The 72,089-nt window shown below is 37.5% G+C and overlaps 1 protein-coding gene across 2 annotated transcripts; it reads right to left on the reverse strand.

Annotated features, from left to right (window-relative positions):
- Window positions 1–2,774: 2,774 nt before the first annotated feature.
- Window positions 2,775–35,095, reverse strand: LOC121736061 (apyrase-like). Of its 2 annotated transcripts, XM_042127105.1 has the most exons (11): window positions 35,001–35,095; window positions 33,569–33,791; window positions 30,337–30,534; window positions 28,580–28,710; window positions 26,441–26,588; window positions 26,181–26,307; window positions 24,175–24,329; window positions 20,121–20,211; window positions 19,455–19,601; window positions 18,145–18,311; window positions 2,775–3,103 (listed from the first exon to the last, which is right to left on the reverse strand). In XM_042127105.1, exons 1-11 carry the CDS (start codon window positions 35,066–35,068, stop codon window positions 2,963–2,965), a joined length of 1,596 nt encoding a protein of 531 aa, XP_041983039.1. In that variant the 5' UTR covers window positions 35,069–35,095; the 3' UTR covers window positions 2,775–2,962. The 2 variants fall into 2 exon arrangements, with proteins under 2 accessions (XP_041983039.1, XP_041983040.1); XM_042127106.1 differs by lacking the exon at window positions 18,145–18,311 and having other exon boundaries at window positions 2,963–3,103.
- Window positions 35,096–72,089: the final 36,994 nt, after the last annotated feature.

The following is a 72,089-nucleotide window of genomic DNA, read 5'->3' on the forward strand; positions in this document are numbered from 1 at the left end:
TACAGACAGACAGATAGACAGACAGACAGACATCCTTCCGCTTTGAATATTAGTATGGACACTGGACAGTGCTTTTTAATTGCCGTTTTCATAGAAAAACTAAGTTTGTGGATATTTTCAGAATCAAAATAGTTATGTTCATTACACTATGGTATGGATGGAAGATTTCTATAATAATTAGTATTGGTCTAAAGCTGTCCATATCATACACATAAAACGTGGATCATTGACAAAAATAATTATACCCCTATAATTTGCATTCGCATTTTTCCGCTGGTCAATCATAGGCTAACTATTAATTTATCGTGGCTTTAAACAGTATCTTTTCATATAAATACAGCCACAAATGACTTCCAATCGGATTTTCGAACCATGTACTGCATTCTCAGCTATTGTACCTCCACGAAGACCTTAATTTTAAGTGTATAAGGACTAATATTGTAGTTCGATGTAAACGGCCATGTAGCCACTAACGCACTGTACAAACAGAGTTGTTTGTTCCGCAGCGTTGGGGACTGTACGCGGTTCGCCAGCCGCTTAATTAACTGACGGCTTAATGTTGAATACTGTGTCATTTTAGTACTATATGCCTAGGTTTCGAAATTAAACCCAATAGTGGTTAGTGCTCAAGGCGACATCTATCTGACGACATATTGTTGTAGTAATATTATAAAGTTAATATACCTAGCGGAATAGAGCAACAAACTCGAGCTGTCAAACTAAGCCGAAATTGGTTTTCATAGGTGTGAAAAATATGTGTACGTAATACGTATACACTTACACAAGCATAATTGAACATGAATTCTATGAGATTAAATTGTCAACGTGCGGCACGTGCCGACTGGACGTCAAAAAAAGAGTGCTGCTGTCATGTATCACACGTCTCTTTTTCTACGCAGTGTTACTGATAGTGACATCGCTCTTGCTCAGGCCTTTGTTTCTCTATTCCGCTAGGTATATTAACTTTATGAGTAATATGTAACTGGTGAGACAGACAAGTGTGACGTAATGACATGCCAAAAAGGTTATTATTTTATTTACGTTAATGCACTAGCATATACTTTGGAACATACCGTATGTAAGTGGATGCAGTAGATGTCAAAATCAACAGGTCTGAAAAGACCAAATATTACAAACTATTAACATATTTTTGTCTATTATAAGTGGGGCACATATTATAATGTCCGGTTTCTGAATATGGAAAAAGTTGGCCATTAAACTTTATTTTTTTATTAGGTCACTATGGAAATATCTCTCTATCCTGAGACCGGACTATATAGTGCAAACACAAAAGGAAATGTAGATATATAAACGAGAATCGAAACGAATAGCTTTATTTCCACAGAACGTAGAAACTTGCTGTATTCTATTTTCGAAAGTATTTTTTCAGCGAATTCCGATCGACCGTTTAAACCAATTTCTAACTCTAGAACGTTCAGATTAAAATGTTCTAAGCTACTTTAAATTCAGCACAAGCCAGACTAATCAATGGAGCTCGGAATTTCATCAAACCATATCCAATTTTCATTTGGTACCCGATTCAGAGTTAAAATCAAAACTGTGAATTTCAGAGAACTATTTGGATGTATCAGAGAAATTGATTGCGGTGGACCTGCGTTATTCGGTTGGGTTATTTATTTTATTTATTTATTAACACTTTATGCAAATTTACAAAGGCGGGCTTAATGCCTTGTGACATTCTCTACCAACAAACCTTAGGGTGATACTGAGAATATACAGGGTGTAACAAAAATAAGTGATAATACTTTAGGGTGTGTACGTATTCCTAGTAGAGAGTTCACTGTGAAAGTAGCAGCGCTGAAAGACCAACATTTTTTTTCACTTTTGTATGGGGAAACTCATGACGCTCGGGCCCTTGCCCATACAAAAGTGAAAATTTTTTTTCGTTTTTCAGAGCTGCTACTTTCACAGTGAACTCTCTACAAGGAACACGTACACACCCTAAAGTATTATCACTTATTTTTGTTACACACTGTATAATACAGGCGCATTCGTGGTAATGAGACACAAAGGATTAACGATGAAATAAATGGATTTATGTATTGGGTTGTAACTTGTGTTACATAATTATTATAATACTAGATGAAGCCCACAACTCCGTTGCGCCAAAATTCGCAAGAGCGATTTTTCCGGGATAAAAAGTATCCTATGTCCTTTCCCAGGACTCATAGTATCTCCATACTAAATTTCGACAAATTCGGTTTAGCGATTTGGGCGTAAAGAGGTAACATACAGACAGACGTGGGAGAGCCATGCTTCGGCACGAATGGGCCGGCTCGATCGGAGAAATACCACGTTCTCACAGAAAACCGGCGTAAAACAGCTTGCGCTGTGTTTTGCCGAGTGAGTGAGTTTACCGGAGGCCCAATCCCCTACCCTATTCGCTTCCCTTCCCATCCCTACCCGCCCCTATTACCTTATTCTCTGAAAAGGCCGGCAACGCACCTGCAGCTCTTCTGATGCTGCGAGTGTCCATGGGCGAGGGAAGTTGCTTTCCATCAGGTGACCCGTTTGCTCGTTTGCCCCTTTATTTCATTAAAAAAAAAAAACAGACAGACAGACGGATAGACAAACTTTCGCATTTACAATATCAGTATGGATTATCATTGTTAGTCGCCATCGATCGGCAACTAATATCTGCATTTCTTTGATAGCATCATCAAAGAAATAAATTCGATTTAAATTATTGATCGGGATTTGGTCGGGTAAATGTCAATTCTGTATTAGCTGTGATCTTTGGTTATGTTTAACATACATAACGTGACGAAATTACATAGATCTGTCTAACCTAAGAAAAAAATAAACAGTACAGTAATATTACCATTTATTTCGTAATTTAAACCTTTTCTTGGTATCTCGAAACATTTTGTAAACTGGCCACACTAATATCGCAGCAGCATTTGTAAACTAGCAGCAACAAAATATATGTTCTGTGGCAACACTAGTTGCCGAGACATGGGTCGGTGATCTGTATGCGGCCGTCCAAATCCCTGATGATGGGCGACTCTCGCCGCATGTACTGGAGGATCACGTCGTAGTCAACACCGATGACTTCCACGTTGCGACGGTTATTTGATATCATCTGGAAAGAAGGAAGGAATTAAAGAAGGAAGACAAGAAGACACGAAGGAAAGAAGTAAGAAATGGTTTCTGAAAATGATGCCACCTTAGAAAGTATTAATTCTAAAAAAGAAGAACTTTTGTTATTTTATTTTGTATCTATAATAGAAAACGTCAATCTTATATCGGGAATCGGCTCGAACGATTTTCATGAAATTTAGTATATAGGGGTTTCGGGGGTTATAAATCGATCTAGCTAGGAATCATTTTTAGAAAATGTTATTTTATTAGTGTTTTATCCAATACCGAACAAAGCTCGGTCAAATAGCTAGTTCATATTAAAATAAAGAAAAAATAAATATGTTAGTCACATATGAGGTAGCAACTAGCAAAATATTAATTTTGTGGAAATACTTTAGTATTTCCACTACACATAATATTTAATTTACATAATAATCTAAAACACTACACATAATATTTAAAATATTCCTGTAAAAGATTACATCGATACTCGTATACGAATACTGTTTCCTCATTATTTTGATCATAAAATCACAAAGCTAATATTAAGCTAGCTATACCTAACAAGGTAAATTGAAGGATTACAACAAACAAAATGTTAAAATGTTGTCAAATTAAAGTAACAGCAAACTAGTTTTGTCCTGGTAACTCTAATTTTGTTAAATTAGACCAACTCCTAACTATGTAACTATAGTCAGTAGTTGTAATTTAACATTAACTTAATTTGCTGATGACCTAAATCCGAAAATTCTCGTCAGGAGGCTTTAGAAGAGTTTATCTAGGTAAACCTAATCTTAATACTTATTGTAATATACATTATTAATAGGTATTAATATTAAATATTGTTAATAGATACCGAGTTCAAAACTCAATTCAGTTTTTATGACAATGAAGGATAAGAAGTTGCAAAAGCTTAAGATTACCTAAATAACGAATGAATAGAACTAATGGAGGTAAGTACACGGACGTAAAAAAAATAGGTAAGTATAAATAAAAGATTAATAAAATTTATCATTGAAAACCAAAAGTTGTTAGCAACTATAATCAGAGGCCGTAGTGCCTTTCGTTAAAAACGATGACGAAATTTGTTATCAAAATGTACCTATGGGATTTGACATTAGCAGAGTGGACAGAATAATTATTATATAGAGTACTCGTACTAGAGATCGCCCAATGGTCGAAATTCGACCTTACTTTCAACGACATTAGGACTACTACCTATATTTTGTGAAAAAATATTGACTTTAACATATTTTTTTTCAATTCTTGTCTCTGGGACTCAGCTGATCTCAGATGGCTGTGCTAAAATTCAATAAAAAAACTATACTCCATTTTCAATTTGTCAACTTGTTGTCAAAAGACTTCAACCATAAATAAAAGAGCATAGTTAAAGTATTATAGTATCGCGTGGCCATTTTGTGCTTATTTTCATACAAGTAGTGTGCGTATATTTTCTTGAATATTTTTTTTTGTCGATTATTTCGAAGCACATTATGAAAGAAAGTCAATTAGTTCATGATATCGATTAACTATAGTTCAAGTGATGAGAATCCGTAAACACACGTAAAAAGCTATGCAATTTTTATAGCCAAATTATTAATTGATGTGACATTTTTAGCACTAATGCCTTATATTGCCCCCCCCCCCTGGATCATGTTGATGTTCCTACTAAGTACATTATCTAGTACTTTCATCTATAAAAATAGCGAATTTATGCCATTTGTTTGCAATACAACTAAAAATTATTAATTTTTTATTCTTTATAAACACCTAGCTTATAAAAAATCTAATTTGCCAGCCAGCCAGCCAGCCCAGAACCTGCGTAATTTGACCCCCCCCCCCCCTCCCCTGGCCCAGAACCTGGGTACGCCCATGGGCTGGACCGCGCCAACCCCCTATAGCGCCTGTGTGCGAAATCTTTGAAGCCTCTTTTTCTCGAATCTTAATGTTTCAAGTTTCAACTTATATTTATTTCTTATAATTTGTTAAATTTCACCGAAATTGGCTACGCCGCGGCGCCCCTATTGGCGCCTATGTGCGCCGCACACTTTGCACATAAGGGCGGCGCGGCCCTGACTATAATAATTACCATGTGGCACCTATAATCATTATGTGTGCCACAATTAATAATAATAATTAATATTGTGTTACATGTTCCTCGTAATTTGGCCAACATGTCTATTTTAATAAAATTATATTACTAAAGTGTTGTCCAATTGGAACGAGACAATACGCAATATACTTATAGAAGTACGAGCTTTTGCCCGCGGCTTCGCTCGCGTTAAGAAGTATTATTATATACAAACTTTCCTCCCCTATTTGAACCCCTTGGGGTTGGAATTTATCAAAATCCTTTCTTAGCGGAAGCCTACGTTACAACATCTACCTTCATGCCAAATTTCAGCCCGATCCGTCCAGTGGTTTGGGCTGTGCGTTGATAGATCACTATGTCAAGATATAAGATAAGATTTATAATTATAAACGGTGAATAGAAACTTGGTCAATTCGAATAGTTTCATGAATTAATTCAAGAGATCGGCCGAGGAATTTACTTTGCGGATTTCGCAACTTGTTCCATTGCTAATTGGACTTGTGAGCTCCAGCTACAAGACATTTCAACTTTTAGTTTCTGCTGTTGTTCTTATTCCAATTGTATTCAGCAAAATGATTACAGCGTTTTACTTGAATATTCAATAATTAATAAGAATTGTTTATTATTTATTTCAAAATATAATTGTTACTTAGTCATCTCTACAATGAGGGTTTGCGATATTTCATTTGCCGTTAGGTAGCATGAAGTTCTCAGAATATGGCTTTTCCCGACTGCCCAAGGGAAGGCTTATGTTTTTGATCCTATGAACCACATTGCTCCGTTTCATAGAATTCGAAATGAAGTTTACAATAGGATTAACACTGCAATGTTTTCAACATTACAGTGATATATCCTATTGAAGAGGCAGCACCAGCATAAACAGGAAACAAAAAGTTTTTTTCGACGTTTGCAGAGTTTCTTCTTTTTATGAAATAAGGGGGCAAACGAGCAAATGGGTCACCTGATGGAAAGCAACTTCTGTCGCCCATGGACACTCGCAGCATCAGAAGAGCTGCAGGTGCGTTGCCGGCCTTTTAAGAGGGTATAGGGTAATAGGGGAGGGTAGGGATGGGAAGGGAAGGCAATAGGGGAGGAAAGGGAAGCAAAAAAGCTCCTTCACCAGTGAGGAGTTTTGCAAGGGGAAGCAGCTGCTGTATGAGACGCTCGGCCAGAGCGCGAACATGCCGTCGCGACGAAGAGACGGAACCGAAAGGAGCGTGCAGGACATCATCTCCTTGTTGAAGCAGACTGATTCAGATGAGGTACCGGCTTTTGTGGCTAAAGAGCTGTACAAGCTGCCGCCCGTCACGTTGGACCACGTCGACGTCGTCAGCCTACTGAAGGACATCAGGTTACTGAAGGAGGAGCTGACCGGAGTTCGGGGTAGATTGCAGGCGTCAGAAGCTATCATTAGTGATCTACGTAATGAATTATCACAACTAAAAAGTAATAATTGATTATTTAGGTCACCAGCTGACGCCGCATTCGTCACTCATCGCCGAGGCGCACAAGCGATCACGTTTAGCCCGTTAGCATTATCGGACGGGTCAATGAACGCTGCCGCTGCCGCCCCCACCCGCGCTCCCCTCCCGGTTGCGCCGACGCCGAGTCCACAGACGACTCAGCAAAACTACGCGACTGTTGCTGGTCGCCCCGTGCCTCCCCCGCGGGCGCATAAAAATGGGGAAAATGAGAGCCGTAAGGCTTCGGAGAGTCGCAAGACTACGGAGAGCCGCAAGGCTACAAAGAGCCGCAAGGCTAAGTCTTCTCGACCTGGCAAGGACGAGAGCAGGAGGTGCGATGAGGAGGACTTCATACTGGAGGAGAGAAGGAAGAAGAAGCCCGCCGCCCGCAACCATCGTGGCACCGCGCCATATGTACCTGAGCTGCGTCTGCGGAGCGAGGTCCCCGCGACGCCCCTGTACATATCCAGTCTGCACTGGTCCATGGAGGTCGAAGACGTCGTGGACTACATCAATAAGAAGACATCTCTCCACTTGAGGGTCGAGCGTCTGCAGTCTCGCCACAAGGTCAACTTCAATTCCTTCGTGGTGAGAGTACCGATGCATCTTCTCTCGACCTTTGAAGCGGAGGAATTCTGGCCGACTGATGTGGTTTACCGAAGGTTCCGGGGGAGACTCCGGAATGAAGCGCGCGTCACGTCGCCGTTAATTCGTGATAATGTGTAGTTGTTAAGTTTATATAATCTTTATGTATGTTAGTCATTAAGGTATATATTGTATGGGCCTACATAGCCTGATTTAAATAAATAAATAAAATAAAAATTGGGCCTCCGGTAGATTCACTCACTCGGCAAAAACAGCGCAAGCGCTGTTTCACCCCGGTTTTCTGTGAGAACGTGGTATTTCTCTGGTCGAACCGGCCCATTCGTGCCGAAGCATGGCTCTCCCACGTATAAATTCCTGATATCTGTTTCTGTCAAATTCCTGATATGACTTATGAAATATGTCAGATTTTAGTCGGATTATTTACCGTATTTGCTAGTAGCGCCCTCTGCACCTTTGCGCTATATTCCCCTTTTTTGTGGAAATAATGCGGACTCTTTGAAATTATTGAAAGAAATGATGCAAAAATGAACTTACAGTGTAACCCCCACCACCGGTTGCTATGAAATCTTGGGAGACAACTTTATACTCTTTCTCTAGATCCAAAGGATGGTATCTGGGGACTTCACAATCTATGCACCGCACTGATACGTTCAGAACTCTGTCTCCGAGATTCCGGGACCCGTCTAATACTACCTGCATACCTGAAAATGATAGGTTATGTCATCATCACCTTGAGTGGCAGTCCTCTAGTCTCTTTGTGGTATGCATAGTATAGCTTCACATAGTACGAGCCAGATTGGTCTACGGTTGCGTTGGAAAGGGATATTACTTCCTCTATTAAATTTTAGGTAAGTGTTATGTGTCATGACCTTTTTTTTCCCCCCGCCAAAAATGGTGCTAGCGCCACTTAGTGTCGAAACACACTGTGTTATAGTGCCGACTTTCCGCTGCGGAAGTTCGGCTTGATTCCGCCTGCAATGTATTTTAAATTACCGATGACACGCCATGCCGAAATTCCGTCACGTTATATTGTATGCGTTTGACATTGCTGAAGTAATCATGCGGAATTTCCGTCGCGGAACTCCGGCATGGTGTGTTTAGACACTTAGGCTTCGGTCTCGAAATTAGCGGACAGCGGGGCGGGAGCGGCGCCGGCGCATGACAAATGACAATGTAAAGATTTATATGGATAAGCTGTCTACTCGAGACTAGCCTTAGGCTCGATTTGTCCGCACGAATAAGCGGTTTGGCCGCTACATCACGATTCACGAGATCACAAGCCGTAGGGTCTATCGTGTCAAACAGCTGTCATATGTCACGAAATAGCTTCCACATGTCACTAATTATGTCCGTCCGACACGTCATCTGATACGAAAGACCCTACCGTCCCTCTGGTGGCAAATAATTTATCGTAAACCCTCATTGTATGTAATTTGTGGTGCGACCGCGCCGCTATTTAATTAAATCTTTGCATATAATTGCTTGTGACCTCGTTGGGTAGCTTCAGCGTTCGTTCAAGCGGACGTGTTCACTTCTACAATACACATGAAAGTTTTACACGTGTTTGCTCTGGTACAAAACTAGCGCGTGTCACGTATCGCGAGTATCTATGAGGGTTTCTTTGTGAAGCCTGACTCAATTAAGATTCAAAGAGCCCTCGAGGGTTCCTTAAGGACCTTAAGATGAGACTCGGCTTAATAGAGGTTAGGAGTACAATGGTTTTGAGGACTAGTAAACAATTTTTTGTAAATGCGAATTTTGGAAGAAAGGAGGACTAATGAGGTTCAGCTCGCGAATATCACAGATAAATTATTACATTAATTAGGAAATAAAAAATAAAAAAAAAACTGGACAAAGCCCGCTTTTTAGGGTTCCGTACCTCAAAAGGAAAAAACGGAACCCTTATAGGATCACTTTGTTGTCCGTCTGTCCGTCTGTCAAGACCCTTTTTCTCAGGAACGCGTGGAGGTATGAAGCTGAAATTTATATCAATTACTCAGGTCTACTGTCCCTTGAAGCTGTGAAAAAATCAAACTTCTAAGCCAACGCAATCAAAAGATACAGCCGTTTATGCCGCAAATTTTCGACACTTGCAAGGGAATCAAAACCTACAGGGTGCTTCCCGTGAACTCAGAATCTTGAAATTTGGTACGAAGCAACGTCTTATAGCATAGATAAAGGAAAAATTACGAAAACCATAAATTTTTAGTTACATCACATAATATATTTTTTTTTAATAATTTTAAACTTACTACCCATTTCCTCATAAACGCGTAGAGGTATTAAATTGAAATTCATACCAAATACTCAGGTCTATAATACCTTTAAGCTGTCGGAACCCTCGGTGCGCGAGTCCGACTCGCACTTGGCCGGTTTTTTTCAGTAAGTCATATTATGTTGAACTATGGCTGAGAATATTCTCGATTGTGTCAGCTTTAAAAAAACTAGACCAAATCGGCCCACCCTTTTGGATGCTACGATGCAGCCGACCGACAGACTGACACGTCAAACTTAAAACACCTTTTTATTCATTGGCGATTAAAAACAAAATATAAGCTAGGTATTGAAATTATTAGGCATTCACTGCAATAGACTGGTTAATAGTTGGGACGGTCCGGCACGTATATTAAGTCTTGCTTCATAGGGTTAGTTCACACCGAAACGAGAGGAAATTAGAGGCAACGCGACCACAATAGACATAACATAATTCTGTCTACTCTGACGCGACGTTACATGACATAAGTTCGCGTCGCAGGCAACCGTGTAACTCAGCGTTTCCCAAAGTGGGCGACAACGCCCCCTTGTGGGCGCTGAAGGTCTAAAGGGTGTGGGACTAAGAAAAAAATGGCGGCATTTTGTAGAGGCTGGGAGAGCTAATATTACCAAAAACTTCTATTTAAACTGATAGAATTCTTTGAATATTACCGACAAATTTGTGTTAAGCCCCTAGGAAAAGAAAGTAGGTGAAAGAATGGGGGCGCTAAAACATATTATTTTGTTCTCAAAGTGGGCAGTGGATAAAATAAGTTTGGGAACCCCTGTTGTTATTATGTTGACGAATGATAGTACAATGAAACGATATGCATTCACCTGAGGACTTGGCTCATCCAACATACATAGCATTTCTGTGAGGTTTACTGGACACTAAGTTTCAGAGTGACAGGAAATTGCAAGTCGTGACGCTTGAGCATAATATCTCCCTTATTTGTACACATCTTCAGTATAAATACCTCTCTTTGGACGTAAATTTTCTTTGAATTTTTTGGACAATCTTTGAATTTTGTCCTTAACAGCGCCTTTTTTGGTGAACGCCTTAATTTTGTATAGCTCATAAAAAACGCATCGTCACGTTTATTCTCATTTCATCTCATCTTCTTTCTGGACGCACCTTTACGTTGTGAAACATTCCTTGAATTATGCCTGAACAGTGAACATGTCATCAATTATTATAATTGTGGTATACAATATTATAGTCCATTTTGTCACGATTCGTCTCATTTGTGAACTGACCCTTACACGTGTGTATAGACTATAGACACCTAATATGTCTATAGGCATAGACGGGAGTGATTAAGGCGTACCAGGTCTAGAACTAATGACCTGTTGATTGGAGAACGATAGCAATAAAGACCGGAGCACCAACGGTCCATTTAGAGCGAGCCACGATGAATGTGGCCAATAAAATGAAACGGCCCTAGCAGATTAGTTGTTGGATGTAGAAATTAGTTTAGTAAAAGAAATTTAAGTAGAAATAAGGGGGTTTAAATGAGATTTTTTTTAAGTAGTAACCAACTTAAGAACAAAATCCATTCTATACTTACTAATAATACGAAAGTGTGTCTGTCTGTCCATCTGTTCGTCTGTCTTTCTGTCTGTTAGCTCATCAAGCCCAAACCGCTGAACCGATTTTGATGAAATTTCGTATGAAGATACTGAGTCCCGGGAAAGAAAAAAAAGTTTTTTTAGACGTTTGACAACGTTTCTGTCAATATTATGATATGACGTATGCAACTTGTCGGATTTTTGTCGGATTACTGTTTGTGCTAGTAACGCCCTCTGCTCCAACATTTGTGTTATCCGCCTCAATATAGGTTACAAAAAAGTTCTTATGTTGCGTATGTGACTTGACCTATAACTTTTTTAACGAAAATCCGTGAGAAAATTATAAGAGGATCATGCAAAGGAATTCACTTCTTTAGTCCTTATTTTCAAATACCTACCAATCTCCGAGACACGTTTAACCTTGCGTTTAACCCAATTCGGATTCTCGTTTATGACAGCTTATTAATTAAAAAATAAATTCCAGATCCGTAAACTGGGCGAGTTGTAAATTTATTAATAAAATTGAATCTAACTGCCACCATAAAATAATTTGAATGCCGATGCCGAAAAGATCGGCGCCCACTTGGTCGGGATGAAATAAAAGGGGTAATTATAAAATCGTCGGCGTATAAAATATTACGGAGAATATTTCAAACTCGGATAGCTCAATTAGAGAGAAAGTAGGTACTGGAAGAAAATTATTGCAGCGATGAGAAAAGAGTTGCAAGAGTTGAAAAGAATATAATATTATAATTACTAGCTATTTAATAAAAATGGATTTTCAAATGTGTTAGTAACGCTAAAACTCGAAAACGGCTGAACGGATTGGGCTGATTTTAGTCTTAAAATATTCGTAGAAGTCCAGGGAAGGTTTTAAAGTGACACGAAGTTCACCGGGACTGCTAGTTCATTCATATAAAGGGAAATTCGGACAAAAATTAAGTACCTAATTTTATTACATAATTCTAATGAGAATCGAGTACCATACTCTCCTTAAGTATTAATGCGAAAGCGAGTCTGTCTGTCTTTCTGTCTGACTGTCTGTTACCTCTTCATGTCCAAACCGCTGAACTGATTTTGCTGAAATTTGGCATGGAGATACTTTGAGTCCCGGGAAAGGACATAGGATACTTTTTATCCCGGAAAAATGTACGGTTCCCGCGCGATAATCGAGTTTTGGCGCAACGGAGTTGCGGGCGTCATCTAGTGCTAAAAAGTACTCGCAAAGCGATCGTTGAGCTAATTAGTAACTACCCACGTTTGTTCTGCGAGCGTTCGATACATTACCGACGAGCCTAATTGCTGAATCTGCCAATTTACTTGTAATGTATTACGCAATATTGTCCGGTATTGCTCGCATTTGTAAGGGTTTTGTTTCAGTTTAAAGCTAGGAATAGTTTCCTGTTTTAGAACTAGGATGAGTATTATTTGGATATAGTATCCCATATTCCTTTACTGGGATTCGAAGTATCTTCATGCCAAATTTCAGACTAACCAGTTCAGCGCTTTAGGCTTGAAGAGGTTACAGACAGACAGACACACACATTTATAATATTAGTAATAGATTCGATTGTTACGATAGAACATAATATACAGGGTGTAACAAAGCTAAGTGATAATACTTTAGGGTGTGTATAATATGTTCCTTGTAGAGAGTTCAAGCGTCCCGGCGCGGCGTCACGAGTTTCCCCATAAAAAAGTGAAAAAAAGTTGGTCTTTCAGCGCTGCTACTTTCACCATGAACTCTCCAAAAACTTCTATTTAAACTAAATAGAATTCTTTGGAAGTCTCTACGAGGAACACGTACACTCCCTAAAGTATGATCACTAAACTTAGTTTTGCTACACCCTGTAATAACTGTATAATGTATAATAATCGTATAATAATTCGTAGTCGCGGACAGCTCTAGTCTATACTTAATATTATAAAGCGGAATAGTTTGTTTGTTTGTTTGAACGCGCTAATCTCAGGAAGTTGGGGTCCGATTTGAAAAACTCTTTCAGTGTTAGATAGCCCATTTATCGAGGAAGGCTAAAGGCTATATTTTATCACGCTAAGACTAATAGAAGCGAATAAATAAAGGAAAATGTGAAAAAACGGGGAAATTATTTGAATGAGCTTATCTCGCGAACTACTAGAGCAATTTTTATATTATTTGGCACAGATAAGAACAGACTACGTGAATGATCATAGGCTACTTTTTGTGGACTAATTTGTCTGTGAAATATCTAATTTACGCGGGCGAAGCCGCGCGTAACGTCTAGTCCATAATAAAATGTTAAAGCAACCATAACCTGAATGAGACTGAAGACAAGAGAAAGTTTTCATCTCGCGTTCATCCCAGTGGGCTAGCTCCAGTTTACAAGAAATTAACCATGCATAGTCGATAATAAGTGACACTTCATAGTTCATTATAAATAAAGCCTCTTATTATAGCAAGAGCCAGGAGCAGCCAGGCCTTTGCTATTTTATGGCTTTACGTTGACTCCACTTGCATGTCATATAGGGCAGAGGATTTCATGTTATATTTTTACGCACGTCTTTACAGATTTAGGCCCAATTTCACCAACGTCTATTGTTAAAATGTCTTCTCTTTCATTCATATGAAATACGAAGGAGGTAACGTGATAGTAATTCGAGCATTAACTTTACGTGACTGAACACACTAGGCCGAAAATACGCGGCTGAAGTTCGGCATGGTTACGCCTGCAATGTATTTTAAATTACCGATGACACACCATGCCGAAATTACGTCGCGTTATATTGTATGCGTAGCGCATTGCTGACGTAATAAAGCCGTACTTCGGCCACGTAACAACGGCATGGTGTGTTTAGACACTAACAGTCGTTGGTGAAATTGGACTCAAATTCACCAACGACTGTTAAATTGAAGTGCTCGCAAGTGGACAACAATTCAAAACCTTTTATGAACACATTTCTCAGCTCAAAATATCTCACTCAATATTAATCTAACATTTCAAAGTGTTCAAGCAACAAGGTATTGGGGATCGTCCAAGAATTGCGCTAGACGATATTTTTATTTCCCCCTCCTGTTGTATGATTTCATTGCTGCTGTCATGAGATTCGACTCGAGATTCGCCTCGTCCCCACCCCCATTTAATCTCACGTGGGATTTAGCAATAGAATATATAATTTAGTGGGCATAAAAATATCTAATAATAGGTAGGTACTCGAATATTTTTTTAGTAATATATTACTAGCAGTAGTTTTTCTAAAACTCTCTTCACCACAATATGAGTTTTGATGATATTCCTCCTGGATCCTGCTGGATCTTCTTCCCCCTAAATACCTTATGTACTATCTGGACGATCCCTACAGGAATCAAATAGATTCCCGATAGAATGTTATCGAATCAAATAGTTCGGTCAAACCCGGACGCTTATGTAAGTGCCGAACTAAACGACTAACCTCAGAAATTTTCCACTAGATTATACCACTGACAACTCGACCAAATTGAAGATCGGAGGCGAAACTTAGAACAAACTAGACTATTTGTACGAGTATATACCTACCTCTACTTATAATACGTTTAAACTTGAGAGTAGGAGCTGGTAGTATTTATAATGTAAAGAATAAATATTATGTCTTGAGTGTTTTAAGCGTGCTACTGCGGGGCTAAAATGGTCACATTTAGCAATTCCTCTCAATCAATTCAGCAAATGAATTGTCAAAACTGTCAAACTGACAAATGTCAAATCAGTACAAAAATACAGAAATGAATTGCAAGCAGAGTTGCATTTTGCGATTTTAGAAAAATGAATCATATTATGATTCATATCATGATTCTTCAAAGCGACCATTTTAGCCCCGCTGTACTAAAAAGCCATGGTCAAGAAAAAGGTAGACAAAGAACAGAAAGTATTACTATTGGTGCCCCTCTAGACTATAACTGATAGTTAAGTCCAGTTTACGCACAGTAAATAATATAGTTTCAGAAAGAGTACAACGAAGCTAGTACAGAAAATAATTATTAGGTTCAACTTAATTCTCGCAATGAGGCAGATTTAAATTCCCCTACTAAGTTCTCATTGCCAAATAGCAGTAGGATTTTAAAGTAAGCCTTGTTGCCTTAAATCAAATACGAGTAAAAAGCGAAAACAAAGCTTGAAATTAAACAAAAAGTGAGACCGAGTTTTAATGTGTGTAGAACGTGTAGCTTACTAAAACTCCCCCACAGGTTTCAGTGACGGTGGCTGGTTTCAAACTAGTAACGCAGGAATAATTTTTATGGCACCCAAGTGTGTGCGCAGTACACAAGAGCACTCTCTATTCCTTTACTGTCGTAAGTGTAACCCAGTGGGACGGACGACTGAAACGACTAGCGAGAGATCAGGCGCAGAACCGACGTTTTTGATGGGCATCCATCCGACGTATGGATCATCTTACTTGTCAGAAAATTAGGTGATCAGCCTGCGTTGTCCTAACCAAACTTGGAAATAACATGTTCCATGTTCCAACGTGGGAATCGAACCCACAACCTCCGAGTCAAGAGCTACGCTCTAAGCTACCTGGACCACGTAGGCTTTACAATATACAATTACTCACACAGCGACAAAATCCTTTTACAAAGTAAGGCGTAGTTAAGTTCCTTCTCTGGTTAACTTGGCTCATCCTAGATTATTTCCAATACTCTCGAATCAATTACCTGACCACTATTTCTATTTAAAGGGGCAAAGTTTGTTTGCTTGGCTAGGTAAACTATTTAAGCAAACATTTGGGATACGGCTAAGCAAACATTCAGGTTGTACTCAGTTCGTAGTTTGTCCTAATTATTGGCAGGATATCAAGTGGCTTCTATTTCTGGAAATAGCACGTAAATAATTTTCAATTTACAGAATGATCCGAGTACTCTGTCAGAATAATCTACAATCTGCATGGTACTATACAGGGTGTTTTTTTTAAATGAAATAAGGGGGCAAACGAGCAAACTAGTTACCTGAGAACGTGGTATTTCTCCGGTCAAGCCGGCCCATTCGTGCCGAAGCATGGCTCTCCCACGTAAAAGTGTAGCAAAACAAACTGATAATACTTTAGGCAATAGCGGCGTTGGGAAGGAGGGGGCGGGGGGTGGCGACGCTGGGCGACCGCCCAGGGCTCCGCATAAAAGGGGCGCCTAACGGACTCTGGCCGCCGAAGAAATCTCGCCCCGGGCGCTGATAGTGCGGCCCTGACTTTAGGTTTCGTTTGTGTCCCTTGTTTAGAGCTCACTGTAAAAGTAGTGGTTGTAGGAACTGCGATTTCCTCGGTTGACACTGGCTCGTCAATGCATGCACACAACATACACTACGTCCACGCTCACTTGCGGCTGTCGTGATTCTGACGGCTGTACCCAGAGAAATAAATCAAGACAGAACGGCGACACGCGTGTGTTGCTAAGGAATCGATCGTGTCAATTTTTGCTTTGCATTTAGTTAGAACAAAATATAACTTACCCGTGGAAAGAAATTCCTCCTTTTGAGTCAAAGGGAGGTTTTGACCGAATCACTTTCGTACTTCTGGTTTTACAATAAGACACTGCACAATGAGGCATTTTTGCACAACCGCTCCGGTGTAATCAGACGAGACGTGCGCGCTTATTAAATAAACGTTCAACAAATCATGCTCACTTGTGCAAGATTGAAACACGCGTACTCCACCCGTTTTATCTTGATTTATTTCTGTGGCTGTACTATTGTATATTATGTCGTAGGATTATTTGATAAATCGAATTATCACGAAAATTCTAGGGATTTCGCGAAAGCACGGAAAATTAGATAATGCTGTTTATATTTTTCAATTTTTCTAAAAAAAGTTAGGTTTTTTTGGGAAAACGCGAGTTGCCTTAGTATGGCTTGATTTTTGCTTACTGGCCAACTCTTATTCTGATTGGTTACATCTTTCCCTATGTAATATGTTTGAGGTATTACACTATAGAATTATACTTAAAGGGTAAGAACTCCTAAAGTATTATCATTAAGAACTGTTACACACTGTATAATTACTCCTTGGAATCCCTTACTACATTGCTACTTAGGTTGCATCTATATGTGACTATGTCTCGGTTTCCAAGGAATTGTCGCTTGCATCTGAATTCCGAATACGCGCCGTTACCGAAAATGTAGTAGCGTCATGCTTACATACTTAATTGGATAATATAAGGTCTAGAATGCTGCCTGTTACAATTAAGTAAATCCTTGTCAATAGTCCTAGTTGATAGTAAAATTTTGTTACGGAAGATTAGGTTACGGAAAAAGTGATAATATATAGGATACTATCCTGGAAAAATTTCGGTTACCGCGAGCTTAACTAATTTGGAGGCCACAAAGTTAAGAAGAACCGCATTACTCATTTAAAATAATTTTATCATAAGTTTTTATATAGTCCAAGCTGCACAAGACTTAATCTCATTAAATGTTCGCATAAATCCTGTGCCTCTTGTTTTGATTATAGAAAACTATATACAATATGAAAGTATAAGGTAAGTAGGAACTGGATTAATCGGACTAATTGTTGTCGTTAGGCACTCGGATATTCCGAAATCCGGATAATCGAATGTATAAAGAAAAGCGGGTTCAGTACGTGTTGTGTCTTTAAAAAACCCACAGACAATCAATGTTTATTAAAAAAATATTTTGAGATACATTATCCGGTGGCAGCCCCGATATTCGCGAAACCCACAGACGTAGATCACGATAGATACCGAATATCGCTCCATTTGTATGAAAACGAGCGTGTCACTTTTTTCCTACCTAATGTAACGTACCGATGATAAGAAACGTGTTAATTATCAAGGCCAACGTTTTTATTTGAATTTCTACAACTCAATACGGCACTTTTAGGTATTTAGGCATTTTAAAAATTCCGATTGACGTCCGATTCCGATAGCAGACTAAAGAACAGACTTTCCAAAGACGAGCATTGCTCGTTTGGGAACGCAACATGACACGCGAAGTACATACACATGCGGTATCTATCTTGATCTATGTTTGTGGCGAAACCGTATTGCTGATGGCCAGATTCGAGTTTGCACTGCCATCCCAAAATAAGCATCAAACTTACCGTGAAACCATCACCACCTTCACCGATGAAAGTCTGCGAGACGACCTTATAATATCTGTCTGCGTCCAGCGGTTCATACCGCGGTACATCGCACTCAATGCAGCGGATAGTCGCGTTCAGGACTCGAGAGTTCAGAGGCATGGAACCGTCGAAGACAGCCCGCAACCCTGTCAATAGAGTTTTGTCAGGCTTCAGGTGATAGACAGACATACAGAAAAGCTTCGGGTAGTGACGGAGATAGACAGACAGAATGGGTAGGCTTTCCAAAAATAGCATAGCACTGTAATGCATGAGTAAGTAATAGTTTTAGATGGTTTTAACTTTTAGCAAGTGGGATATAATGTGGAAATGATTATAAGTTGATGGTTTATAATATTAGAACACGTCATAACTATGGCGGCTTAAAACCTCTCTCCACGCTAGCAATAAAAGATAACCATGACCACCAATACGATTGCCAATCAACGTCATGTAGAATCATGGGGTTTTAATCAAGGTTTTAATGAATAGGAATATGTCAATTTCCCATCTTTATTATCGCTTGCATGCAGTAGCCGCTACACATAGACGAATTATTGATAATCTTAAAATAAACTTAAGAAGTAACTTATGAATGTTAAGTGAACGCGGGTTTGAAGCTCAAATGATTTAGAAAATACCAATATTTTATTGTTATTATGTTCAAAAGTATTTAAAGCCTGACTGGTTTATACGATCAAAAATACTTTTAATGATAACGAACGTAAGAAGACTAAATATCTAACAAAATCTTTTTTCTTCATTTATAATACTTTCGAGTCAATTTAATCAAATTGATTGGCTCAGCATGTCGAAATATCGAAAGGGGGTGGAAGCGATAAAATTTTTTGTACATAGGTGTATCTATAAGGGCCAGGTCACATCGAAACGAAACTAACATAGATCTAGTTTAACAGGTCCTCATATTATACCGATTAAACCTTTCATTTCATTTCTTTAATTATGTTTTAAAGTCTTAACAGCTTAATATATTTTACTCAAAAGCTCACTTTAATTTTAATTTGTGTGTTCCGTGGTCTATTTTTAGCCTCCGAAAAAAAGGGTTGTTATAAATTTGAAGTGCCTGTCTGTCTGTCTGTGTGATTGTCTGTGGCATTGTATTTTTATTCAAAAGCTGATAATTTCGAGTGTCTTCTTAGCCATAGCTTATCATCATCAGCCCACTCAGTGCTCAGTCTTGAATTGAGGGTGGTTTTTAATTTTTTAATTTATCATAATATTATAATTTAGCCAACACCATCTTAATTAGCATAGCTAAACAAAAATATCACCTGAAATTTGCACCATCCTCCCCCCAGGATAGGGGTCGTTAGCCACGGAGAATTCGAGCAACTCTAGGATATGCTCGCCCTTCAGGTCGAAGACTTCCACGTTGTTCTCAAAAGGTGTCGATAGTAACAAACTCTCGAAGGTTACGTCTGAAAGAGGAAATATATTTGTAATTGAAGAACCACTTAAATAATTTTCTTCTTCTTTTGGCGTATGCCTATATGCAGTAATAAATAAATAATATAACGCCTTAGCACCTACTACTGTGGGCAAATTCATGAAATTCAACGTCATAATGTCGCAAAATTTCTAATAGAACTAATATAAAATATAAAAGTAAGCCTTTCATCTTTGGGTGCTGCTACTTTCACAGTCAATTCTTATAATACTTGGGACTCACACACAGTATACACCCTAAAGTATTTTCACTTTATTTTATTGCACGCTGTATAATATTATTGAGTTAGCACTTAGCAGCATTAAAACTATTCGCTTAATGCCGAGGCCCATGTATCTATCGTACGAAGCTTCGTGCTATGAGATGATGCCATTGTAATTGGACGATACACGCAGATCGTCCAATGATATCGTTTTAAGCACGAAGCACTACACAGGTGCGGCCCGCGGCCCGGGCATAATATTCGCCAGGTAAGATGGCAATTTCTCACCTCCTGGCGCTATGTCCACTCGTATTCCGCCCTGGTTGATCACACACAGATGGGCGTAGCTCCAGGCATCTCCTTCGGCACGGTCCAACACCTGGAAATTAAATAAATAAATAAAAATTACGTAATTTTTTACTTTAAGTGTTATTTTTTGCTCAACATTTTAGGAACACACTTTATGAACGTCGAATCTTCAATAATCTACCACCTGTTCGGGAACTAGCCCGGCGAGAAAATAGGCGTAAGATTAGCGTAAGATTAACTTAATGTTAGGAGTTATCATTACGTATTGCGCCCTGTATACAACACTTTTTGGTTGGTACTACTCTAAATATTCTCTTTGTAACAGGGTTTTAAATATACGCGCACAGTTTGTTGGCGCGTGATGGGGCGGATCGGGGCTCAGCGCAGCGCAAAATGCGCTATAGCATAATATTGGCGGGTCGGGTCACATCGCATTGACGGATTTTAACGCTCATTGTGCCGGGGCGTGCCGGGGCGGGCCGGGGTGGGTCAGTGCGCAATGCATTGACGGATTTTGAGCCGAGGCTTGCCGGGCCGCATCGCATCACATCCGCGTGCCGCTTGCTATAGCACACTGTTGCCGGGGCGCAGCGGGTCTTACCGGGGCGCAGCGGGTCTTGTCGGGCCGTGTCGCATTGACGGAAATCCGCCGAGCAAAAATCCGCGCCGATGCGCCCCGGCACAGTGTGCGATACGCGCATTCGCTTCCATACAAATTGTTCCATACAATTTGTATGGAAGCGAATTTTTGCGATGCGCCCCGGCATGCTGAGCCCCGGCACGGCCCGTCTCAGTGTGCTCACGCCTTAAATGTGAAGAATTATTGTGAAATATCTCTTTCTTGAATTCCCATTACTTCAAGAAAACTTTCGTTTGTGAATTTTTCATTTAGGGGTTATTAATTCCCAAAACTAACTAAGTATTAGGAAATTGCATATGTGCCTAACATGGTTTACTACAAATAAACAACGATTAATTACTGGTTACAACAATAATTCGGTTTAGTTCTAATTTAATACAATTGAGGGTAAGGAAATTAGTAGTTTGGGATGTATGTTATAGTTTCCTCTTTACATCAGGCCTACTGTTAGTCCATAGATAAATATTTACGTCCTTGTAATTTATTACCCTAGAAGTCGTGCGGACTGCGGAGACTGAAATACTTTGCCAGACTAACTAACAATATTATTATTTTTAGATTCTGTATCCTATGCAATATATTTTTTTGCCAGTTTTTTTGCTAGCAGCAAACAAAGTTTCAAACAAAATAGAGCTTATTCTGAGAATACGGCATACATATGTATTTCGTAAATAAAACAGAGTAAATAGAACAAGTTTTCGCTAAGAGAAGACGGAAATATTCAAATGATACAGCATTTGAATATTTCCGTCTTCTCTTAGCGTAATTTAGCAACAAAAATATTACGCTAGATCACACTCGTAACTTCGTTGCGTCAACATTCGTATATCACGCAGGAACTGTACATTTTTTCGTAATAAGCTGTAGTACCTTATGTCCCCGACTCAAAGTATCTCCATACCAAATTTCAGCAAAATCGGTTCAGCGGTTTGGGCACGAAGTGATATTAGTATGAAAGTATAGATGTATCATACGTGGGAGAGCCATGCTTCGGAACGAATGGGCCGGCTCGACCGGAGAAATACCACGTTCTCACAGAAAACTGGCGTGAAACAGCGCTTGCGCTGTGTTTCGCCGAGTGAGTTTACCGGAGGCCCAATCCCCTACCCTATTCCCTTCCCTTACCTCTCCTATTCCCTTCCCTTCCCTTCCCTTCCATTCCCATCCCTACCCTCCCCTATTACCCTATTCCCTCTTAAAAGACCGGCAACGCACCTGCAGCTCTTCTGATGCTGCGAGTGTCCATGGGCGACGGATGTTGCTTTCCATCAGGTGACCCGTTTGCTCGCTTGCCCCCTTATTTCATAAAAATAAAAACTATCAGAGAAGTTGATTCATATTATACAGATGCCGGACCTTCGTGATTTGGTCACGTTATGTCAACTGATCCGACATAGCCCAGCTAACATTGAATTGACATAATCCGACCAATTGTCGTAGATCCATCAACTGCCTATAAATCAATTTATTCGATGGTATATTTGGGAAACTTAACGGGAACAAAAATAGCAGGGAAAAGCTGGATGCAAACTGCTAAAGACAGAGACAGGTGGAAAGAAATGGAGGAGGCTTTTACCCAGGATGGGACCACGTAGCAATGGAAGAAATAATCGAGAAAAAAGATCATGAATAACAGTCTGCACTGCTATAAATAAATTAATATTTGGGAAAAATTTAGCAAAAATATGATACATTTGGAGATACGCTGTATATTCGGGAACTAAGTTTACCGCACCACAGTACATTCATACGTAAATTAGACGAAGCTGGCGTCGACAGGCGCGTAACGAGCGCATAGCTTACCCATAGCTGTATTAGAGATGGGAATAATGCCACACTGCCACAGCATAATAAATATGCGGTTAAATATGCCTAATAATATAGGAAGAGTTAAATGTTGGAATTAGCATTAATGTCTGTAGTTTCTAAACTAAGTAAATAAAAGAAAAATATGTGTCAAATGTCAAAGTCAATGAGACGTTTTATGTTCTATCTCTCTCTCACATCCTCTTTTGCATGGCCGACTGTGTATTTTATTGTTTCCAAAATAAATCAAGATTAATCTGCTGAATGGTATTTATTTCACCTCACGAACCATCATTAAACAACTAATATTATTTGGCTTACCTTTAAAATTATCTTAACAGAAAAGCTGTATTAGGGATGTGAATTATGTCACCGAATAATAAATATGCGGTTAAACTTGCCGAACAATATTATTGTAAGAGAAGAAATTTACAGTTCTCGCCAGTTAAACAACTTTGGTAGAATAAAGTTCAAGGCAATTTTATAAAAATGTTAAGATTTAATATACAGGGTGTAACAAAAATAAGTGATAATACTTTAGGGTGTGTACGTGTTCCTTGTAGATGCACTGTGAAAGTAGCAGCGCTGAAAGACCAAAATTTTTTTTCACTTTTGTATGAGGAAACTCGTGACGCTCAGCCTCTTGCCCATACAAAAGTGACCAAAAAAATTTCGCTGCTACTTTCACAGTGAACTCTCTACAAGGAACACGCACACACCCTAAATTATTATCACTTATTATTGTTACACACTGTATAAATAAAATACGTAACATATTATGTATTAAAAATTATAATGGCTGTTTAACATAATATAAAGTGGTTTCGATTTTCGATTGTAACTGTGTAAATAAAACTGTATCTACTTATCATGTTATTATTTATTATCATTTTCAAAATTTCCATTCCAGGGGGTGCTGAATACTTTTGATTAATTATTATATTTTATTATTTTACCGAATAAAATTTATAAACCGAATACGTACCGAATACTCGTAGCATCCCTAACGAGAATCTAAATTGTGTCTTAGATTTGAGATATCTTTGGAACACTGTCGCTTCTAACTAATAAGCGTCTTATCATGTAATATTGTATTAGTACAAACGTTACTATTATTAGGTGATTATGAATTACTATATGAATAGTGTTATTACTCTGAAAAGTGTTTGACTCTTTGACTACCAGACTAAAGTGGTATTTAAGAGTTCGCAACTGCTGCTATAAGGGCACTTACTGCCAATATCATAACCCCCTTTTTGGAACGAAGTTCCTTATCGCGCGTTGCGAAAGGGGGCTAGTTTAGCGAGTTTAGTTAGACACTTCTTGCCACAGACGTAGATCTAGATAGATACCGTATGTGTATATGTACTTCGCGGGACATCCGGTATCTATCTTGATCTATGTCTGTGCTTTTTGCTATAGTTGTAAGCCGTGCGGTAGCGCGTGTTCCTTTCTCAGTCTCTCTCTCTACAGGTTTTTTGTACATAAGAAATAACTTCGTTCCATCCGGGTGTCCCTTGACACCTCTCAAGATTTTTTTCCGTCATAGTCGGATAAAAAGTGGATTTTTTCATTTGCAACACTTACGGAATGTAGAAACGCATCGCATATAAAGCTGCCCAGGTTACACTCCCCACATGCACAGGAAGATGATAGGTGGACCTTGGAGAACCCCACCTTCTCATTGGCTAGCTCGCTGATCATAGGCAGGTATTCGTTCACCTTAGCTAGGACGTCAGGTGCTGAAAAATAAAGAAATAAAATTAATCGAATTAGGAATCATTGATGCACTTTTTGAACGCTGAGGAAAATGATTCCATCGTTTCGAGAAGAACAGGCATAAAAAACTCGTTCCGGGCCACCATTTCGGGGTTCCGATTATACCTTTGGGGTACGGAACCTTTTAAATCTTATCTTAATATATATATTTCTTGTGTGCGTGTGTATGTGACTGAACTCCTCCTAAACGACTGGACCAATTTTGATGAAATTTTTTGTGTGTGTTCGTGGAGATTCGAGAATGGTTTAGATTTACAGTTTGGTCTACTGGAAAATGTTTTTTCAATTAATTTCTTATTTATAAGGAGTTGTTGATTTTGGAATGTTTTACATTAGATCCGGCGGACGGCGCTATCATCGCATTCAATATTATTCTATTTCAATTTTAGTTTGTCCTGACAAATGGTGCTACGATTAATTTGAAAAAAATTTGTTATTCAATTCATGTGCTGATTAAAATATTAAATAAATAACACATAGGCTACAATTTTAACCGACTTTCAAAATGGGGGAGGTGTTATGTTCGTTTTCTTATATTCAACGATTACTCCGCCGTTTGTTAACCGATTTTCAAAATTTTTCTTTTGGTATATAGGCTATCATCCCAATTTGGTATTATATTCAGAAAAGTGGTGATCTGATGAAGGATCCATAAGTAATCGAGGGAACTCCTCAAAACTTATAGGGAAACATATGGTGACTTCGGTTTCGTAAGAAGTATTCTAAGCATATGCTACCAACAAGTAAGATTTTGCACCGAGATATACCTGGTATACCGTGGTTCGGAAGGTGCTGAGAGAATTCCTGATTCTTTATAGATACAAGTTTGGGAGTTTCGGCGTTGTTTTAAGAACAGAAAGCATATGCTACTATGCAAATTACATTCTTCATCATCATCATCATCATCATCACTACCATATTATACCATTTCATAGTCTTTTAGATCGAGACTCGAGTTTGTCAAGCGATAATTTAAAAAAATCTATATCTACCTAATATTATAAACCTGAAGAGTATGTTTGCTTGAACGCGTCAATCTCAGAAACCACAGGTCCGATTTAAAAACTTATCTCAGTGTTAGATAGATCATTTATCGAGTAAGACTCATCATTTATCGAGAAGGTTATATTATATTATTACTCTAAGACTAATACGACAGAAGAAACTCAGGAAAATATGGGAAAAACGGGGGAAATATTTTTTATGGGAAAATGTAGCTACGGATTCTGTAAAATTTCTAATTCACGCGGGCGAAGCCGCGCGGGACATCTAGTTGAAATATATAAAAAAAAGCTATCATAGAATACCTAGGCAACTTAAATGTTCATGACGATTTGAATAATTCAGAAACCTATTTTATTATGTTATGGACCTAAAAACTGGTAACAAATATTTAATTACTGAGCGTTTTACGGAATATTAGCCCAAAATATAGTTGAGAATTAATAAGACTCTCCCAATAATAACATCAACAACTAGATGACGCCCGCAACTCCGTTGCGCCAAAACTCATTTATCGCACGGGAACCGTACATTTTTCCGAGACAAAAGTATCCTATGTCCTTTCCCAGGACTCAATGTATCTCCATGCCAAATTTCAGCAAAATCGGTTCAGCGGTTTAGGCGTGAAGAGGTAACAGACAGATAGACGGACAGACAGACACACTTTCGCATTTATAATATTAAGTATGGATAAGGTATTACAAAATTCGTAATAAAAATACTCGTACATAATTAAAAATATTCGGATTTAAAATTCATTTTGATATAACATTCGATATTCATGAACGAAAAATAAGGTTTCATGTAATTACCTTGTTCTATTTCATTCGAAACATAATGTGGGTTTCCGTTCCAACTCAGAAGCTCACCGTTTTCGTTGAAATATAATTTTATTTCGCCCAAATATGCTGTGTGTGCCGCGGCCTGCACTATCAGCACCTAAAAAAAATTGTTGGCTGTTATTCCTGGCTATTAGAATTAGACCCCGTTAGAGCCTAGGGGTTCCTCGTTCGATAGCGCGTTTTAGATTTGTGCGCTGTTTTTTTAACAAGCACTCTCATTGGTCTCTTACCGATCTAGTGGGTTGCTCGACAACCACAGGGTACGGTCCGGCGGGGGTGAACACGGACCCCACTGGTGGTTCCTCGTTGCTGAGCAGCGTGTGACTGTGACCACCGACTATGATGTCGATGTATGGACCACCGTTCAGGGCTATATTCCTGAAAAATGCTGAAAGTGGGTTACAGCATTTTTAACCCCCGAGGAAGAGGATGTTTTTTGTTCTATGTGTGTGTGTGTGTGTGTGTGTGTGTGTGTGTGTGTGTGTGCGCGCGCGCGTGTGCGCGCGCGTGTGTGTGTGTGTGTGTGTGTGTGTGTGTGTGTGTGTGTGTGTGTGTGTGTGTGTGTGTGTGTGTGCGTGTGTGTGTGTATGTGGCATTGTAGCATCTAGTAAGATCATTAGTGGCATCGTAGATTTTAAAAGGGTGGACTGATTTTGATCTAGTTTTTTAAAACTGACAATATGATCGACAGTGTTCTTAGCCATGATGCAGCGTCATCAGCTCGTTCATTGTTGTTTTTTATTTCTAGTACTTAACTGATTTTCCAGAACATGATGCAAGAATGGTAATTTCTTTATTATAATTTATTTTTAGGACATCAAGGTCGCAAACTTTAGGTGAAACCTCGAAGCTTTGTCGCACTGAGTTTGAGACTTGAGAAGTATTCTTATAGATCCATTTTAGGTTTGTACGGTTCCTGCGCAAGAAACGAATAATAGCTCTTCAACCAGGACCCGATCTAGCCGCTCCAGGCAAAGATCATTTTCGCCGCCCTTTACATATACAGGAAACATATTTGTTGGGGGAAAATGGGAGGAATATTTAAGTAAAATACTCAAATATTTCCACTAGCAAACTTAAGGTAGGTTAGCTGGTAAAATTCTCAAACTTAATCAACATTTTTACGTCAGATTTAGTTCTCTTCTCCCGCATTGGGGGCAAAGACTTCTATTTAAACTGAATTCTTTGATTGGGGGCGCTGATTCCACTTCAACTCCACCACCTACTTAGAACACCTGCGTGTTTGAGGAGCTCTACGTATGATTCTACAACAAATTTTTGGTCAACTTTCTTACCTGGTACCTGCCCAGGAGTCACACGTAGAGTGACTAAGTACATAAGGCACTACTAAAAACCTATGGTTTCATCCATCAGAGAGTAAGTTATGTCTGATCCTTCTAAGATCTGGGTCTATTTATATTATGTCACTAGCACATCGCAATCAACAGGGTTACGATATAAACCCTGTTATTATATTTGATTGATGAGGGTTCGTTCATTAAGACAGATGGAGATCGCCAAATATCTGTTGATTGTTCTTACGCATTATAGACATTAATTATTATCTCTTGAATTGTACACAATAAATATGATTAATATTATGATTTGGGACCCAAACGTGGCTTTACATCGATACACTGATGCAATAGTTACCCACTTTTAATTATTCTGCAACTTTACTCACGTCTCGATGGAGGAGAACACTGTAAATGTGACGTCACACGGCAGAAGAAGTTTGTAATTGTATTTTGAACAAGTTGTTCCTTTCTTGGGAAATGAGGAACTTGCTGCTACTTTCTCAGTGAACTTGATAGAATCCCTTATTATATATTACTAGATGACGCCCGCAACTCTGTTGCGCCAAAATTAGTTTATCGTGTGGGAACCGTACATTTTTCCAGGACAAAAAGTATCCTATATCCTTTCCCGGGACTTAAAGTATCTCTGTACCAAATTTCAGCCCGTTTAGGCGTGAAGAGGTAACAGACAGACAGACAGACTTTCGCATTTATAATATTAGTAATTCGATCACAGTCTCCAGGAAATGCTATTGTATTCTATTGTTGTCGCGATCACCGGTGCTCTTATGGGACTTGAAGAATTAATATGGATAAAGATGACTAAGAAAGTAGCAGCGCTGAAAAATAGCATTTTTTGTGATTAGAATGGGAAAAGAAAAGTCATTCTTTCAGCGGTGATAAAATCACCCTATATCGAGTTCGCTGTGACCCACCCTAAGGTATTTTATCACTTGGTTTTGTAGGTTCAATAAACATCATAATATCTGTATCAAATTCCATCAAAATATACTGTTTTCAAGCCTATAACACTCCTCATAATACATGGAAAGGTTCGTGAGTGTAAGATACCTGTCAATATCCAACCCGCAGTGTGACAGTACGACGATAATATCTACGCCCTGCTCGTGTAGCTTCTCAGCCTCCTGTCGAACTGTCTCCACCTCGTCAGTAAACCTCAGTTGTCCTGTTGATGCCAGCTCCTATAATAAAATGATAATAATATAAGAAAAAATAAATAGAAGCATTAACTTAATCATATGGAGTTGTTTTCAATGAGTGAGGTTACCAGCCAAAAAAACAGGTAGTATGAGAGACGTCTTGTATAATAATAATAATAATAAATCATTTTATTCATCTCCACAAATTACAAGGATATATAAAGGTACTTAAAAACTAATTGTTTACACATATTTATTAAGTTGTAACTTGTGGGAGATCTGGAGTCTAAACTAGGCCAAGCCTGTAATATAGATCTCCAGGCCCCCCCAACCAAAATTATTATATGTATTTGTGTACAATTTGTGAACATCACTTAGTTACACCCATTATATGTATATTACAATATAATATTATACATCCGTTAAATATGCGTCAAACATATTGATATTCTTACCTTCTTAATTTAAAGTAAATAGTAAAAAATAATCTTATTAATTTAGGTGTGTGTATGTTGTAAGTGTAATTGTGTATGTGGTGTTTGTGTGTTGTTTGTTGGTTGTGTTTGTATATATTATGATTATAAGATAACAATATTATAATATTAAATATGATTTTTACCTTTTTGTATATAAATAAATAAATTTACATTCTAGCTAATAATAGCTTTTCCGTTTCTTCGTAATTAAGACCTAGTAACCATTTATAAATTAGTTTCTTGCATTCAGTTCTGGTACAATTAGATATATAAAGTAGTTTGTTACATTTATTATAGAGGGTGCTACCTAAATATTGAGTAAATCTCTGAGCAAAAGATGTATTGACGGCTGTAGGCTCACATGTAGCGTAGCTACGTCTCGTATGGGCTATAAGTGTTCTGCGGCCTTCTTGTGGTATATTATTATGTGTGTGTAGTAGAGTATGATATATATAAAGTTGACGGACTGAAAGGACTTGGGCGTCTTGTTGTATATAGCGAATGGAGTGGCAACCGTCATATAAAGTTAGTTGGGGGTGACAATCGCTTACTAGAAAGAGAAAGACAGACGAACGGATCTGCTAGTAGGTACCAAGCTGTTTTAGGTGCAACCGCACAGACGACAGACTATACGAGGCGCACTTTTTAGTCTGTGGAAATGCAGTAGCGCACACGACGCGCAGCGCAGATAATTGCATTTCCACAGACTAAAAAGTGCGTCACGGATAGTCTGTCGTCTGCGCTGCGCCTCATTTGTATTTCGCTCAGAAACTCTAACGGCCGTTCCTAATATTTGATCTATCTCTGGTTTTGCCCTACTAGAGATAGGAATATCTCACATGAGACATTAGAGATTAAAAATAAGGGGGCAAACGAGCAAACGGGTCACCTGATGGAAAGCAACTTCCGTCACCCACGGACACTCGCAGCATCAGAAGAGCTGCATGTGCGTTGCCGGCCTTTTAAGAGGGAATAGGGTAATAGGTGAGGGTAGGGAAGGGAAGGGAATAGGGGAGGGTAGGAAAGGGAATAGGGTAGGGGATTGGGCCTCCGGTAAATTCACTCACTCGGTGAAACACAGCGCAAGCGCTGTTTCACACCGGTTTTCTGTGAGAACGTGGTATTTATCCGGTCGAGCCGGCCCATTCGTGCCGAAGCATGGCTCTCCCACGTATATTTATTTTATACTTACATTAGTAGAAGCGATAATAACTCCAATGATACCGATTCTTCTGCCATTCTTCTCAACAATGATACTAGGCTCGTATAACCCTTGTATAGTAGGTTCATCATCGTCTATAATGTTGGCTGTGACGACTGGCGCTTCCAGTGCTTTCAAATATGGAACTACTCCCTCTATACCATTGTCGAACTCGTGATTTCCTAGTACCTATTAAGGAAATATTAAAAGTAAGTTATTTGAAACAAAATTCATAACTTTTACAGTGTGAAGATTCTAAAAGTAAAAATAGATAAGTTTTTTAATCGTTTGTTGTGTAATTTTATATCTAATTATTTGTGTTCCAAATAGTTTACCTGAAATAGAATGATATTGGTATCTAAGGGGTGATTAAAAAAACATTGTTATATCCTACTAAGTTAAGTAAGTATATCAGTAATAAACGCCATGTCATTAAAGCGCTAAATAATAATCAATAATAAATTGTATCTGAGCCACCTGTGCTCGGTCAAATTGTTGATTATGTTTTTGTGTACGGAAAACGTGTAATCTAACTCTATAATATTATTATTATCTAACTAGCATTAGCAACTTGCTCTGTTATGTAGCAAAAAAAAAACACTTTACAGTTCAGCTAGTTATCTTCTTAATTTGAAAAACGTTCCTAAAATTTCGTCGTTTATCCTCTGTGGTCCCACAATAAAACACGTAAAAGCCATTACACCACAATTTACATTTCCCGTTATTTCTAATTGTGAATTTGGAACGATTTTATATGCGTATTTCCGTTTATTAAAAAGCGAATGTGCTATGGCCAATTTGCCATAGCACATTCGCCATTGATTAGACTCGTAAATTCTGAATTTTTAATCCAAAGTGAGTACGGATCGTATTGGTTAGTACCGTGGTTATTACGTAAGAGACATTACTGGCAATCGTTTTGCTAGTGGTACTTGAACCATTGGAAACACGATCAACAATTTTAACCAATTCCAAAAAAGAGAAGGCTCTACATTCGACTGCGGATAGTTTTGTGATTGTTTTGGTTACATGATTTGTAACAAAATAATAATAATAATAGCTCCCACACCGGTTTCGGTGACGGTGGCCGGTTTCAGAAACCAGGCCAGCTACGCAAGAGTAATTTTATAGTGCCCATGTGTGTGCGCAGTACACAAGAGCACTATCTATTCCTTTACTCTCATAACCCAGTGGGACGGAAGACCGACACGACCGGCGAGAGATCAGGCGCAAGACCGACTTTTTACATGCCCATCCGACGCATGGATCATCTTACAGCCTGCACTGTCCTAACCAAACTTGGAAATAACATGTTTCCGACGCGGGAATCGAACCCACGACCTCCGAGTCGAGACTCGTGAGCCGTGCTCTATACCACTGGACCACGGAGGCGTTCACACAATATGGTTTAAACAAAGAAAGTCAAATAAATAATTTTATTCAGTTAAGAGTATGCAATATGTAGACTTTTTTAAATAGTTAACTAATGACCAGGATTAAGCTAACAAAAAGTTGCTATCACTATAATTATTGTCTCAAGCTCTAGTTTATGTAGCAGTGACGAGTTTATAATACGCAAGAAATAGTACCTGACAAAAGAGTTCGAACCTTTTTGTATGGAGCGTGGCATACCTAAAGTTATTTTCGTGTACACCTATGAAACATACGTCAATCGACAGAGAAAATAATTACAAACAATAAATCCTCTTTGACAAAATGTCGTAAATGGTATACTTTTTGAAATATTTCCGATTGTAATATGTAAAATGTTATTTATTTTACATTTTCAAACTGAAATAACTCAGAAAGTATATCATTTACTACATTTTGTCAAAATATATTTATTATTTGTAAACATCTTCTCTATCGATTGGCGTATGTTTCATAGGTGTACACAAAAATACGAGATTTCATATTTTTTTATATGAAATAAGGGGGCAAACGAGCAAACGGGTCACCTGATGGAAAGCAACTTCCGTCGCCCATGGACACTCGCAGCATCAGAAGAGCTGCAGGTGCGTTGCCGGCCTTTTTAAGGGGTAATAGGGAAGGGAATAGGGGAGGTACGGAAGGGAATAGGGGAGGGTAAGGAAGGGAAAAGGGTAGGGGATTGGGCCTCCGGTAAACTCACTCACTCGGCGAAACAGCGAAAGTGCAAGTACTTGTAAGTTTAGGTATGCCAATAAGGTTCTTTGTTCTTTTAAGTTTAAAGGCATTCTATAGCTTCTGAAATTTTGTAATTACTCTGTAAGTAATTCGCTTTTTATTCTACGGACAACTAATTGAGGCAGGGCTTTACAACCTTTTTCGTGAGATCTGCCTCGGGTCATAAATTTTATGTTTCGGCTTGGAGCTCCAGAACTCCAGACCTAGACTATTCCAAACAGATATTTCAGCAATCTAGGCCTGTCTGTTTCTTTTACAAGTAACCTTTTACTAAAGAATATACATTAATTATTATTTTACTAGCCTTAGCCTAAAACTTCATAAAAAATATCAAAATGTGTATGAAATTCTATGCCCTTTCTCGAAATTTTGATTAAAGTGATTATGGCACAATTATTGAGAATGCGATGGAACTTGATTTTTTTTTGGGAAATTAAGGCGTTACTTCAAAATCTCTTTTCTTTATAACAATAAATTGAAACTAACTTAAGAAGGCGACTAACCCAAAAAATCAAACATCCTCCTTCTCTCTTCACACTCACGCCCGTCCCGCCTCCAGGTGAAAAAGGACGACGTGGATTCATCGCCAAATTAGTTTTTTCTAAATAACTCGATAAATATACAATATTTAAAAAATCCGCTAGGTCGGTTTCTAAATCATAAAATTTTATACAATGTGTTAAAATATTAACTTAGTTCAATGCACGGTTATGGCAATAAATGAAAAATTCTTGAAAATTAGATGCATCTTTGTGATTTTTTTCGATCGAAAAAATTTGAGGATATGGTGTTTTTGGTCAGATCGAATTCTTGGAAATATAATGTAGTATCTAATTTTAGAAAATGAAATAATTCGGGTCTTATTTTCAAGTATAAAAATGAATTATAAAATCGTAAATTTTGGGTTAGCCGCCCCCTTAATAGAATTGACATGTATGGCTTTAACTATAATTTAGTCCTAGATTTTTCATTATAAATATTTTCTGTATCGTAGACCAAGACGTATGTATGGAATAACTTTTATCCCCTTTCGTAGTAACATATTAAATCGTCTTACATGAGCGTCATGGTGCACCATATTCATGAAATCCTGGGTCACGTTCCACCTGAGAAGGTTGTACCAGATGGTACCCTGAAAGCTGTCCCCTCCGTTGAGGACCAGGGACTCAGGTTCCCGCTGCAGGGCCTCTCGTATGAGGGTGGTCAGCCTGGCGAAGCCTCCGATACATGGCTCGTCGGATGGGTTACAGACGGTACCGGCTGGACTGGTCTCCACGAATCTGGATGGATACGGATGATTCAATTTTCTGGTTAATATTATAAATGACCAAGTGTGTGTATCTGATAAACGGCTTCATGCTTAAACGGCTGAAATTTAGTATGGAGATTGGAGATACTTTGAGAGACGTCCAAAGGTCATATTATGATAGTTTTTGTTGCGGAAATAGTATTGAGAGAGGGAGATAATATAGTTACGTTAGTTTTTCTTTTGGATGAATATACGGTTCCGGCGCTATATAAACGAATTTTAAACGGCTCAATAGAGTCATACACTAAATAACGGTCTTGTCGCCGTGTTTACCAAATTCCCCAGATACAGCAGTTCAATTTTAGTAAATGTTGTTTTAGTGGGTAGATCAATTCCTAGGTCCATGATCTGTTTTTCATATCCATGATTACGTAGCAAACTACATAGCACACATCCTGAATCACGCTGCGGCTATCGAAGTTTGTTGGAGGTTCTGGAAGGAATAGGCATGATGACTATTTTTTTTTCTTATCGGTAATTGAAAGACACTTAAAAAATAGAAACATCGTTGAAAGAATGACTCTGATAGCTTAAAAATTCACCAAGATATGACAATTCAAATATCTCATAAAAATGACCTGCCCGAAACGCTCCATACAAAGTGCTACGAAAAACTGACATCAGTCTTTCGTAGTTTGTACGCATCGGGAGACAACTTTGTTCGACAGGTATATTAAATATTGCGTTTATGAAAGTGTTTTCATAACAAAAGTTGCTTTTAATTGCATAAGTTATCGAATTGTATACAAATATTATGAAATTTAATTGAAAAAAAATTCGACTTGAATATCCAACTTTGAAGGCGCATAACAAAAAAAAATACAAATGCTATCAAGCTGAAATTTTGGGAACACTTATTTTTTACCGTGATTTCTTTATTTTATTAACAAAATTCGCTAATCTTTGACCTTGTCATCATCCCTATTGTAATTACAACGTCAGAAATTACGTGTGACTCGGTCACATTGTCACATTCATTGTCAAGATCTTCCTTGGGGGCCCTAAACATATTATTATTATCTAAACTGGATGACACCCGCAACAGTAATTTTTTCCGGTATAAAAAGTATTCTATGTCCTTTTCTCTCCATACCAAATCGGTTCAGCGGTTTGGGCATTAAAGGTGACAGACAGACACACTTTAGTATTTATAACATTAGTATAATAGTATAGATCTTACCTCGCATGGAAGTCATTATAATGTACAATATTCAATTCGTAATCCTGACAACTTGCAGTCACAAACATACAAAATAAAATACACCACCGCGCCGCGCCCATCTTGATCGGTAAGTATCTAATCGGAGTAATTTACATTATTCGTATTGCTGTGATAAGATATTATATTGTTAATAATCGAATACAGTCCATGATAATAATTATTGAAGGTGTGTCAGGAACGTGTATAATATTATGGGCAGTCGAAGAATGGATCGCATTATTTTTTTTCCATGCAGCACACACAGAACCCTAAAACGGAACCCTAACCAGCAGATTTTTTTGTATATATGTAGGCTAATATATATATATATATATATATATATATATATATATATATATATTAGCCTACATATATACAAAATATATATATAAGCTAATATATATATATATATATATATACATATTACAAAACAAAGTCGCTTTTATTCCCTCATGTCTCTTGGTTCCCTTTAATCTTTAAAACTACGCAACTGATTTTGATGATTCTTTTAGTGTTGATAGCCCATTTATCGAGGAAGGCTATGGGCTATATTTTATCACGCTAAGACTAATAGGAGCGAAGAAATAGAGGAAAATGTGGAAAAACGGGGAACATTATTTGAAAGGGCTTATCTCGCGAACTACTGGAGCAATTTTTATGTTATTTGGCACAGATAAGAAGTAGACCACGTGAAGGATCATAGGCTATCGATTTTAATCATTTTTTCAGTGGCTATATTATGTAATATTATTATACACGCGCGAAGCCGGGGCGGGTGATTGACATAGTGATCTATCAACGCACAGCCCAAACCACTGGACGGATCGGGCTGAAATTTGGCATGCAGGTAGATGTTATAACGTAGGCATCCGCTAAGAAAGGATTTTGATAAATTCCAACCCCAAGAGGTTCAAATAGGGGATGAAAGTTTGTACATACTTCTATAATAATACTTCTTAACGCGAGCGAAGCCGCGGGCGAAAGCTCGTAGTTATATAATTTAAGAGTAACATTGTCCTACAAATAGAACAATCCATATTTTAGAACCATCAAATCAAAGTATGAAATCCTTTCTATCTCTGTTAGCTACCACTTTCAAGATTTTTCGCAGATAAAATAGTTGTTTGTCTTATCAAAATGAAGCTACTCACAAAAAATTTGCTTGTTAGTAATAAAAAGATATTGTTCTAGGGCTCCCTCACTATTCTTTTACGAAATCGAAATACCAAATGATGCTAAATAATGATGGCTAGTAAATATTTTATACTTTTTTATTTTCATTACAAAAGTCTTATCAATTTTATACCAGCAATTATTATTAGTATCGAATACGAATTTGATGTAATCTATTCATCGAAACGACTTATCAGTATTCATAAAAGTTTGTGCGAGGTAGGAAATTCGACTAAGAGCTGACGACCAAATCGGTTATGTAGCTTCAGCTGTATTAAGACTCCGTAGCTACTTCCCTGAACAACCCTTACTGATAATCTGCGTGCTGGCAGGCTGTGGGTGGTGGGTGTGGGAGTATTGAGGTGGGGAAAAGAAAAAAAGTAGGTTCAGCTGTATTAAAACTCCTTTAGCTACTTCCCTGAACAACCCTTTTTGATTATCTGCATGCTGGCAGGCCGTGGGTGGCGTGTGGGAGTAGTGGGGTGGGGAAAAAAAAGAAAAAAAGTAGGGTTCAGCTGTATTAAAACTCCGTTAGCTACTTCCCTCAACAACCCTTTTTGATAATCTGGTGTTTTAGTACAGCTGAACCTGCATTTTTTTTCTTTTTTTCCTCACACCCACCGCCCACGGCCTGCCAGCACGCAGATTTTCAGAAAGGGTTGTTCAGATTCTCAGAAAGGTAGCTAACGGAGTTTTAATACAGCGGGGCTAAAATATTCGCTATGGAGAATGATAATATTATGATTATTTTTTTTTAAATCGCAATAATTGCTTAATGTGACCATTTTAGTCCGCAGCTGAAGCCACAATATGACCGATTTTGTCGTCAGCTCTCCGTCGAAATGTTTTGCTATTATAATATACTAAACTGTGCTCCTTTTTTATTTTCACAAACTACAGCGGGGCTAAAATGGTCGCTTTAAAGAATCATAATATGATTCATTTTTCTAAAATCGCAAAATGCAACTCTGCTTGAAATTCATTTCTGTATTTTTGTACTGATTTGACAATTGTCAGTTTGACAGTTTTGACAATTCATTTGCTGAATTGATTGAGAGGAATTGCTAAAAGTGACCATTTTAGCCCCAATGTACTTCTAAATATTTACTACGTAATGCAGGGTCATTGCTCATTGTGTATCTTATGAAGCCCGGATTTTTATTTTTTATCCCCCTTACTAATAAACGCTGTATAAACTTTGAATAGTTATACAGTGTTTTGTCTTCTTCAATCCAATTAAAAATGTCACTTGTGTGACAGAAACAAAACACTTTATAACTATTAAAGCTTATACAACGTTTATTAGTAAAGGGGTATGAGTTTAGCACTTATTATTTCCGTCAACCTATGTACGAAATCTGCCGACTCTAGGACGCTGCCGCCCCCTACGACGCTGCCACCCCTAGGCAAAGACGGCCGCACATTTTTTTTTATGAAATAAGGGGGGCAAACGAGCAAACGGGTCACCTGATGGAAAGCATCTTCCGTCGCCCATGGACACTCACAGCATCAGAAGAGCTGCAACTGCGTTGCTGGTCTTTTAAGAGGGAATAGGGTAATAGGGGAGGGTAGGGAAGGGAATAGGGTAAGGGATTGGGCCTCCGGTAAACTCACTCACTCGGCGAAACACAGCGCAAGCGCTGTTTCACGCCGGTTTTCTGTGAGAACGTGGTATTTCCCTGGTCGAGCCGGCCCATTCGTGCCGAAGCATGGCTCTCTCACGTATAATTGAAATAAACGTATAATTGCATTATATGAAATTTGTGATCAGAAAAATTCGGACACCCGCCGGAACGCACTCTGTTCATACATTTTGTTGTAGACCCCGCATACTATCAGAATTTCTGACGTGTCAAAAATATGTATGAGCGGGGCGGGGCGTCCGAATTTTTGCTGATCAGAATTTCGGATAAAGTGCGGCCGGGCCAAAACTAAGGTTTTAATAGAAGTTAGAAGTCTTTGCCCCTAGGACGCTGCCAAATGCCTCTCCTAGGACGCTTCCGCCCCTAGGCCGCAGTCTATACAGCCTATTTACAATTTCTGGGCCGATCTTATGACAAATAAACGATGTCAGAAATTTTATGTATTATGACGTTTTTGGCATACATCAGCTGATATTGTGCAATATGACGTCAAACATAAATTATGTTGTTTTCCTGTTGCAAGAAGTAATCGGTCTAGGAGATAGTTGATTATTACACGCCGAAACTGCTGAACGATTTGGCTGAAATTTGGTATGGAGATACTTTAATGTGTCCCAGAAGAGGATAGATATCTTTTTATCTCAAAAAAAATTACGATTCTCGCGCGATAAATGAATTTTGGCGGAACAGCGGAGCTAAAATGGTCGCTTTGGAGAATCACATTAAGAATCATAATATGATTCATTTTTTAAAATCGCAAAATGTAAGTCCGCTTGCAATTCATGTCTAGAACTCGACAAGTCTTTAAAATGAACGTGTCGAAAAAAAGAACTAACGCTGCCATCATACAAAAACGTTATTTTTGACACTTCTCCTTTCCGAGCAGCGCCACGTTCATATTTAACCTTGTCGCACTGTAGTAATTCGTACTAATTTGACATTTAGTTTTGACAATTCATTTGCTGAATTGATTCAGAGGAATTGCTAAATGTGACCATTTTAGCCCCGGCGAGTTGTGGGCATCGATACTGTACAATACTCGTATAATGCTGTCAAGCACCTGTTGCTTATCTGCCGCTAGTTATACATAATATAATGATAAATGCCATTGCTATTTTATGTTTGATAGGTTAAATATATCGAAAAAGTCACAAAGTTTAATTATATTGTGTCATACAAAAAGTATCTAATGGCTTTAATTAACTAGTTCTTCCTTCCTTCCTTTATCGTAAAGTTAGATTAGATTGTGAAGTTCACAAAGGTCGTACAAGCGTAACTTTTCAATTTAAATTCTGTGATCTTCGTCATTATCTCTTAGCTATCATAACTGAGTCACCAAAGGTCCTTATTTACATAATAAGTTGAAGCCAACACAATATAATATTATAATCAAAATATTATATGCCATAATATGAAATCGGAATAATCTTAGTAGTATTAATGTCGCAGCCACCTGGTTAAAATAGCCGTCCAATCAAACAGCTAAATTTGTAGCAATTTTAGTACAAACAAGGCTTTGACTGAACAACGTCATTCAGTCACACTAGCGGTTTGGTTGAACGGCTATTTTAACCAGTTGGCTGCGACATTAACCATCAGCAAAACTGTACGTCCTGCCTGCACAACTACATAAATAACAGAAAAACTTTCGCATTTACTTTCGCATTTAAATAAATTTACTAGCTGTCCCGGCAAACGTTGTTTTGCTATAATAATATAAAGTATTTCGAGTATATTATTATTTTATTGAAGTGACTTAATAAGTATGTTACCATGGCAACGTCCCGTCCCGTCCCGTCGCACAAACAATGGACGCCGTCAGTCTCGAGTTGTAATAATTTACTATTATTTATTCAACAAATGCACTTATCAATATAAAAAGTACCCAGTAGCCGATTCTCAGACCTACTCAATATGCTCACAAAATTTCATGAGAATCGGTCAAGCCGTTTCGGAGGAGTACGGGAACGAACATTGTGACACGAGAATTTTATATATAAGATTTGCAGCATAAAGGTAGCCGTGACATTATACATGTCGTTGAAAAGGTATTGGAAACACATTATGAGAGATAAGATTTTCTATTTAGGAGTGCAATGTTCCTTTATCGTACTGGATAACATTTATAGCGGGTTTACATTATTCCAATCCTGTGATTAAATCCAGCGCTGTTGCTACTGGATTAAGGAGACGCCGCGTTAAAGTAAAAAACCGTGTTGGATATTATGTTTTAGATTGCCCTCTCATGGAAAACAAGCAAACAAACAGCAAAAAATTGAAAGGGCGTAGCGACAAAATGGTTTTGTCGCGTAATTTAAAAACCATAAATACATTTTATATAAGCTATGGGCAAATCGAAGTGTATGCTTGAACCAATTTATGTACAAATTTTGGAAGTCTTTTTGATTGATTATTCTGTGTTATAAAAGTTGACCAATCGTGTTATGCTATGGGTAATTCAAGGACAAAGACATGATGAACTTTAATTTCTTAGCTATATTCTTAGTCATTGCTGAGAAAAATCGATATCGCTACAGCCAAATTATCAAGGCGTCGCCTTAATATAAACGGGTAATGAAATGTACTGTAATACACTGTAATACATCCAAGTGCAATACTGTGTCTCTTCACATTATGTAAGTAGCAATCAAGCGCTGCATTGGGTCACAGGATTGGAATCGTGTAAACCAGCCATTATATTATTCTCTTCACCGAAATGTAGTCTAGGAGCCGTTTAACTTTTAATGCATTTTGTTTTATTTACGCAATACCGTAATAAAGTTTTAGGCTGGTATAAATAGTCAGTACTCAAGATGCATCTCGGTCTCAATCTCTGTTCAGGCTCTGTGATTGGTTGGCTGTCAAAATTTGGACCAATCACAGAGCCGAACCGCGTCTTGAGACCTTGAAGTACTGACTATTTATACTAGCCTAAGTTTGTCAGACAATAAATGTAAGTGTCTAAACTCGGGGTGATTTTCGCAGATGCAACAAAAACTTGATTGATTATGAGTTATGACAAATATAACATTGAAGTTTAAACACTTATGAAATATTTTAAAATCAGGCTGTTTTCACACAGACAATAATGAGTTATACTTAATGTGACCATACGTCCCGCTTAAGGCAGGACAGTCCCGCTTTTAGGCAGTCTGTCCCGCTGTCTCCCGCGAGGCCGAAATTGTCCCGCTTTTGCAAACAGACCAAACGAAAATTTAAAAGACGTATTTATATATTTGAATTTCCTGTGTAACGCGGAAGTAACACGGAGTGTGTTTTTCAACGAATGTGGTTATTCTGCCATGCTTATACAGATAGGTACTAGGACATTCACAAAATACTATATTTGGAGTAAAAGCGTTCATGTGTTGACCGTTTAATGGATTTTAAAGACGCGAGGTTTTTGGTCAAGCTGAGTACGCTTATATGACTTATATCATCGATGAAGCTAGAAAAACAAAACTATCAATCGATTCAATGCTACGGGAATTTATATTATAGAACTGTAAGCATTTGCAGGGTTTCCACTATTTCGCTATTATTTTGGATTTCTCATGCCATGTTTATTTTCAAAATTCCAAAATAAAAACGAACCTAATTATTTCTTAGATTTCTATTCATAAGCTGATATTCATACTTTTCTACTTCTCATCATACAAGCCCAGTATCTAATTAAGGTTTTATGAATATTTATTATAGAATGACAATATTATATTATAATATATATATTATATTTTCTATTGCGCTTTAATCACTCTTGAATACATAAACTCCAGTGGACTGGAGTTTGAAAAATCTCAAATTTGGGTTATTGGTGTGGTCTAAAAATGATATACTTAACTCGTATTATGTCAAAGACGTAGACAGTGTCACGCTATCCCCATTTTATTTTGAACGGAATTCTTACAGAAACCATTTTTCACTTTAACACTTTTTACTTCGAACGTGTTTAGACAAGGAGAATAATAATTTCCTTAGAACTTTATCCCGAAGAAGTGTTGGCAAAAATCCAAGATGGCCGCTCTTCACATTCCGAATTCAAACCGCTTGATATTGTATTTATTTTGCCAAGTTGAGTATGCTGTGTGTTTAACAATGATTTAATAATGGTTGGCTTGTGAAAATTATTTGAACTCTTGTTATAGCCAGAATAATTGTTAATGTTATGTACTTCTCAATTGATTTAGTTTGCAAATGTAGAAATGGTGTAGTGTAACAAAACTAAGTGATAATACTGTAGGGCGTATACGGCTCACCTACGAGTATAATAGGAGTTCCTTGTAAAAGCAGCATCGCTGAAAGTGTGATTCTTTTCTAATTTCTATGGAACAACTCACGCACGACTCTGTTTCAGCGCTGGCACTACAGCGGGGCTAAAATGATCGCTTTGAAGAATCATGATATGAATCATAATATTTTTCATTTTTCTAAAATCGCAAAATGCAACTCTGCTTGCAATTCATTTCTGTATTTTTGTACTGATTTGACATATTTTTTTTCTACATTTTTCCGGGATAAAAGTATCCTATGTCCTTTCCCGCGGCTCAGAATATCTCCATACCAAATTTCAGCAAAATCGGTTCAGCGGCTTAGGCGTGAAGAGGTAACAAACAAACAGACAGACAGACACACTTTCGCATTTATAATACTAGTATGGAATTAGGGATATTAGTATGGAAGTATGGATTAGTATGGATAAAATTGAATTATCAGTAATTTTCTGCTATCGTATTTCATAGAGAATCGAATTCCTCCCATAATCGACGTCCATTTACAAAAATCGTTTCAAACAATTTAATAACGAAACTATCACGGAATAATAAAATATAGCGAAATAAAATTCGCTTTGTCCAGTTGTACGTTGGATATTTTATTCTATTTGTATGCACCGACCGTACAAATCCATACAAATACGTTTATGTTTGTATGTCACTTGATTTACATACGATAAATTTTCTAAACAGTTTTTCAGCAACATTTGCTATACGAGAATTGATATGAAACATTCCGATACGCATCTCACATTTCACCGATCATAAAACATTGAATAAATAACGCAAACTTTTACTTTACAATGTTATGCATACTAATTTTTTTTATTAGCCTTCAGATTTTTAGTAGCCTTCAGATATCTGATGCGACTCCCCCGGTACTGTAGCGCATCTGGAATGTTCGCCACAGCCAGTATAGATAGTTTTCCAGCAATACTGCGTAAAAGATCGGCGTTTATGATTTTTTTTTTTATTTATGATAGAAGGGGGCAAACGAGCAAACGGGTCACCTGATGGAAAGCAACTTCCGTCGCCCATGGACACTCGCAGCATCAGAAGAGCTGCAGGTGCGTTGCCGGCCTTTTAAGAGGGAATAGGGTAATAGGGGAGGGTAGGGATGGGAAGGGAAGGGAATAGGGGAGGATAGGGAAGGGAATTGGGCCTCCGGTAAACTCACTCACTCGGCGAAACACAGCGCAAGCGCTGTTTCACGCCGGTTTTCTGTGAGAACGTGGTATTTCTCCGGTCGAGCCGGCCCATTCGTGCCTAAGCATGGCTCTCCCACGTATGCATGGCTCTCCCACGTATGATGCGAAAAGTGCGGGACAGTTACAACAGAATATATCTGAAGGAAATTGCTATCAAGCTTGAAAGTCCGACATGGAGACATTGGATTAATCTACAAATTTTATAATAATTATCACTCGCATTTTACTAACATAGTCATAAGAAATATTGTACTTTTACTAACTCTATATTATGAATCTGTTCTATGGTCTGAAATAAACTGATTATTATTATTATACTGTCCCACTGCTGGGCTAAGGCCTCCCCATGGATACAGAATATATTTAAGTAGTACCAACATGGAGGCCTACTATAATATTATAAAGGCGAAAGTCAGTTTGTTTTTGCTCAAAGGTATGGAGTCCTAGGAAAGAACATAGGATACTTTTTATGCCGGAAAAATGTACGGTGCCCGCGCGATAAACGAGTTTTGGCGCAACGGAGTTGCGGGCAACATCTAGTGATATAATAAATGCGAAAGTTTTTTTGTCTGTCTATCTGTCTGTTAGCTCTTCACGCCTAAACCACTGAACCGATTTTGCTTAAGGAGAACAAGTACACAATATTACTTAAAGTATAAAATACCAAACATATTTGTTGTTGAATAATATAATATACTTATCTATTATAACTTCTTTATTGTAAAATTTATTTATTTATTTATTTAAAACACTTTATGCAAATATTTACATAGGCGTGTGCATAGAGTATACATTATAGCAAGCTATAGAGTGCTTCTAACAAGGTATGAACTGTAAGCACGAGTGTGAACATATTTTCCTATAAGCGTCAAACGATGGCGCATGGAACATCACTAGACTTGCGTTATACGTTACTGTAAGCACGAGTGTGATCATATTTTCCTATAAGCGTCAAACGATGGCGCATGGAACATCACTAGACTTGCGTTATACGTTTGAGTATCTATAGAACTTCTGCTTACGATCGGCACAACGGGGAACGAGCGATGCGCGCGCTCTATAGCTTGCTAATGTATACTCTAAGGGCGTGTGGCATTCTCTACCAGCCAACCTTAGGGTGATAATGAAAGTGTAGAATAGGCGCATTCTAAGACTGAATTGGTTAAGACATTAAATAAATAGTTACCGTATATAAAATGTTTTACTTTCCTTTTTACTTCTTTAAATTTTTATTTAAAAAAGTATAAAGGAAAGTATTATGAAACAGGCACAGATTCCGCTCCTACGTTTCTACTTTTACTGGTCGTTTAACGCAATAAATGTTTCCATTGAAAAATATAATTATTGCTGGCGACAGCTGTGATAGTTTCGTTAAAAAAGGAAACAATTTCAAAGGAACGCCTCTAATAGCTTTCTAATTTGTAGACTGAGGCGAACTGTTCCTTCGTTTGCATATTTATTCCTCAAGTCGTGAACTAAGTGAAAAGTTTTTCTAAGTTTCTTATGCACTCGAGTTAATAATGATCTCATAGATATACTGGCACTTTGAGAAATTATTACTGAGAAAATGTTCAAAGTTGTGCGGTTTACGAGCGCTTTTAAGTGAAGTAGACTGAGTATTTTTCATTATCCTGGTTACTTTCATACGATATTGTTTTGCTGGCTTATACATTAAGGTGCGTCCACATTTGTATCATTTGCGCGATCAGCTCCGATCAGATCTCCGATCATCGCGCCGTATCAAGTATGCGTATCATAGTGTGGACGCCTATTAGATCATTCTGCCGATCGTGCGCGTTTTTGATACGACACGTGTCAGATACGCAGTTAATAGCGATCGGGCGTATCATGATACGCTTCGAAGATACGCGACGGAGATCATCGGAGATCTGATCGCGCAAATGATACAAATGTGGACGAAGTCGGCATCCATTACACGCTCATGCAAGCGACAGTCAATTCCGCCAATCATGAATTATGTTTGACTGATGGACTGACGAATGTTATTAGACGGTCACTCAATTCTCCTAAGTTTTATGTCAGTCAAAGCCAAAGTTTTCAAAGGTATACGTTTCTAATTTTTTTCCTATTTTGTCAGTTGTGACAGCACTCACTCAAAATTCATGACTGATGGTTGCATGAAGTAAAAATCAAGATATCCAGATTTTCGTCAATCAACTTCAATCAACCGTCTGTCACGCTCTTACACGGTAGTTACCCATCAGTTACGGCCACATGACTGTGGTAAAACTGACAGCAAAACCTACCGTGTAATGGATGCTTAACATATTAATAAAAATAAGTTTTTTTAACAAAGCTAATAAATCTTTTTAGCCACTTTTAGGCCCTACTATTATTACTTATTCGATCGTTCTATACGGGTCTACCTGATATTTAAAAGGCTGTTTCCTTTGTTTGTTGAAATAATAAGTGAGTAAGAGTTTCTCTATTCACTCATTAGTCATTAACTCATTACCTACTAAGTCCCCGGATGGCAACTGTAAAATTATTTTTTAATCCCGATTCCCGAAACTAACACTCGTACATAGGTACTGAGAAGACCTCACGCAGTGACTGCCAGTCGTCTCTAACATACATCGACTTCCAGACACAAAACTGCTGACACTTGCACAGTCACATTTCACACATAGTACATACATGGTCCCTTTAAGTGACAAAAATCCAAGCTAAATATGCCAGTGTTAATAATAGCTCCCACAACAGTTTCGATGACGGTGGCCGGTTTCATTGAAAACAGGCCAGTTACGCAATATTATAGTGCCCAAGTGTGTGCGCAGTACACAAGAGCACTCTCTATTCCTTTACTCTCATAACCCAGTGGGAGACTGGCGACGCATTGATACTATGGCGCACACATACAAGCCGCGCGCGGTGCCTTTGTATGAAGATAACTTACTTCCCCTCCTTTTACTATGGTTATGTAGTTTATATTCTCTTTGTGAGGAAAATACCCCCTCAAAACTTAAACTCTTGACGTTTTTCGTCAAAAATATTATATTGTGTAATAAAGTTTTATATGACCCGTCTCAGGGTCCCATGATATTGCGGGCTTTGTTATTGACACGCCTTTATTAGGTATCGTTTAGTTAGGGAGGAAGTTTTATTTCTGTGGTGTAATAAATCTTATTGGAAATCATTAGATGTTATTGCCCTATCGATATCAGAAATATTATTTAATCAGCAATCATAATACCTCCTCCATCTTTTTCAGTGATGGTGGTGTTATATAAGCCAGACCTGCTAAGTAGGAGCTATTTAGGAGCTATTTTAGTGCTCAAGTGCATGCGAGGTAATTAGAAGCACTGAAACGTCTTAAGGGCCTGATTACACGTGCCCAGTAGAGTGACGAGAGAGTGCCCTCGGCCGAGCACATCCGTAATAAAATATCGAGTGCCTGGCCGATAGCATTGTCTAGCCCAGGGGTCGGCAAGTAATTTTAGGTGGGGTCCGGATACTGTAGGAAATTTTTAACGAGGTCCAGAAAAAACACATTTGTCCTATGTAGCTTAAAAATATTATTTTAATTAATAAAGGTATTACGTATACCTAATCTATGTATTAATCTTATATCTTTATATATTCTATTATAACGATTCTATATATACAGGGTGTAACAAAAACAAGTGATAATACTTTAGGGTGTGTACGTGTTCCTTGTAGAGAGTTCACTGTGAAAGTAGCAGCGCTGAAAGATGAAATTTTTTTTTCACTTTTGTATGGGGAAACTCGTGACGCTCGGGCCCTTGCCCATACAAAAGTGAAAAAAAATGTTCGTCTTTCAGAGCTGCTACTTTCACAGTGAACTCTCTACAAGGAACATGTACACACCCTAAAGTATTATCACTAGTTTTTGTTACACACTGTATATATATATATATTTAGAAAATGTCATTTTATTCGTGTTTTATCGAAAACCGAGCAAAGCTCGGTCAAATAGCTAGTTGATACTTGGTATAAAATACATTACAATATTTCGCGGTCCCAGATTCGACCTTTCGCGGTCCGCCTGTTGCCTACCGCTGGTCTAGCCTAAGTACTTCGTGGGTGTAGTCAAGCCCTAAGACGGAGTGGGAGTAGACCGCAGAAGAAGTAGTATCTCCTTCAGATCTTCAACTCTTCTGCTGGTACCTGCGTTGTCACTTGTCTTACCCTAAACGATATGGCCTTAAACTTTTTAAATAGGTATACTAATCTTACGACTATTATGATCTTATGAAAAAAGAGTATCATAGAAAAACATGAGATAAAATCTGACCTCCTTAAAAGTTTATGAGATCGTAACCAGAAACTGTCTCCGTCAAGCGAGCGGAGATAATATTAATCCTTAAGGAATATTATCCCTACGCGCCATTTGTTATGGAGTGTTTGAGTCGATAATTCGATATCTCTTTGATAAACGCTCGATATGCCTTCGATAAATACTTTTTACCTCCGACAAAAACAGAGTTATAAGTTACACGTGTCTGTCTGTGTGTCTGTAGATGCAAGAGGATGACCTTATATAAATTTCCTTTCCTTTTTATTAGAAAGCTGAGTTTATCGAGTGTGTTCCTAGTCATAATTCATCACGAAAAGCTTAAGGTTGCCAGCAATTTTTAATGCACCAAAACCATAATTTTCTTTAGGATGAAATTCTTCATCAGAACTCAAGGTATCTCCATACCTATTGAAGTTAACGTGTGATGATGTAATCTAAAAGAAAATACTTTCTAAAAAGACAGATAAGTAGGGTTTGTCGAATAAGTTAACAAATTTTTCTCTATAAAAAGCTGTAGTACAAGAAATTTCCCTTGTAAAAACTAGAATAAAGAAAAAGCTACAAACTCTTAGAAACAATATTCCCTGTTCGCAGAAAGCTCTTATTCAATTTCCAGCACGGAATGTGTCAATATTAGTTGTATTGATTCTTTCTTATCCATTAAAACAATCCCTTTTTCTGTGAAAACACTACCTGTTTTTGCTCAACTTGATTGATGATTGCGATGTCTTGTCGTCAATATACGCCAGAAATAGAAAGTCGAAAAATCTTGAGACGTGTGTACTGTGTGTTATACTTTATAGGCGACGCCTTGATAATTTGGCTGTAGCGTTATCGATTTTTCTCAGCAATGACAAAAGCTAAGAAATTAAAGTTCATTGTCAGTATTTATCATGTCTTTGTCTTTGAATTACCCATAGCATAACACGATTGGTCAACTTTTTAAATAACACAGAATAATCAATCCAAAAGACTCCTCTGTAAAAAAAGGGTTCCTATTTTGCCTCGAAGATGGATTTGAGTCGGCACTCTCACCACAAAGGAACTGAAATTCACTTTGTGACGAGAGTGCAGACGCTCCACCCTCAAGGTGTAGGTGGTCTTCTCGCGGTTTACGACGTCTTCGACCGTCCGACCGACCAGTGCAGGCGCGACACGTAGAGCGGCGTCGCGGGCACCTCGCTCCGCAGGCGCAGCTCGGGCACATAAGGTGCGGTGCCGCGGTGGTTGCGGACGGTGGGCTTCCTCTTCTTCCTCTTCTCCACCAGAACGAAGCCCTCCTCATCGCAATTTGCCCATAGCTTATATGAAATGTACTTATGGTTTTTAAATTACGTGACAAAAACCATTGTGTCGCTTACGTCCTTTCAATTTTTTGCTGTTCCATTGTTGGTTTTCTATAAGAAGCCGGGCCGGCCTCTCATATAAAACAAGCAATCTAAAACGTATCCAAAACGGTTTTTTACTTTAACGCGGCGACACCTTAAACAGGACACTATTTTATATTATGTTGTTTATTATTTACTAGATATCGCCCGCAATTCTGTTGCGTCAAAATTCGTTTATCGCATGAGAACCGTACATTTTTATGGGATAAAAGGCTTTTCCGGGACTCAAAGTAGCTCCATACCAAATTTCAGCCAAATCGGTTTAGAAGTTTGGTCGTGAAGAGGTAACAAACAGACAGATAAACACTTTCGTATTTACAATATTAGCATGGATAGATGAGCCGCCAAACGTTGTTTTGTTATACAGGGTGTAACAAAAATAAGTGATAATACTTTAGGGTGTGTACGTGTTCCTTGTACAGAGTTCACTGTGAAAGTAGCAGCGCTGAAAGAAAAAAAATTTTTTTCACTTTTGTATGGGAAAACTCGTGACGCTCGGGCCCTTGCCCATACAAAAGTGAAAAAAATGTTTGGTCTTTCAGCGCTGCTACTTTCACAGTGAACTCTCTACAAGGAACACGTACACACCCTAAAGTATTATCACTTATTTTTGTTACACCCTGTATAATGTTAATGTTCTGGAGACATGCTTGAGAGCATCAAAAAAAAAAGCGGAGAATAGTAATTGTTGACGTTGTAATGACAATTCTTCGTCATGTCATCGTGCGTTCTTTGGTCAGGCACAACGTCATTTCGGGTATAAAAAAAGTCATTTTTTTACCCACCACAAAAAGGACACAACGTCGCCAAAGAAAACTTTCAATTTAAAAACCACGACATCTTTATCCATTCATTCAAATAATAAAAAGGCTATCGAATAAAAGCGAACGAATTTTCAATTTGTTCCTCGAAACCGCCTTTAATGTAATAGAAAGTTTTAAGTAGCTCTGATTTCCCGTAATTTTACAAAATTTCGGTAACTCCTTAATGAAATAATGATTGTAGGCTGAATCTTTAAGGAGTGAGCACACTGAGACGGGCCATGCCGGGGCTCATCGCAAAAATCCGCCTCCATACAATTTGTATGGAAGCGGAAATCCGCTGCGCCCCGACACAGTGTGCGATACGCGCATCCACTTCCATACAAATTACTGTATGGAGGCGGATTATTGCGATGAGCCCCGGCACGCTGAGCCCCGGCACGGCCCGTCTCAGTGTGCTCACTCCTTTATACAGCCTACAATCATTATTTCTTTATTACGATTTTGCGTCGATAACTTAATTTGCTACTATATAAAAGTGAAAGTATAAAATTTTGTGCCTATTTTAGGCACAAAATTTTATACAAATTTGGATATTTTGTATGAAGTGTGATTCAGAAATCAGATTGGACTTCCAAGTAAAAGCCGCAGTAATTTCATTGGAATCAGTTGAGTGGTTTAAGTGTTAAAAGACACTTTTTCATTTAATTACTATAAAAAAGTATGTAGGACCATAATTTACAGACAAGACATTATTCAACGCACTCTACGCACGTGTAAGTTTCAATTTTGTCGTATTTTTGCTGACAAAATCGGTTGAAAGGATGGCGTAAATCATATCCATTCGACAATATGACTGTCTGTACACGTCAGTGTTTTTTGGAGAATTCATACGTTATATTTTATACTATAAATAGCTGTCCCGGCAAATGTTGTTTTGCCATATAAAGTATTTCGCCCATATTATTTTATTGAAGTGACTAAATAAGTATGGGCACCATGGCAACGTCCATCGCTATCCCGTCGCACAAACAATGGTCGCCGTCAGTCTCGAGTTGTAATAATTAAACTAAATAAATAATTAAAATTAAATTGTTATAATTCAACAAAATTAAATGCACTTATCATTATAAAAAGTAGCCAGTAGCCGATTCTCAGACCTACTGAATCCATACTAATATTATAAATGTGAAAGTGTGTCTGTCTGTCTGTCGGTTACCTCTTCACGCCCAAACCGCTGGACCGATTTTGCTGAAATTTGGCATGGAGATACTTTGAGTCCCGGGAAAGGACATAGGATACTTTTCATCCCGAAAAAATGTACGGTTTCGCCGCGATAAACGAGTTTTGGCGCAACGGAGTTGCGGGCGTCATCTAGTATGCATATAAAATTTGGTAAAAATCAGTAAAGCCGTTTCGGAGGAGTACGGTAGCTAACATTGTGACACGAGAATTTTATATTTATGATATTCAGATTTTAGCTGATATTAGCTGATATGATATCTTTTTGTTCTCAGAAAGACAATAAATCATCAACCACATAAATCGTGTCATAAGTCATCGTCCGACCTTATAAAGGGTGTAACAAAACTAAGTGATATAATGGTTTAGGGCAGCCTTTCCCAAAGTGGGCGATAACACCCCCCTGTGGGCGCTGAAGTTTTAGAGGTGTGGGACCCAGAAATAAATGGGGGCGTTGTGTAGAGGCTTCGGGGGTTCATCTGGATGCATTTTAAATTGAAAAAATGGGGGCGCTAAAGCATAATTTGTTCTCAAAGTGGGCAGTTGACAAAATAAGTTTGGAAACCCCTGCTTTAGGGTGTGTACGTGTTTCATGTATAGAGTATACAGTGGAAGTAGTAGCCCTGACAAAGCTACTCATAGAAATATAGAAGTCAGAACTAACTGTTTCAGTTCTGCTACTATCGCAGTGAACGCTAAGGAGACACATAAACATTAAGGGGCCGGGTGCCACCGAAATTCACATACATACGTAATACCAAAATCGTTTTCTCATACGAAAATATTTAACATGTTTGAGTAATTTTTCAGGTTAAAACAGTAATTACCTAGGTTCCTGCTTAAAAATTTACTACAAAATATTTAAACACTAAAAAATATAGTAAAACACTTAACATATATAAATAAATAGTGAATTTACTACAAAATATTTAAATACTAAGAAATATTTTTAAAGTTTAAATATTTTGTAGTAAATTTACTATTTATTTATATATTTTTAGTGTTTATATATTTTGTAGTAATTTGTTACGCAGGAACCTAGGTAGTTACTATTTTAAGCTGAAAAATAACTCAAACATGTCAAATATTTTCGTATGAGAAAATGATTTTGGTATTAGCATAGAGGAATAAATATATATTACGTATGTATGAAAATTTCGATGGCACCCAGCCTCTTAAACACCATAAACTATTATCACTCTATATTGTTATATCCATATATAGCACTAGATGTCCCGCGCGGCTTCGCCCGCGTAAATGAGGAATTTTAGAGAAACCGTACATTTTCCCATAAAAAATATTTCCCCCGTTTTTCCCACATTTTCCTGAGTTTCTTCGGTCGTATTAGTCTTAGCGTGATAATATAATATAGCCTATAGTCTTACTTGGTACTACTAATATATATTCTGTGGTCTTACTCGATAAATTATCTATCTAACACTGAGATAATTAAATCGGACCTGTAGTTCCTGATATTGATGCGTTCAAGCAAACATACTCTTCAGGTTTATAATATTAGGTAGGTATAGATTTTTTTAAATTATCGCTTGACAATCTCGAGTCTCGATCTAAAAGACTATGAAATGGTATAATATGGTAGTGATGATGATGATGATGATGATGAATGTAATTTGCATAGTAGCATATGCTTTCTGTTCTTAAAACTAGGTCGAAACTCCCAAACTTGTATCTATAAAGATTTAGGAGTTCTCCCAGCACCTTCCGAACCACGGTATACCAGGTATATCTCGGTGCAAAATCTTACTTGTTGGTAGCATATTATGCTTAGAATACTTCTCACGAAACCGAAGTCACCACATGTTTCCCTATAAGTTTTGAGGAGTTCCCTCGATTACTTATGGATCCTTCATCAGATCACCACTTTTGTGAATATAATACCAAATTGGGATGATACCCTATATACCAAAAGAAAAATTTTGAAAATCGGTAAACAAACGGCGGAGTAATCGTTGAATATAAGAAAACGAACATAACACCTCCCCCATTTTGAAAGTCGGTTAAAATTGTAGCCTATGTGTTATTCTGATGTATAAGCTATATTATTGTAAAGTTTCATTAAAATCCGTTCAGTAGTTTTTGCGTGAAAGAGTAACAAACATCCATACATCCACACATCCACACATCCACACATCCATACATCCATACATCCATACATCCATACATCCAAACAAACTTTCGCCTTTATAATATTAGTAGGATATAATACATTAAATGCTAGAGTTTTCCTCAGAAGGACAAGAAGCCTTCGATACTGGTATGGAGAAAATTATTTTAAAATTTACCACTAAAATATTTTAAATTTCTAGGCTTTAATTAGCCTTCAAATTATGAATTCGGAGTGAAAATAATTATTCTCAATAGATGAAATATCCAGCCAAGCCAATCTTCCGTTCAGACGACTAATTATAATATTCCAATTTATACTAGTAGGTGTTAATATTAATTAGTGATTTCAAATTCCATCTGTCATAATTAATTTCTTGATAATTATGTCTGTTAGTCCGGGTTCCGTAGAACATTTTTTTTTATTACTGTCAAGAATTTTTTGTGAATAGCTTACTTATGATGAGACGAACAACAATTTTATTCGCGAAAAATCTTGAAAGTGGTACCTAACAGAAAATATAGAAAAGATTTAACAGTTTGGTTTAATGGTCCTAAAATATCATTTGTTCTATTTGTGGGACAATGTTACTCTTAAATAATGTAACTATCAACCTACCAATATACAAAAAATCAGCTTAGGGTTACAATAGAACAATCCATTTTTATTATCCCCACATGCTTCTATACTATAAAACGTTGATGATAATGGAAAACCAATTAAAAATTCAAAGGGCGATAGGGATGAATCAAGTAAAACATTGGACCCTCGCAGATTCATGGGGTCGAAGTGACCACGGCGTGTGTTCGACAATTTATTAGCTATTTTGCATTTCACACAACATTGTCCACTAAAAAAACCGGGATAAACATCAGTGGGGTTTATTTTAACCCTTTTAAAGCCTAGAAAATGTAGATAAGACATAGTAGGTTGGTAAAGGTCAGAAATAAAGAATATATTTACAAAGTTTCTGAGTTTTGTTACTATGTTGACCGACGTTCTGTCCTTATTTAGGCTGGCTCCATAAGTGCGTTTTCCGAATTCAAAAATCCGAATGCATGGAATCAGTAGAAAATTCATGTTTGTTTTTCTCCGTACGGAACGAAAACGAAACGAACAAATGCAACGAAAAAAAACGAAAAGAACGAAAAATACATATGTATTATATTATAATTCCAAAAGCAGAAAGAACAGCAGCAGCGGATGGACAAAGCAAGATCGGGATGCCGTTTGGAAAGAGAGACCGAGGCAATTGACGGTGATAGGCTTATTCATGATCATGATGATGATTCCTAAAACGAATCACGTAAGGTTTCAGTATTGTTATCTTCATTCAAGCCCTACTCGAAAAGATAAATGAGATGGTCATTAAAAAGTCCTGACGCTATAAAATATAATTCTCTCAATTGATCTTTTATTTTAATAATTTTAATAGGCTCATAATTTATTATTTAGACTTCACTAGCTACAAAAAAATACTAATTCAAGATCGGCCAGGCTCTATTAAAAGCTTTTTTTTTTTGATTATTTTATACAAAAGAAATTTCGCGGCAACCGTTCATTTTCCCGCAAAAGAGTAGCCTATGCCCTTAATCGTGGTACACGTGGGAGAGCCATGCTTCGGCACGAATGGGCCGGCTCGACCTGAGAAATACCACGTTCTCACAGAAAACCGGCGTGAAACAGCGCTTGCGCTGTGTTTCGCCGAGTGAGCGAGTTTACCGGAGGCCCAATTCCCTTACCTATCCTCCCCTTTTCCCTTCCCATCCCTACCCTCCCCTATTATCCTATTCCCTCTTAAAAGGCCGGCAACGCACCTGCAGCTCTTTTGATGCTGCGAGTGTCCATGGGCGACGGAAGTTGCTTTCCATCAGGTGACCCGTTTGCTCGTTTGCCCCTCTTATTTCGAAAAAAAAAAAAACACCATGATAGAATAAACTCCATAATCTATATCTGTGCAGATAAACCTACATGAAAATCGGTCAAGTAGTTTATGGAATTCTTCAGCTTTATAATTAACAGGCTTTTGCTTGGGCTGTATGTGTGTAACGGAATCTTTGAGCAATATTTTTACCTGTCTCCAGGAGGGCTCAAATGGTCGCTTTGGAGAATCATATTATAATGAACCAGAATAATATGATTATTTTTTTTAAAACGCAAAATGCAAGTCTGCTTGCAATTCATGTCTAGTAATTCATACTAATTTGACATTTGTCAGTTTGACAGCTTTGACAATTCATTTGCTGAATTGATTGAGAAGAATTGCTAAATGTCAGCATTTTAGCCCCGCTGTAGTTTTCTCTCCCCATTAATTCGAAACTTTGCATAGGTATGCAAAAAAAAGATATTGCTACGTAGGTACGTAGCAATAATTTGTTAATAAAGAAGCTTGTTTTTAAAATCTATATTATAATTTCAATACATAATATAACGTAAATATTAAATAATATTTTTAAATATAATACAATGTTTTGTCTACCAAGCAACTTTTCTAACGTATCGGACAAAAACTTAAGACACTTCTAATAGAAACATTTATCAACAAAGTATTTATTTTTATCAACACAGCATTTATTACAAGTATTACCTCTTCACACCCAAGCCGCTGATCCGATTTTGCCGAAATTTCGGATGGAGATACTTTCAGTCCCGGGAAAGGACATAGGATACTTTTTATCCCGGAAAAATGTACGGTTCCCGCGCTATAAACGAATTTTGGCGCAACGGAGTTGCGGGCGTCATCTAGTATAATAAATTCTAAACAGGTTTTCTAAATTTTAAAACAACAAAAGTAATGAAGCCTTATGCCACTCCGAGAATAATTTTTCATTAAGCAAGCGCTCACATATTTCTTCCTGGACGTTCTGGACAGATGTGAAGACTGTATTATAGCTGAAATATTAAATTGCCCGCTAGAAATATTGTGCTTTGGTCTTAGTGAAGTTGGTTTAAGTGAAAATGTGTCATCTGTGGATGTTCATTAACAAAATTTAATTGGAAAGCTGTTGAATGTCTGTCTAAACTAGTAAAATATTATGAAGCTCTGATAATTATAAGGTACTAGCTGTGCCCCGCGGTGTTACCCGCGATTTATTAGGTAAACTAAATTGTATTTTAATAGGTAAATATTTATTGGTAATTACTAATTAGAGACAAAATGAATTGAGTTTGATCATCGGAATTCGGAAACATAAATTTTTGATGACTGAGAGATGGAAGTTGATTACCTATCCTGTCATATGCTATTGTTTTACCGACTTCCAAAACGAAGGAGATAAAAATATATATTTTATGTTCAGATGTGATGATTTATGATTTACTTCACTGTCTGTGAAACGATTTCCAACGTTTCGCAGTGTAAAGGACTGTGAGACGGAGGACGGGACGGACGGGCGGCACATCTATACTAATATTATAACGCTGAAGAGTTTGTTTGTTTTAACGCGCTAATCTCATTAACTACTGATCCAATTAAAAAATATATATTAACCCATTTACCCAGGAAGGCTTTATTCTAGTGTATCAGGAGTTTCCAATCTTTTTGAGGCTGCAGAGCAGTTACACGTAGGAGACGGGACGAATGCCTATTAATCATATTACACTCGAAACCTGTATGTTTAGTTAGTCTGGCGTAGCCCCCCCAAGCAGAAGACGGGGCGAAAGCCTATTAATCAAATGACACTCAAAATCCGTATGTTTAGTTTAGGTTAGAATAAATTCACTTATATAATTAATTACTTCATTTATTTTTAAAAAGGATAATTAAAACTCAGCACTAACGACGCCATAGCATTTCGTTAAAAGCAACAGTTCCAGGAGTGAGGGGGGGAGGGTTTGGGGGGGCGCAGCCCCCCCAAGCAGGAGACATGGCGAAAGCCTATTAATCAATTTAAAAAATGAACAGAACACCTCCTCCGTTCCGGAAGTTGTCTAAAAATGTAGACCATGTGTTAATCCAGGATATCAGCTAACGGCTTGTAAATTTTTGTCGAAATCGGCTCACAAAAAGCGGAGTAATCGTTGAACGAAAAAAATTAAATGAAAACTTTCCTCCATTTTGAAAGTCGGTTAAAAATGTAGCCTATGTGTTAGTCCAGGATGTCAGCTACCTCCTTGTAAAATTTTGTCAAAATCGGTCCAGCCGTTTAAGCGTGAAGAAGTAACAAAAATACAAACTCACAAACTCACATAGGTACTTTCGGCTTAATAATATTAGTAGGATTACTTATTTATTTTATTTTATTTTATGAAATTTGGAAAACTTACGGCTAAACAATATTTTTTGTTTATTAATATTTATCACCCAAAACTTCCATTAACGCATTGAAACCTTACGAGAAATAATATAATAAATTTTCTATCAGCTCTAAGAAATTTCTTTACAAATAAGCATAAAGCAGTTTCTTTGTCTTTTCTATAATCGTTATTTAAGTAACATAATATTATAAAACAAAGTCGCTTTTTGTTCTCTCATGTCCCTTTGTTCCATTTAATCTTTAAAACTACGAAACGGACTTTGATGATTCTTTCAGTGTTAGATAGCCCATTTATTGAGGAAGGCTATAGGCTATATTTTATCATAAGACTAATAGGAGCGAAGAAATAGAGGAAAATGTGAAAAAGGGCTAACTTGAACGTGCTAAAGTCAGGAACTACTGGTCCGATTTGAAAAATTCTTTCAGTGTTAGATAGCCCATCTATTGAGGAAGGCTATAGCCTATATTTTATCACGCTAAGACTAATAGGAGAATGTGGAAATAACGGGGCAAATTATTTGAAAGGGATTATCTCGCGAACTACTGGATAAATTTTTATGTTATTTGGCACAGAGAAGAAGCAGACCACGTGAAGGATCATAGGCTATCGATTTTAATAATTTTTTCAGTGGCTATATTATATATTTTAAACCCGTGCGACGCCGGGGCGGGTCGCTAGTAACTTATAAACTTATAAGTCTCTCATATACAGTGTGTAACAAAAATAAGTGATAATACTTTAGGGTGTGTACATGTTCCTTGTAGAGAGTTCACTGTGAAAGTAGCAGCGCTGAAAGATGAAAACTTCACTCACTCACTTATTTTTGTTACACCCTGTATTATATGTATATAGTGTACAATAAATGCTAAAAAATAAAAATAAATAATGAATAATACATAGGTAAACGTTTTATTACACCTCGATTCAAAATTTTGTATGGTGGTAAGCCACGGACAAACATACTGTAAAACATTGACATAACTACTAACTACTCTTCGTCGTTATGACAATTTTTAGCCAACTATTAAATGAAATTGCTTTAAAAACGTACTGGTCGAAAGAGGGACGATTTTTGGCCCGAGCCGAAGCCGAAAAATATCTATTTGTTTTAAATGTCTAGTAGTCACGTACATAGATCATACTATGGACTTGCAACATTTTTTTTATTTGGATGAAAGATTTTTTATTTATGTTGTCTGTGCTTCTCTGATCAGTTTTGCTGGTTTGACGCTAGATGGCACTATATGTCGTATAGGTCCGTAAGGCGTAACAATATTATAAAGAAATGTAAAATTCTATACTGATGCTATAAAGCTAAAGAGTTTCTTTGTTTGAGGACGCTTCTGGTTCGAATTAAAAAAAATGTGTGTAACAGTCCATTTATTGACCAAGGCTTCAGCTTTTAGCCTTTATAACCTTAGCTTAATGACTGCGATTAGCAGGAGCGAAGAATTAGTGGAAAATAAAAATAAAAGGTTTTTTTTTTCTTTGTTACTATGTGTTGACGCGAACAAAATCGCGGGTGACGCCTAGTTATACCTTTTAAGCATAACAACAGGCCTGATAGTAAACTTCGGATTTTGTGGACTGGGAAACTAAAACTTTAACGAGCGACGGCTTCAACCGTTTGAGTCTAAACCATAAAGTTAATATACCTAGCAGAATAGAGAAACAAAGGCCTGAGCAAGAGAGATGTCACTATCGGTAACACAGCGTGGTAAAAAGAGACGTGTGATACATGACAGCAGCACTCTTTTTTTGACGTCCAGTTGGCACGAGCCGCACGTTGCCACTTGACAATTTAATCTCATAGAAATCATGTTCAATCATGCTTGTGTAAGTGTATACGTACACATATTTTTCACACAGATGAAAACCAATTTCGGTTTCGTTTGACAGCTCGAGATTGTTGCTCTATTCCGCTAGGTATAACTTGATGGTCTAAACCCAACATGATTTCTGCCGAAGCTAAGCTGATTTCTGTAAGACACCAGTAAAATGTAGAAATACTCTGCTGACCCAGTTTACATTGGTTTTGACTTTTTTTTGCTAGAAGAGCTTCGACCGTAATTTCGAGCCGAAGTCACTCATGATTTCGGCCGAAGCCAAGCCGATTTCTGTCAGACACTAGTAAAATGTAAAAATACTCTGCATGACACAGTTTACAGTGGTTTACGGGCTCGGTTTAACCGGCTTAACTTGTTTCGCTGGCTTTACAGCGCGGATTGAGGTTATTCAAATTAAATTTTTGGCTTGAATTTAAGCGTATCAGAAAAGTGTTTCTAATTTATGGCGGTACAATACTCTTCAGATGGTGTTATAGAGCAGCTATACGGTATACCTACTCAACCTCCGGCCCACTATACATTTTTTTCCACTTTAATAATACCTAAATTTTTAAGACGTGGAGAGCCATGCTTCGGCATGAATGGGCCGGCTCGACCGGAGAAATACCACGTTCTCACAGAAAACCAGCGTGAAACAGCGCTTGCGCTGTGTCTCGCCGAGTGATTTTACCGGAGGCCCAATCCCCCACCCTATTCCCTTCCCTACCCTCCCCTATTACCCTATTCCCTCTTAAAAGGCCGGTAACGGCACCTGCAGCTCTTCTGATGCTGCGAGTATCCATGGGCGACGGAAGTTGCTTTCCATCAGGTGACCCGTTTGCTCGTTTGCCCCCTTATTTCATAAAAAAAACAATAATAATTATATTATCACAAAATTTTAACAACTCTATTTTCTACTCCTAAATATGTAATTCGATTACGGCCCATGACTTTGAGTGTCGCTAGTGTAGACTGTAGAGTATTTTTTATAGATACATAATTTGATTTGATAGTGACTAGTGTAAAATTTGATATTGGAGATTAGATGCATCATGCACCTTCCTAATGTTGTTGAATTATGTCAACAGTCAAACCCAACAAAAAGGCTCAGTGTGGACAAAGTTAATGAGCTTTGTCCACACTGTGCCTTTTTCTGTTCGTCAAGGGCATGCGATATAGCGCAGTCAACAGCGAACGTGAGGCATGCCCGCAACGCATGCCCTCTGACCGTACGCGTATCCAAAACTTCAAAAATGACAATATTGGCGTTGCGTTTATTGACGCAAATTCAATTATTGAATGCGCCAGTATGAAAGTTGATGACGAAAATTGAAGATAAAATTGCACGTGTGGACACAACTAATGATTTGATATAACCTGACCAAATAACGTCTGTCACCTGCCGCCCTGATGGTACTTTGGTACTACATCATAAAGCATATTATTATTAAAAACGATATTGCTATTATAATTTATAGGCACTTTATCGGAAAACATAATAATATTATAAATTCTGATTTCTGTCACATTTTGTCCTAATTAGTCCAACAAAATTTGCTTCACTTCACACGTTAAATTCTATTAAATATCCGAATATAATAATTGTAATCCGGTAAAATTACGTGCCAGCTACCAATTTAATATCCAGTAATGAGGTAATTGGTGTAAATCGCAGGTGCTAATAATGATGTTCAACTAATCCAGATCCGATTTCATCAAAATGTGCTCGGGCATTAAATGTGTGTACACAATTAGCGACAGCGCAGACAGAACGGAGCGCAGCGGAGAGGATTTTATTAACGCACTTGAAATAATAAAAAATCGGCCAAGTGCGAGTCTGAATTACGCACGAAGGGTTCCGTACTGTAATTATAGAGCAAACATAGACCAAAAATTGTGTTTTCGTATGGGAGCCCCCCTTAATTTTTTATTTTATTTTAATATTATTCTTAAATATTGAAGAAGACATATAATTAAGGCCTTTGTGAAAATATGAAGTGCCTACCTGTTGCCATTATTGATATCGAGCAGAAAAGGCCAAAAAAGTCACGTTTGTTGTATGGTTGTATGTATATATTGTATGTACCCCCTTGAAATTTTATTTTGTTTTTAGTATTTGTTGTTATAGCGGCAACAGAATATATACATAATCTGTGAAAATTTCAGAACTCTAGCTATTGTGGTTCTTGAATCTTGAGATACAGCATGGAGACAGACAGACGGACAGACAGACATCGAAGTCTCATGAATAGGGTCCCGTTGTCACCCTTTGGGTACGGAACCCCAAAAACACTTTTAAATTATTAAACTAAAGTGCGATAAGGGAATCCCGCGTATCTTCGAGTACGTGCGATAATTTTTTTGTAAGGTTTAGACTTAGAGCATTTGTGCACTTAATTTTTTTTGCTTTGGCTTTGCGAAGAGCGATGCAGCGGTAGAAATTGGACAGCAACAGCTGCTGTGTGTGATGCTCTTTACATTACTATATGAAGATGTATGTTGTAACACGAAACAACTTATGACATCTTTCCATAGAAATCTTTATGATTAAAATATAATATACATTATTAGAGCTGCCATATGAAAATCAAGACGAATTCTATAGAAAGATGTTATGAGATGTATTGTGGTAAAATGTAAATTTACATTATAGCTGGTACGTAAGTCTGCCATTTCCTACGAATTTTTGATATTACCTATACAGGTTGCAATTAAACTTTCCTGCCAAATTTTGATATATTGATCCTTGTTAAAAATAAAAATACATGTATTTTTTCTTTTATAATCACTCAGTACTAAAATGTTGAGAAACAACTTCCGAAAGTTATCCTAAAAAACACTACAATTAATGGACACGACGTGTCGCCCGCTCGTGATGTGACCCCGCGCGCGCGCCTCCCCCCGCGTTTCACCCTTTCATTCCCTCGCGCCGCGAGTGACCGTTCTGCAACGATTTTAAATGGGATAAAATATGTTAATAAAAAAAATATAACACCCAATTTTTTTGGTTAAATGGACTCTCCTAATGATACCTAAGCCCTGGAAATATTTGGCAGGAAGGTTTAATTGCACCCTGTATAAAATAATTTGTAGATTTATGATGTCAGACAAATCAGAACGCATAAAAAGTAACAACATTAAACATGAGTCACGGTCTTGACACAGACCTTTGCAGTAAAATTATGTACTATAGGGAAGTTGATTCATAGGCAGACGGCGGACCAACGTAATTTGGTCTGCAGTCAGCTTATGTCAAACCACTGTCAAACCCAGCCGACAGATCACCACTTACAGTACTCTCAAATTAATAATACACATGGAAATCTTCGCTAATTGTCGTAATCACGAAAACACCCGATTCTATAAAACTTGCATTTTGCACCTTGTTCAAAGGAAATAGAAGTAAATATCATATAGCCGGTGGCTGTCGCTAACTCACCGGGAAGCCATCGCGGCGTTACCATGGTAACGTCCAAGAAACGTCAGGCGCTTCTACGTCACTGCAAAGAGCTATTTTTCTTAAAGTTAGGTTTAAAACGGCGCTGGCAGCGACGTCTTCCGACGCTCGGGAAATACGATCGTTGCTGATAAATTACGAAAATTTCTATGCGCATTATCACTTTGGGAGTACTGTACATTGAATTGACATAAATCGACCAAATGACGTAGGTCCTTCATCTGCCTATGAATAAATTTCTTCGATGGCACTACGGAAATGCATTGTGATGAACACAACAACCGCATCTAAAGCAGCCTTTCCCAAAGTGGGCGATAACGCCCCCTTGTGGGTGCTGAAGATCTAAAGGCTGGTTTGGGGTCCAGAAAAAAAATGGGGGAGTTGTGTAGAGGCTTGGGGAGAGATGTATTTCATCTGGATATGCATTTCAAATTGAAACAATAGGGGCGCTCAAACATAATCTGGGGCCTAAAACATAATCTGGGGCCTTACTCCCGAAACCGATATCTATTTCGATTTTCGATTTCAACGGTTTTTGACACTTTAGACATCTAAAATATCGCTATTTTAGATGTCTAAAGCATGTCTAAAGTGTCAAAAACCGTTGAAATCGAAAATCGAAATCGATATCAGTTTCGGGAGTAAGGCACCTGTTCTCAAAATGGGCAGTAGACAAAATAAGTTTGGGGGAACCCTTGATCTAAAGTCTAAACGGCGAATCGAGGCACAAAAATTCTTTGTATACAAGTATAAAATTCTGTGCCTAGGCCTTTTGGTTAACTGTAGAAGCTGCGTTTATAGAAGCGTCGCGCGTCGCCAAGTGCACACACACTTAAGCGTTGCTGAAATAATATGAAATACAATTCTGAATTAAGCTGGGTGATATGAGGTTATGACACGCTAAAATAACATCTCTGCGCCATTCTATATGGAAATTAGGATTTTGTTTTGGTACAGTTGTTCGCTCGTGTACTTACACGAGGCGTTGGGTGAGCGCGTACGGTTGAAGCTACGAGTAGGTACCATCGAGGAAGTTGATTGCTATGCAATTGACAGACCAAGGTTATTTGGTCGAATAAATTTAAAAAAGTAGTCAAAGAGCGTTTGTGTGCCAAAGCTTATTATAAGGTCAATGATTTCATAGAAGATGGCACATCTTGGGAGTAGGATGGCTTCTTGCAAGGCTACTTCTACATTATTATATTATGACTTACAATTATGTATGTTGACATTGTATATAATATTAAGTTACAAAATTGTAAACTTTATTTTAAAAGAATAATTTTTCTCTCACTTTTTTGGTAAAAAGTGGAACCCGTGCGAGTTTCTTACACCGGTTCTTCTCGCCGGGGTAGTTCCCGAACCGGTGTTAGGCATCAGGTAGACATTCTGAAAAAATTTGATTCAAATTTACTCAGAAATAAAACATTTTTTATTTTTTTATTTATTTAATATGTCAATTCAATGTTATAGTTTGTGCGTTCTAAGATGATATGGGTGACAGTTTTCATGTTCCGCTACGGGCTTTTACTACAAGAAAATAAAAAAAATCAAAATGTAATAATTTATATTCCGTCTACAAAAACAAATGTTTCCTATAATTGTAAATGAATATAAATGAAAAGATGCTAAATGCTAACTTATTAATAAAAATTATAAATATTAACTGTGAAATAGGAGTATAAGATTATTGTAACGAAAATATTTCAAAAATGTCATATGCATGAAACGGAACTAATGTCAATAGAGATTGACTCTGTTGAATCGAAATCAAATCGATAAAAAAGGGCGGCCATCTTAAATCGCCGGCACCATTGAAATGTCAGTACGAAATCGATAATTTCGATTGCAATTTCTTTACGAAGTGATTCGATATTTTTAAACTATCGATTAATTTTTGTTAGGTAACTTCCCTACTATTGTCAATTATAATGTGTCACACATATCATCATAAAACGCACAAACTATAATTGTGATCTGTCAGCTGGGTTTGACGTAACACAACTAAACTACTTAGGTCCCCGATTTGCATAGGAATCAACTTCTCTGATAGTACATTGATTTATGAAAAACTTGAGGTTTTGCGCTGTGTTTCGCCGAGTGAGTGAGTTTACCGGAGGCCCAATCCCCTACCATTTTTCCTTCCCTACCCTCTCCTATTTCCTTCCCTACCCTCCCCTATTCCCTTCCCTACCCTTCCCTATTACCCCTTTCCCTCTTAAAAGGCTGGCAACGCACCTGCAGCTCTTCTGATGCTGCTAGTGTCCATGGGCGAAAGAAGTTGCTTTCCATCAGGTGACCCGTTTGCTCGTTTTCCGCCTTATTTCATAAAAAAAAAACATTTTTGCAGTAGAAAGAGTGATACTATTCCTCGCTGTCTACTCTTCTTCTATCTACAGATGCAGGTGACGTGTCTTGATGTGATAAAAAATTTTTTACTCATCCCAAAAAATTGCATGATGATTAAGAAGTTTTTATTTCAAATACTACTATTTACCTGACTATATTTTTTACATTAAAAATATTATAAAAATGTAGCTCAGTACAAAAGTAAGAGAAGTACGTAAATAAGTAAATATGAAAAACATCTTTTATCGTCACCTAAAAACTCATACTCCATTATATTTTTTTTTTTATTAAATAAGGGGGCAAACGAGCAAACGGGTCACCTGATGGAAAGCAACTTCCGTCGCCCATGGACACTCGCAGCACCAGAAGAGCTGCAAGTGCGTTGCCGGCCTTTTAAGAGGGAATAGGGTAATAGGGGAGGGTAGGGAAGGGAAGGGAATAGTTGAGGGTAGGGAAGTGAATAGGGTAGGGGTTAGGGGATTGGGCCTCCGGTAAACTCACTCACTCGGCGAAACACAGCGCAAGCGCTGTTTCACGCCGGTTTTCTGTGAGAACGTGGTATTTATCCGGTCGAGCCGGCCCATTCGTGCCGAAGCATGGCTCTCCCACGTATTATATCATACGGGGAATAAAATAAAACTATGTTGACTAAAAAGGCACCGGCAGCAATATCTAGAAATTACTCTAAAGAGACAAAACAAAAAGATACAAAAGTCGAGGAAATACTGACACAGTTTAAAAACGAAGCTAAAGAATATCGTATTGTTTTAAAATATGATTTCAAATGAAAGTTACTTTTATGAATTGTGAGGATACAATATTATAATGAATTGTGACTAAATACGCTTCTCGTATTTAATCACAAACGTAAGAAGTTTGAATAAGAACACTATTTCGATATTAAATTAAAATATTGATAATACTCATATGAAATCAAAGTGTTTATAATTAAAGTATTTTATAGAGTTGGGAACTTACATATGTACTGACGCCAAGTCTGTAAAATTTAGAACTATTTTAAATATTTATCCGTTAGGAAATAAAAACTGAACAACGAAAATGGATTTAACAGCTTATAAAAATCTGTTAAATTCAATAATGCTGAATCCACACATGCCGCCGGCTAAGCACACATGCCGCCGGCTTCGGTGGCAAGGCAATCTGAAAGCCGGCGGCAAGCCCGGCGGTATAAGCCGGCGGCATGTGTGGATGCGCCATAACGTACATTACTATGCCAGTAGCTCTCCAAATTTCGGTGGTTCATAATAATTTCATTGCATAATATAAATATTGTCTGCACGACCTATCTTAACATCTAGCCTTATTAATTTAAGTAAAATTTATCTACTAATAAACATTAATAATTTTATTGTCAGATTATTTTAGGTAAATGAATAAAAATTTTAAGCTCGCTTTAGGAGTCAGGAATCGTGTGACTTGGTCGACAATTCGTAAGACGGAGGTGGAGTACACCGCCGATATTTTATTAGGTACTAGCTGTCCCGGCAAACGTTGTTTTGCCATAAAATGATTTTCCCTGTTTTCCTACTTTTTTCTTGAAGTTTTTTCTGTTTTTTTTTCTATAGTCCTCACGGAGCCCGAGACTATTTCCAACGAATGCAAAACCGTGGAGTTATAGCGTAAGGAAGGAAAGCCCGACTTATTTTTAATTATTAGATCACACTAATACCATACAAACTTGTACTGTAAGGGTAATCTCGGTCGCGTAAATATCTTTTCAATTTTCATACAAATCATGACTCACAAAATTACGCTCGTGTGAATCAAACAGGACTTTTGGCTTTTGTATGAAACTGAATGCAACAGAATTTCTGTCAGCCGAAATTCTGCGACTCACAACTCACGAATTACGCTCGTTTGGCTTCAGCCTATTAATCTTATATCTTTAAACGAGCAATTCTTGTACGATATATATATTCTCGGAATCGGCTCCAACGATTTTCATGAAATTTAGTATATAGGGGGTCTCGGGGGCGATAAATCGATCTAGCTAGGAATCATTCTCAGAAAATGTATTTTTATTCGTGTTTTATCGATAATCGATAAAGTGAAAAATATGACTCTTCCTGACATCTATTGGCGAATAATAATACTATTTTGTGAGCAACTAATTGCTTTAACGACACAACAACAGCTAAAGCTATTCCAGCAGATGGCGTTGTTAAGTAACACGAAGTCAATGAGTGTTTGCTATACCGAGCAAAGCTCGGTCATCCATTATTTGTATGAGACAATAAAGTTTTCACTAATTTATATAATCAAATTAAATTATTATTTTTATAACCTTCTACATGACGCCCGCAACTCCGTTGCGCAAAATGCGTTGTTCGCGCGGGAACCGTACTTTTTTCCGACTCAAGGTCAACTAGCTACATACCCAGCAAAACCGATTCAGCGGTTTGGGCGTGAAAAGGTAACAGGCAAGACAGACAGACACACTTTCGCATTTATAATATTAGAGGTAAGTATGGATTAACATTAATTATTATTCATAATACAGTAATTATTCTTCGATGCGCGTAAAGAACCAATCGTATGCCGTATAATTATGTCATATTATAATGCTAGCTATCGCATATTTTCATATTTCCACAGGAAGCCAGCAACGTGAGTAATGGGGCTCGCGGGCAGAGATAAAACTAACGGAACATAAAATATTCCGGTATAAATAGGTTGGAAGCCACTGATTAAATTTTATAACTTTTATCTTTTTTTATGAAAATATTTTTCAGTTACACACAAAGTCATAAAACAAAACTTTTTTAAAAGAAGCCATGAGTTTTTTTTGTACCAACTCATAAATTAAGATTTCTTTAAGAAGACAGTATGATAAATTTTACCATAATATTAAATGACTTTACAGAGCTGCTGATTTTCACGCCGCTTCTTTAAGTATTTAAAAATATTGTTTAAGTTATATTTAATTATTAATTATTAGGTGAATTTAGATCATAATAATATTATTATCCTCCCACAACGACCTAAGATGATCTTGATGTTATACATAGTCATGTGATGGTCTTCACCAGTACGATGACAATGACAATGATGATAATGATGATTTTGATATCAACGATGGTAATGTTAATGATCATGTCAGTAATGACGACGGTGATGAAAATGATGATGATGACAGATATGACGACGGTGATGATAACGATAATGATGATGTCAGTAATGACGACGGTGATGCATCAGATGTAATCGATGCCCAACAAATCTCTGCTAATGCGCCATATTGCTTGAGGCGTCCCATTATTCCCGCGCAATCGCTAATAGGAGGTACTCAGATTAATTAAGCGTGTGTTTGATTAGGGACGCCATTTCCATATATGGAAATGATCTACCGTCCATTAGCATTGCATTGTAGATCGCTGATAAAAACAATACGGAAGAAATAACTGATTCGAAAGTGATTTTCATTAGATACTTGTTTTTTTTTAATTAATGATTTAATTTTTCTAAAACCCTATCTTAAATTAGTAACCTAATTCTACCAATTGGACCGAGCGAAAAAACTGCATCCATTCTGCTATAAACTATAAGTACAATCCGGGAACTGCTTAAATTTATTTGTTCCCTAAAATATATTTTTTTAACATTAATAATCTACTCTTTGTTTTTCATTTGTAAATCTCGAATGCGTGGAGAGGCTACTTGATATTATAGAGTGGGCGCTTGGTTTACTATAATATTGTGGCTACTAGTGCCTATGATTATTCTTTATATAATATGGAGGTAAATATAAGGTTAATCACTTTAAGTTACATAAAGATCTGCTTTTTATAACAATAGACATAGAGGGTGTTAATTATATATTTGATATTTTTTTTATTGGTTTTGGTTTGTAACACAATATTTAACTTACACAGGGTGTGATAAAACATAATTGATAATACTTTAGGGTGTGTATGAGTCCCATGTACAGAATTCACTGTGAAAACAGCGCTAAAAGAGCGAAATTTCATTTAACTTTTGTATGGGCAAACTCATGACGCTCTGGGGACCCAAACAAATCACAAAAAAAGCTCCTTCAGCGCAACTACTTTCACAGTGAACTTTATATAAGGGAATATAAGGGATACGTTATACACACCCTAAATTATCACTTTGTTTTGTTACACCATGTATAGAAATTCCAAAATTAACCTTGATCATTGGATAAATTTATATAATATTATATTTGCATGTTTCACACACAGAATCAGAGGACAAATAAAGGATCAAAACGTTTTATTCCAATTACCCTGGTATTGCTATCTATTTATTTTCTCACTTTTTGCCATCAGATTCTGGTATGCTTTCTATATTAGTATGACTAAAACATCCAGAAAAATCAATTGCTTTTCCATCAAAAGCACCATAAAAGTTAACTTGGTTTATTTCATAGGAGAAAATAGTAATTGTTTTTCCCAGAGCTGACGTAGGTACCTAATACTTTCTCGTTCCTTGTAATTAATACGATTTCCACATGAGCTGAGAGAAAAATTGAATATATCTTGTTTTCCTTTTGCAACCCAAATGATGTAGATTCACAGCTAGTCAGCTATGGAGGTCGCATACAGGGTGTTCACACATAACATTATATTATTATTATAACGCCTCCGTGGTCTAGTGGTAAAGAGCGCGGCTCTTGTCTCGGAGGTCGTGGGTTCGATTCCCACGTTGGAAACGTGTTATTTCTGAGTTTGGTTAGGCTGATCACCTGATTGTCTGACAAGTAAGATGATCCATGCGTCGGATGGGCATGTAAAAAGTCGGTTCTGCGCCTGATTTCTCGCCAGTCGTGTCGGTCTTCCGTCCCACTGGGTTATGAGAGTAAAGGAATAGAGAGTGCTCTTGTGTACTGAGCACACACTTGGGCACTATAAAATAATTACTCCTGCGTAGCTAGCCTGGTTACAATGAAACCGGCCACCGTCACCGAAACTTGTGTGGGACCTATTATATTTTTAGATTGCATTTTTTTTCAAGTTCTTGGCAACCCAGTGAACTTCGTATCACACCTATCCTAATATAAACCTTCCCGCACTTTCAAGAATATTTCGAGGCTCAAATTAGCCAAATTGATTTAGCTGTCCATCCGTCTATCTGTCTGTGTTCAAGAACCGCTATAGGTAGACTAATTTTTGGCCTATTTTTGCTCTATACAGAACACAGTACAGAACCCTTAGTCCGACTCGCACTTGGTCGATTATTATTTAGATTTTTTTGATATTTGAAGTACTAGAGGGGCTCATTTGGCGATGACAAAAGTTTCTAAATAATAAAAATTGCTTAATAATTATAGTTTTCTGTTATTAATCTATCAACCCTGTTACTAATAAACCCCAATTACCCATCATTATGACCCCACCCTAAGCCTTAATTGAGGGGTTTTCCTCAGAGGATTAGACGAGTCTACTACCATTTTTGGTTTACCCCAGTTCGTATAAGTAAATAAGTAGCTGTTTGACCGAGCTTCGCTCGGTATTCGAATACGTTTAAAGATATAAGATTTATTACAGACAATTTTCTTAAGCTGTATGAAAATGTGTTTGTCTGTCTGTCACGTCCTTACATTGAAAAACCATTGCACCAAATTTGATGAAACTTGGTGAAAAAATTGCTGTCGGGAAAGGTAAAATGAAAGATGTCATCTCGGCAACATGTTACAAATGGATACTTGAACGTACGTACTTGATACGTGAACTTAATGAAAAAAAACCGGCCAAGTGCGAGTTGGACTCGCCTATGAAGGGTTCCGCAGCAGCAATAAGGTTTATTTTTATGAAATTAAGAGGTTTTCTGATTTATTTTCATATTTCAGGTGATTTAATGAAAGTTAAATTAAGGTGTACCATATAAAAAAAAACTACTGGCTAGATCTCGTTCGAACCAATTTTCGTTGGTAGTTTTTGTAGTAATGTACATAATATATTTTTTTTAGACTTATCATGCCCCTACTTTAAAAGTTAGAGGGGGGGACACACATTTTACCACTTTGGAAGAGTTTCTCTCGCAAACTATTCAGGTTAGAAAAAAATGATATTAGAAACCTCAATATAATTTTTGAAGCCCTATCCATAGATACCCCACACGCATAGGTGAGATGAAAAAAAAAAATTTGTTTCAGTTGTATCAATGGGGACCCCTAAAATTTTTAATAATTTTTCCATTTTTGTATCAAAATCTTAAAGTGGTTCACAGACTACATCTACTTACCAAGTTTCAATAGTATAGCTCTTATAGTTTCGGAGAAAAGTGGCTGTGACATACGGACGGACAGACGGACAGACGGACAGACAGACAGACAGACATACATGACATGAATCTATAAGGGTTCCGTTTTTTGCTATTTGGCTACGGAACCCTAAAAATGAAAATAATTTTGCCTTGAAAAACAATTTGCCTTTTGTAACACGCCGTATTTCGCACGATTTTTGCTAACAAATCGCTGACCAGCGCTGCTCAGTCATTGAAAAACGATATTTATTAAACGGCTCGCATTTATATTGCTACATTTGAAACAGTGTTTCAGATAAAAACATTAAGGTGAAATGAATAGCCAGCGTTTTGTTTCATGTTATATTTGTGTACTTTTGAAGTTGCACGAACTTTCCACTAAAAAGTTTTACAGTAATAAAACTATATATATATATATATATATATATATATATATATATATATATATATATATATATATATATATATATATATATATATATATATATATATACGTGTACGTGTACGTGTTCCTTGTAGAGAGTTCACTGTGAAAGTAGCAGCGCTGAAAGACGAATTTTTTTCACTTTTATATGGGCAAGGTCCCGAGCGTCACGAGTTTTCCCATACAAAAGTCCAAAAAAATTTTGGTCTTTCAGCGCTGCTACTTTCACAGTGAACTCTCTACAACGAACACGTACACACCCTAAAGTATTATCACTTATTTTTGTTACACCCTGTAAATTTTCAGAAAATTTTAAAGCGATATCAGATGCATTAATTAACTCAATATGGCCTTCGGATTGACAGCATGCCAAACTTTCTTTGTGCATTTCCATTTTCCGTATTTGTAGACCAAATCAA

Source organism: Aricia agestis, chromosome 18 (assembly GCF_905147365.1).
Source record: "Aricia agestis chromosome 18, ilAriAges1.1, whole genome shotgun sequence".
Taxonomy (NCBI): domain Eukaryota; kingdom Metazoa; phylum Arthropoda; class Insecta; order Lepidoptera; family Lycaenidae; genus Aricia; species Aricia agestis.

Coding starts and splice junctions, on each gene's coding strand:
- LOC121736061 (XM_042127105.1), bottom strand. CDS start 35,068: ATGTTTGTGACTGCAAGTTGTCAGGATTACGAATTGAATATTGTACAT. Junction 33,792..35,000: donor TATAATGACTTCCATGCGAG/GTAAGATCTATA, acceptor GTATCCATCCAG/ATTCGTGGAGACCAGTCCAG. Junction 19,602..20,120: donor AGTGGACATAGCGCCAGGAG/GTGAGAAATTGC, acceptor TTCCTCTTTCAG/ACGTAACCTTCGAGAGTTTG.